The sequence below is a fragment of the Salmo salar genome, chromosome 29 (assembly GCF_965601325.2).
Source record: "Salmo salar chromosome 29, fSalSal1, whole genome shotgun sequence".
Taxonomy (NCBI): domain Eukaryota; kingdom Metazoa; phylum Chordata; class Actinopteri; order Salmoniformes; family Salmonidae; genus Salmo; species Salmo salar.
The window spans coordinates 31,504,300-31,576,388 of record NC_138319.1 but is presented as its reverse complement, the minus strand read 5'-3'; the positions used below and the strand labels follow the sequence as shown (position 1 = coordinate 31,576,388).

The following is a 72,089-nucleotide window of genomic DNA, read 5'->3' as shown; positions in this document are numbered from 1 at the left end:
TCATCATCATCACCATCATCATCATCACCATCATCATCATCACCATCATCATCACCACCATCATCATCATCATCCCCATCATCCTCATCATCATAACCACCATCCTCATCATCATCACCATCCTCATCCCCACCATCATCATCACCACCATCCTCATCATCACCATCATCATCACCATCATCCTCATCATCATCACTATCATCATCATCATCATCATCACCATCCTCATCACCATCACCATCACCACCATCATCATCACCATCATCATCATCACCATCATCATCACCACCATCATCATCATCATCCCCATCATCCTCATCATCATAACCACCATCCTCATCATCATCACCATCATCATCACCACCATCCTCATCCCCACCATCATCATCACCACCATCCTCATCATCACCATCATCATCACCATCCTCATCACCATCACCATCACCACCATCATCATCATCACCATCATCATCATCACCATCATCATCACCACCATCATCATCATCATCCCCATCATCCTCATCATCATAACCACCATCCTCATCATCATCACCATCATCATCACCACCATCCTCATCCCCACCATCATCATCACCACCATCCTCATCATCACCATCATCATCACCATCATCCTCATCATCATCACTATCATCATCATCATCACCACCATCCTCATCACCACCATCCTCATCATCACCACCATCCTCATCATCATCATCACTCATCAAGTATAGTCTACCTGTATGCGTCACACAGTTGATAAGGACAGGGTCTGGATTGGAGGCGTGTCATGGCCCAGGCGGTGTCGTAGCGTCCTGTGAAAAACGCCCACTCTCTGGAGGTCAGCTGACGACCAAAGTCCCTTGCCTCCATGTCAGCTCCTTACAGAGGAGAAAGAGAGGAGGAGAGGAAGAGAGAGAGAAGGAAAGTAGGAGAGAGTGGAGGAGAAGGAGGAAAGAGGAGGAGATAGTAGGAGGGAGAGGGAGGAGAGAGTAGGAGAGAGAGGGGAGAGTAGGAGAGAGAGAAGGAGAGAGGAGGAGGAGAGAGGCAAGGAGATAAATGAATGACAAGATCCTTCAGATGTCAAATTGCACCCTACTGGTAGATGTTATTTCTGCTTTAAATTACTGTTTGAAGTTAAATATTACTGAAATATGAATTATGAAATATACACTGCTCAAAAAAATAAAGGGAACACTTAAACAACACAATGTAACTCCAAGTCAATCACACTTCTGTGAAATCAAACTGTCCACTTAGGAAGCAACACTGATTGACAATACATTTCACATGCTGTTGTGCAAATGGAATAGACAACAGGTGGAAATTGTAGGCAATTAGCAAGACACCCCCAATAAAGGAGTGGTTCTGCAGGTGGGGACCACAGACCACTTCTCAGTTCCTATGCTTCCTGGCTGATGTTTTGGTCACTTTTGAATGCTGGCGGTGCTTTCACTCTACTGGTAGCATGAGACGGAGTCGACAACCCACATAAGTGGATCAGGTAGTGTAGCTCATCCAGGATGGAACATCAATGCGAGCTGTGGCAAGGTTTGCTGTGTCTGTCAGCGTAGTGTCCAGAGCATGGAGGCGCTACCAGGAGACAGGCCAGTACATCAGGAGATGTGGAGGAGGCCGTAGGAGGGCAACAACCCAGCAGCAGGACCGCTACCTCCGCCTTTGTGCAAGGAGGAGCAGGAGGAGCACTGCCAGAGCCCTGCAAAATGACCTCCAGCAGGCCACAAATGTGCATGTGTCTGCTCAAACGGTCAGAAACAGACTCCATGAGGGTAGTATGAGGGCCCGACGTCCACAGGTGGGGGTTGTGCTTACAGCCCAACACCGTGCAGGACGTTTGGCATTTGCCAGAGAACACCAAGATTGGCAAATTCACCACTGGCACCCTGTGCTCTTCACAGATGAAAGCAGGTTCACACTGAGCACGTGAAAGACGTGACAGAGTCTGGAGACGCCGTGGAGAACGTTCTGCTGCCTGCAACATCCTCCAGCATGACCGGTTTGGCGGTGGGTCAGTCATGGTGTGGGGTGGCATTTCTTTGGGGGGCTGCACAGCCCTCCATGTGCTCGCCAGAGGTAGCCTGACTGCCATTAGGTACCGAGATGAGATCCTCAGACCCCTTGTGAGACCATATGCTGGTTCGGTTGGCCCTGGGTTCCTCCTAATGCAAGACAATGCTAGACCTCATGTGGCTGGAGTGTGTCAGCAGTTCCTGCAAGAGGAAGGCATTGATGCTATGGACTGGCCTGCCCGTTCCCCAGACCTGAATCCAATTGAGCACATCTGGGACATCATGTCTCGCTCCATCCACCAACGCCACGTTGCACCACAGACTGTCCAGGAGTTGGCGGATGCTTTAGTCCAGGTCTGGGAGGAGATCCCTCAGGAGACCATCCGCCACCTCATCAGGAGCATGCCCAGGCATTGTAGGGAGGTCATACAGGCACGTGGAGGCCACACACACTACTGAGCCTCATTTTGACTTGTTTTAATGACATTACATCAAAGTTGGACCAGCCTGTAGTGTGGTTTTCCACTTTAATTTTGAGTGTGACTCCAAATCCAGACCTCCATGGGTTGATAAATTGGATTTCCATTGATTATTTTTGTGTGATTTTGTTGTCAGCACATTCAACTATGTAAAGAAAAACTGTATTTAATAAGATTATTTCATTCATTCAGATCTAGGATGTGTTATTTTAGTGTTCCCTTTATTTTTTTGAGCAGTATATGTTAAGTTAAATATGAACAAGGTGAATTTGTTTGTCCATCTGTGTACTTACCTGCTAGCATCAGGGCTCGTACACACTCCACCCTGCCCTGCATAGCAGCCTTCATCAGAGCAGTGAAGCCATGGCAGTTCCTCCTCTCTATGTCCAGACCAGGGAAGTAGTTCAACAGGAAGTTACTGATCATTATGTGACCTGGAGGGGGTGGGGGCGAGATGGGGAGAGCCTTGTGAACCTTTTTGAACTGTGTGGGTCTATGTGTGCACATGCAGGTGTGTGTGGATCTGTGTGTGTGCATGCGGGTGTGTGTGGGTCTGTGTGTGTGCATGCGGGTGTGTGTGGGTCTGTGTGTTTGTGTGTGTCGTACCTGCCTGTGCAGCTGTGATGAGGGCGGTATTCCCCTCAGTGTCCTGCCAGTTGACATCCAGGTGACAACACTGAGCCAACGCTATGACAACGTCAACGTAACCCTGGTAACACGCCACCATCAGCCCCGTCTATGTGTGTGAGAGAGAGAGAGAGAGAGCGAGAGAGAGAGAAAAGGTTTAAAAGGCTATCTCAGACAGACAGTCACAGGCGTGTTACTGTTCTGTCTTCAACAGCTCTGTTTCTCCCTCCCACCCTCTCTACCTATAGCGCTGAGGTGGCTACTGTTCCGGGAAGGCCACAGTGTGTGTGTGTGTGTGTGTGTGTGTGTGTGTGTGTGTGTGTGTGTGTGTGTGTGTGTGTGTGTGTGTGTGTGTGTGTGTGTGTGTGCGTGCGTGCGTGCGTGCGTGCGTGCGTGCGTGCGTGCGTGCGTGCGTGCGTGCGTGCCCGTGCCCGTGTCCATGCCTGCCTGCCTGCCTGCATGTCAAAGTTGGTTCCTGAATCGACAATGTAGTTGACAGTGCTAGTTCTGTTCTGATGCTTAACTGGGGAAACATGATATGAGATCCAAGCCAGTGTCAATGAGGTCAGACAACAACGGGAGGCCTGTATGTACGGTCCAAAACTAATATCATACCGTCAACATTAAATCAGTTTGGTTTGCTGTTAAAACAGAATTTCGATCCTTGTGGAAAACTCCTACTGCTTTCTGTCATGCCGTGTTTTTGGAATGCCGTGTTTTTGGAATGCCAGTGAAATGTGTGTGTATACAGCTTGGAATCTCCTGGAAAAGTCCCAGTGTTTTCCGGAAGGCCAACACTTCATCAGCCAAAACAAACCCTACTGCCAGAGAGGGAGGAAGGGGGGGAGGGGTGTAGATGAGTGGAGAGAGGCAAAGGAGAGGAGATGGAGACAGAGAAAGGATAGAAGAGGTATTGGGAATGAAGGAGAGGAATAAAGGACAGCACAATAGAGGCAGCAAACTTGGGGATTTCTTTCTATTAGGAGTAAAATGTATATATTAGAATAGCGGTGGCAGGTAGCCAAGCTGTTAGAGAGGCGAGCCAACAACCGGAGGTTTGTCAGTTTGATTCCTGGGTCTGACTGGGAAAATAATCTGTTGGGAAGTGAGCTGGCAACCAGAGGGTTGCTGGTATCAAATCTTAGATGCCATTGACTGCCGTTGTGCCCTTGAGCAAAGCACTTAACCCCCCACAACAACTGCTTCACCGGCGCCCAGAGTGGCAGTCCCCTTCTCCAATCTCTATATCTATGTAACAGTCCCCTTCTCCAACCTCTATATCTATGTAACAGTCCCCTTCTCCAACCTCTATATCTATGTAACAGTCCCCTTCTCCAACCTCTATATCTATGTAACAGTCCCCTTCTCCAACCTCTATATCTATGTAACAGTCCCCTTCTCCAACCTCTATATCTATGTAACAGTCCCCTTCTCCAACCTCTATATCTATGTAACAGTCCCCTTCTCCAATCTCTATATCTATGTAACAGTCCCCTTCTCCAACCTCTATATTTATGTAACAGTCCCCTTCTCCAACCTCTATATCTATGTAACAGTCCCCTTCTCCAACCTCTATATCTATGTAACAGTCCCCTTCTCCAATCTCTATATCTATGTAACAGTCCCCTTCTCCAACCTCTATATCTACATAACAGTCCCCTTCTCCAACCTCTATATCTATGTAACAGTCCCCTTCTCCAACCTCTATATCTATGTAACAGTCCCCTTCTCCAACCTCTATATCTATGTAACAGTCCCCTTCTCCAACCTCTATATCTATGTAACAGTCCCCTTCTCCAACCTCTATATCTATGTAACAGTCCCCTTCTCCAACCTCTATATCTACATAACAGTCCCCTTCTCCAACCTCTATATCTATGTAACAGTCCCCTTCTCCAACCTCTATATCTATGTAACAGTCCCCTTCTCCAATCTCTATATCTATGTAACAGTCCCCTTCTCCAATGTCTATATCTATGTAACAGTCCCCTTCTCCAACCTCTATATCTACATAACAGTCCCCTTCTCCAACCTCTATATCTATGTAACAGTCCCCTTCTCCAACCTCTATATTTATGTAACAGTCCCCTTCTCCAACCTCTATATCTATGTAACAGTCCCCTTCTCCAATCTCTATATCTATGTAACAGTCCCCTTCTCCAATCTCTATATCTACATAACAGTCCCCTTCTCCAACCTCTGTATCTATGTAACAGTCCCCTTCTCCAACCTCTATATCTATGTAACAGTCCCCTTCTCCAACCTCTATATCTATGTAACAGTCCCCTTCTCCAACCTCTATATCTATGTAACAGTCCCCTTCTCCAATCTCTATATCTACATAACAGTCCCCGTCTTCAACCTCTATATCTATGTAACAGTCCAATTCTCCAACCTCTTATGTATGTAACAGAGGGGTGGGTGGAGGGGGGTATGAGACAAGCCTATAGGGAGCTGAGGCTAAAAATAATGCCAGACACTCACGGCTCAACCCTGAAACAATCAGCCTGAGAGGTACTTCCAGGGAACGACTGTGTGTTTGCTTGTGAGTGTGTGTGGCTGATTTAAGTGATTTGTGTGGTGTATAATCAGGAATTCATGGAATAACTGAGCAGCGAAATTGTTCATTGGTGTCTAAATTCTACGTGAGACGATGGCTGTGTGTGTGAAATATTGCCTTTGTGTGTACTGTACCTGGCCATACACATAGCTGAAGTTTTGATGTTTCAAATGTAGGGCGCAGGCTTGTTCTTAAAACAGATTAATGTGTGTCCTTCCCAAATCCTAATCTGTTCTGTAGTGGATTGCACTAGCTTGCACTAGCTTCTGCATAACTGCTTAGCAGCTTCAACAGGATTTTAAATTTGAAAAAAGTTTCATTCATAATCATATTACACTTTATTTGAAGTGCTTTTCAAGACACCCAAAGTCACTTAACATACAGAAGGAAATCAGCTGAATAAAAAGCTATAAAAATCACATTAAAATAAATTGGGATATAAAAATAGATTAAACATGATGACAGACTAACCAGGGAAGTGAACTAGACGGAGGACGGAAAGCTAAGACAATAGAGAATCTGTGTGAAGAGGTATGTCTTTAATGTGGATGACATTGTTCTGGAACTAAGACGACAGGGAATCTGTGTGAAGAGGTATGTCTTTATTGTGGATGACATTGTTCTGTAACTAAGACAACAGAGAATTTTAGTGAAGAGGTATGTCTTTAGTGTGGATGACATTGTTCTGTAACTAAGACGACAGAGAATTTTAGTGAAGAGGTATGTCTTTAGTGTGGATGACATTGTTCTGTAACTAAGACGACAGAGAATTTTAGTGAAGAGGTATGTCTTTAGTGTGGATGACATTGTTCTGTAACTAAGACGACAGAGAATCTGTGTGAAGAGGTGTGTCTTTATTGTGGATGACATTGTTCTATAATGTGCATGAGTAACAGGTTTCCATATCCAAGGTTGTTGGATCATGTTTTACATTTTGTAAGATTTGTCTTTACTTGTTAGCAACAGTGCAAACCCTTCATCCACAGAACAAATTCAACACCTAAATTGGCTAATTTTGAAGATATTCGTTGATTAAAAGACAGCAGTCTGGTGTCCATAGTGTTTTGCCTGGAGCAACGTCCTTATCCCAACCCTGTTGTGGAAACATTACATTTATTCCCTGTTTGAAACCCTAATTGTTATACAAGTTACACATTTTCACTGTTTTTGACAGATAACATCTATTTGATGAGCAGGTGTTAAAACCACATGTCTAATCATACATTTCCTAGAACAAAAATTACAGGTGGCCAAAATGCCAGAACACGGGATAAAACAATAAAATATTTATTGAACCTTTATCTAACTAGGCAAGTCAATTAAGAATACATTTCTATTTACAAAGACGGCCTGCGGGGACGGGATTCAAAATGTAAATGTAGCACAAAACCCACATCACGACTAGAGAGACACCACAACACTACAAAAAGAGAGACCTAAGACAACAACACAACATGGCACAAACACATGACAACACAACATGGTAGCAACACAACACAACATGGTAGCAACACAACATGACAACACAACATGGCAGCAACACAACATGACATCACAACATGGCAGCAACACAACATGGTAGCATCACAACATGGTAGCAGCACAACAACACAACATGGCAGCGAACACAACATGACAACACAACATGGCAGCGAAACAACATGGCAGCAACACAACATGACATCACAACATGGCAGCAACACAACATGACAACACAACAACACAACATGGCAGCAACACAGCATGGTAGCAACACAACATGACAACACAACATGGTAGCGAAACAACATGACAACACAGCATGGTAGCAACACAACATGACAACACAGCATGGTAGCAACACAACACAGCATGGCAGCCACACATGACAACACAGCATGGTAGCAGAAACATGACAACACAACAAGGTAGCAACACAACATGACAGAAACACAACATGGTAGTTCCATGCTCGTTCCAGTCGCTAGCTGCAGCAAACTGAAAAGAGGAGTGACCCAGGGATGTGTGTGCTTTGGGGACCTTTAACAGAATGTGACTGGCAGAATGGGTGTTGTATGTGGAGGATGTGGGCTGCAGTAGATATCTCAGATAGGGGGGAGTGAGGCCTAAGAGGGTTTTATAAATAAGCATCAACCAGTGGGTCTTGTGACGGGTATACAGAGATGGCCAGTTTACAGATGTCACGCCCTGACCTGAGAGAGATGGTTTATTTCTCTATGTTGTTAGGTCAGGGTGTGGGGTGGGCATTCTATGGTTTATATTTCTATGTTTTGGCCAGGTATGGTTTCCAATCAGAGGCAGCTGCCTATCGTTGTCTCTGATTGGGAACCATACTTAGGCAGCCCTTTTCCCTCCTTGAGTTGTGGGATGTTATTTTTGTACTGCTCGTTATAGCCTGCAAGACGTGACGGTCGTTTGTCATTTGTTTATTATTTTGTTGAAGTGTTCTGATTTAAAATAAATATAAAGATGAACACTCACCACGCTGCACCTTGGTCTACTCCTTTTGACGATCGTGACAACAGAAGAGTATAGAGTGCAGTGATGTGTCCTAAAAGGAGCATTGGTGGAAAATCTGATGGCCGAATGGTAAAGAACATCTAGCCACTTGAGAGCACCCTTACCTGCCGATCTATAAATTATGTCTCCGTAATCTAGCATGGGTAGGATGGTCATCTGAATCAGGGTTAGTTGGCAGCTGGGGTGAAAGAGGGAGCGATTACGATGGAGGAAATCATGTCTAGATTTAACCTTAGCCTGCAGCTTGGATACAGTGCCTTGCAAAAGTATTCATCACCCTTGGCGTTTTTCCTATTTTGTTGCATTTAAATCTGTAATTGAAATGGATTTTTATTTGGATTTCATGTAATGGACATACACAAAATAGTCCAAATTGTTGAAGTGAAATGAAAAAAATGACTTGTTTCAAACAATTCTAAAAAACGGAAAAGTGGTGCGTGCATACAGTTGAAGTGGGAAGTTTAAATACACTTAGGTTGGAGTCATTAAAACTCGTTTTTCAACCACTCCACAAATGTATTGTTAACAAACTATAGTTTTGGCAAGTCGGTTAGGACATCTACTTTGTGCATGACACAAGTAATTTTTCCAACAATTGTTTACAGACAGATTATTTCACTTATAATTCACTGTATGACAATTCCAGTGGGTCAGAAGTATACATACACTAAATTGACTGTGCAATTTAAACAGCTTGGAAAATTCCAGAAAATGATGTCATGGCTTCAGAAGCTTCGCATAGGCTAATTGACATCATCTGAGTCAATTGGAGGTGTACCTGTGGATGTATTTCAAGGCCTATCTTCAAACTCATTGTCTCTTTGCTTGACATCATGGGGAAATCAAAAGAAATCAGCCAAGACCTCAGAATTAAAATTGTAGACCTCCACAAGTCTGGTTCATCCTTGGGAGCAATTTCCAAACGCCTGAAGGTACCACGTTCATCTGTAAAAACAATAGTACACAAGTATAAATACCATGGGACCACACAGCCGTCATACTGCTCAGGAAGGAGACGCATTCTGTCTCCTAGAGATGAACGTACTTTGGTGCAAAAAGTGCAAATCAATCCCAGAACAACAGCAAAGGACCTTGTGAAGATGCTGGAGGAAACAGGTACAAAAGTATCTATATCCACAGTAAAACAAGTCCTATATCGACATAACCTGAAAGGGCGATCATCAAGGAAGAAGCCACTGCTCCAAAACCGCCATAAAAAAGCCAGACCACGGTTTGCAACTGCACATGGGGACAAAGATCGTTCTTTTTGGAGCAATGTCCTCTGGTCTGATGAAACAAAAATAGAACTGTTTGGCCATAATGACCATCGTTATGTTTGGAGGAAAAAGGGGGATGCTTGCAAGCCGAAAAATACCATCCCAACCGTGAAGCACGGGGTGGCAGCATCATGTTGTGGGGGTGCTTTGCTGCAGGAGGGACTGGTGCACTTCACAAAATAGATGGCATCATGAGGGAGGAAAATTATGTGGATATATTGAAGCAACATATCAAGACATCAGTCAGGAAGTTACAGCTTGGTTGCAAATGAGTCTTCCAAATGGACAATGACCCCAAGCATTCTTCTAAAGTTGTGACAAAATGGCTTAAGGACAACAAAGTCAGGTACTGGAGTGGCCATCACAAAGCCCTGACCTCAATCCCATAGAAAATTTGTGGGCAGAACTGAAAAAGCGTGTGCGAGCAAGGAGGCCTACAAACCTGACTCAGTTATACCAGCTTTGTCAGGAGGAATGGGCCAAAATTCACCCAACTTATTGTGGGAAGTTTGTGTAAGGCTACCTAAAACGTTTGACCCAAGTTAAACAATTTAAAGGCAATGCTACGAAATACTAATTGAGTGTATGTAAACTTCTGACCCACTGGAAATGTAATGAACAAAATAAAAGCTGAAATAAATAATTCGCTCTACTATTATTCTGACATTTCACATTCTTTAAATAAAGTGGTGATCCTAACTAACCTTAGACAGGGAATTTGTACTAGGATTAAATGTCAGGAATTGTGAAAAACTGAGTGTAAGGTGTATGTAAACTTCTGACTTCAACTGTATGTATTCACCCCCTTTGCTATGAAGCCCCTAAATAAGATCTGGTTTAACCAATTACCTTCAGAAGTCACATAATTAGTTAAATAAAGTCTACCTGTGTGCAATCTAAGTGTGACATGATCTCAGTATATATACACCTTTTCCAAAAGGCCCCAGTGTCTGCAACACCACTAAGCAAGGGGCACCACCAAGCAAGCGGCACCATGAAGACCAAGGAGCTCGCCAAACAGGTCAGGGACAAAGTTATGGCGAAGTACAGATCAGGGTTGGGTTCTAAAAAAATATCAGAAACTTTGAACATCTCACGGAGCACCATTAAATCCATTATTAAAAAATGGAAAGAATATGCCCCCACAACAAACCTGCCAAGAGAGGTCCGCCCACCAAAACTCATGGACCAGACAAGGAGGGCATTAATCAGAGAGGCAACAAAGAGACCAAAGATATCCCTGAAGGAGCTGCAAAGCTCCACAGCAGAGATTTGAGTATCTGTCCATAGGAACACTTTAAGCCTCTGGACCTTCTTTGGACACTGTGTTAACTAACCTCCAGATGAACTTCAATGCCATACAATTCTCCTTCCGTGGCCTCCAACTGCTCTTAAATGCAAGTAAAACTAAATGCATGCTCTTCAACCGATCGCTGCCTGCACCTGCCCGCCCGTCCAGCATCACTACTCTGGACGGTTCTGACTTAGAATATGTGGACAACTACAAATACCTAGGTGTCTGGTTAGACTGTAAACTCTCATTCCAGACTCACATTAAACATGTCCAATCCAATATTAAATCTAGAATCGGCTTCCTATTTTGCAACAAAGCATCCTTCACTCATGCTGCCAAACATACCCTCGTAAAACTGACCATCCTACCGATCCTCGACTTTAGCAATGTCATTTACAAAATAGCCTCCAACACTCTACTCAGTAAATTGGATGCAGTCTATCACAGTGCCATCTGTTTTGTCACCAAAGCCCCATATACCTCCCACCACTGCAACCTGTATGCTCTCGTTGGCTGGCCCTCGCTTCATACTTGTCGCCAAAGCCACTGGCTCCAGGTCATCTACAAGTCTCTGCTAGGTAAAGCCCCGCCTTATCTCAGCTCACTGGTCACCATAGCAGCACCCAACCGTAGCACGCGCTCCAGCAGGTATATCTCACTGGTCACCCCCAAAGCCAGTTCTTCCTTTGGCCGCCTCTCCTTCCAGTTCTCTGCTGCCAATAACTGGAACGAACTGCAAAAATCTCTGAAGCTGGAGACTCTTACCTCCCTCACTAGCTTTAAGCACCAGCTGTCAGAGCAGCTCACAGATCACTGCACCTGTACATAGCTCATCTGTAAATAGCCCATCCAATCTACCTCATCCCCATACTGTATTTATTTATTTATCTTGCTCCTTTGCACCCCAGTATCTCTACTTGCACATTCATCTTCTGCACACCTTACCATTCCAGTGTTTAATTGCTATATTGTAATTACTTTGCCACCATGGCCTATTTATTGCCTAACCTCTCTTATCCTACCTCATTTGCACATGCTGTATATAGATTTTTCTACTGTATTATTGATTGTATGTTTGTTTATTCCATGTGTAACTCTGTGTTGTTGTATGTGTCGAACTGCTTTGCTTTATCTTGGCCAGGTCGCAGTTGCAAATGAGAACTTATTCTCAACTAGCCTACCTGGTTAAATAAAGGTGAAATAAAAAATAATTAAAATAAAAGCCGCACACTTCACAGAGCTGGGCTTTACGGAAGAGTGGCCAGAAAAAAATCCATTGCTTAAAGAAAAAAAATAAGCAAACACGTTTGGTGTTCACCAAAAGGCATATGGGAGACACCCCAAACATATGGAAGAAGGTAATCTGGTCAGATTAGACTAAAATGTAGCTTTTTGGCCATCAAGGAAAATGCTATGTCTGGCACAAACCCAACACCTCTCATCACCCCAAGAACCCCATCCCCACAGTGAAGCATGGTGGTGGCAGCAACGTGCTGTGGGGATGTTTTTCATCGGCAGGGACTGGGAAACTGATCAGAATTGAAGGAATGATGGATGGTGCTAAATACAGGGAAATTCTTGAGGGAATCCTGTTTCAGTCTTCCAGACATTTGAGACTGGGACGGAGATTCACCTTCCAGCAGGGCAATGACCCTAATTATACAGCTAAAGCAACACTTGAGTGGTTTAAGGTGAAACATTTAAATGTCTTGGAATAGCCTAGTCAAAGCCAAGACCTCAATCCAATTGAGAATCTATGGTATGTCTTAAAGATTGCTGTACACCAGCGGAACCCATCCAACTTGAAGGAGCTGGAGCAGTTTTGCCTTGGAGAATGGGCAAAAATCCCAGTGGCTAGATTTTTATTTCACTAGGCAAGTCAGTTAAGAACAAATTCTTATTTTCAATGACAGCCTAGGAACAGTGGGTTAACTGCCTTGTTCAGGGGCAGAATGGCAACTTGTCAGCTGAGGGATTCGATCTTGCAACCTTTCGGTTACTAGTCCAACGCTCGAATCACTATGCTACACTGCGCCCCGTGTGCCAAGCTTATAGAGACATACCCCATGAGATGTGTGTGTGTGTGTGTGTGTGTGTGTGTGTGTGTGTGTGGGGGGGGGGTGAATAGTTATGCACGCTCAAGTTTTCCGTTTTTTTGTGTTATTACTTGTTTGCTTCACAATAAAAAATATGTTGCATCTTCAAAGTGGTAGGCATGTTGTGTAAATCAAATGATACAAGCCCCACAAAAAAAAATATTTTAATTCCAGGTTGTAAGGCAACAAAATAGGAAAAATGCCAAGGGGGTGAATACTTTCGCAAGCCACTGTATGTGCTGAGAGAAGGACAGTGTAGTCTAGCCATACTCCTAAGTACTTATATAAGGTGATTTCATAAAGCTCTAAACCAGGGATCATCAACTAAATTCAGCCACGGGCAATTTTTTTCTTGAGTGGATGGGGCCAGAACATAATTACAAATAATTTGTAGACGTCAAATTGATCGCAAAAAGCCCAAACAGATAGAATGTTTTACTAATACATAATCATTTCAAAACTGTTTTTAAAGTATTTTATGTCCAACAATGAAAATTACCCAAAATAAATTTAAAAAATGCTCAGAAACATTATCACTGCATACACTTTATTTGCCCCGCCAATGTTGTTCTCTCATACCATTTTCAAAATGTTAGGTTTATTATCACACTGGTAACAGATCATTTGCTGTATTACTTGTGAGGCACAGCTGAGTGAGCATAATAGTTTGCTTTTTAAAATTTGAGTAGACTACTGGCCTGCATCTGATGGTCAGTTTGAGGGGAGGGAGGGAGCAGCTGAGGCTGCCTCCTACGCGACTCACTGTCCCTTCTCTCTCCCTCCCTCCGCTGAGAAAAGGGGACATACACAGTCTTCCAGCTGATGGCGAAACTCAAGTCGCACTGCATTATTTCTGCCTCATGCCCTAATTCATGTTGTTACTCATCTGACCAGAGAAAGTGAAATATTCCTCGATATTAAAAAAGACACAACTCTCAAATAATAACAACGCAAGCTTATCGAAACGCGATTTTATGTCTTATAAAACTGTTTAACAATGTGCTGAATAACAACTTAAAGATTAACGTAATCATAAAAACAGCAGCTCTTTGCTATATTCATTGAGTCTCTCTCTAGTCATAGTTTCAAAAAATGTTGTGTGTTCAAGGTTTCTTTTTACAGTCTATGGCGCGAGGAAACTAGACACTGTGATCTCAGCTATCTGATTGGCCAGTGGTAGGCCTATAGGTGCACTTGATTTGTTTCTCTGGGCCTGCTGGGTAGGCGGAGTTCTACCTTCAGACACATGAAATGGTTCAAAATGGGAACACTTTGCCTTCCCGATGCTAGCGCTGCTGAATCAAGTGCAGCTACCTGCAAACAAATAAAAAATAGGGCTTATCGTTTGGTTTTTTTACAGAAATGTTTGGTGATCAACTTGGAATGGCTACCTATCAAAAGCTTTGGCCAAGTCAATAAAATAGCAGCACATCATTGCTTAGAGTCAAGAGCAATGGTGACATAATTTAAGACATTTAAGGTTGCAGTGACACATCCATAAATCAGACTGCATACCAGAGATATTATTATAGAAATCAAGAAAACCAGTCAGTTGATTATTGACAAGTTTGTCCAACAGTTTTGATAAACAGGGCAAGACAGAAATAGGCCTATAACAGTTAGGATCAGCTTGATCTCCCCCTTTAAATGAAGGACACATGGTGGCTGCCTTCCAAGTACTGGGAACCTCCCCAGAGAGGTGAGACAGGTTAAAAAGGTCAGAGATAGGCTTGGTGATGATCGGGGCAGCAACCTTAAAGAAGAAAAGATCTACACCATCTGACCCAGATGTTTTTTTCGGGGGTTCAGTTTAAGGAGCTCTTAGCTGCAGGGAGAAACTGTTGCGGGGTAGGGGGAAAGAGGAGGAGCATCAGGGCTAGTCCCATTAGATATATACTGTAGGTGGAGGTCGTTAAGGTCAATGGGGTCACTGAGTGAAACTACTCTGCTCTCAGCCCCACAGGTACACACACACAAAAACCCAGGACGCTGATACACACACACACACACAGAGCGAGAGAGAGAGAGAGAGAGAGAGAGAGAGAGAGAGACCCAGTGCCAGTGAGTAATCTGGGAATATAGAGAGACAGAAATAGAAAAGCTTAGCCCTATCAGCCTCACACAGAGAGAGAGAGAGAGAGAGAGAGAGAGAGAGAGAGAGAGAGAGAGAGAGAGAGAGAGAGAGAGAGAGAGAGAGAGAGAGAGAGAGAGAGAGAGAGAGAGAGAGAGAGAGGTAACATGGGGAAGGGACAGAGAAAGGGTGGCCTCATTCTAGTGATCTGCTGTGTGTCCATCCATCTGTGTGTGACAGAGAGAGTGAGAGAGAGAGAAAGCGTGGGAGAGACTAAACCGAGACAGAAGGAGAGAGGGACTGCCACTGCTGACACACACAAACACATACACACGCACACACACTACTCTGTCAAGAAACAGCATCGTGCTGAAACATCCACAGGTCACTGAGAGAGTGGTGTGTTTGTGTTGAAGACATACAATATGTTCAACTTTGAAGCCTTTCCTCAACAAAAGAAAGATCAACCGCAAGAAAGAAGAAATGTAATATGTTGAATAAAACATCCCGTTGTCCCTCCAGTCAGTGTGTCTTCATCTCTAGGGGTTTAGAGCAGTGGCGGTCAGTGCCATTTATGATGAGAGATAATTTCTTCATGAGCATGGCCTTACTTCTATTACAGCACGTTGGATGACTGTCATTCATATTCCATTCACCGAGTTCAATGTAACATCGATAGGTTTAGGCTGCTATCATGAACCCATCATGAGGTTGCTACAACCTAGCCTATGAAAGTTTACAACGTAGGTGCACACAGGTCAAGAGAATTGTGAGTAATCAAGGTAACAAACAGTGACACATTCAATACCACCTTGTACACTCTTGCCTGCATCTAGCTGATCTAGGGTGCGATCATTAGTCCAACAGTTGCAAACAAGTCTAGTGGACAAATTCAGGTATGTTTATCCCCGTTTCGTACCATTTGCTTCCGTTTAAGAAACGTTTTTCAATGGAATCGGTGGAATGAATACACCACCTGATCACACGAAAATAGTTCACTTTCATAGCAGACACATGAAAATAGCATGGTCACTTTGCTCATGTATATAAAATTAAACTATCAACGCGCTCTACTTCTCTCACCTTTTCCCTTCGCTTGTGGATTTCAGTGCACAACACATCAGCTGTCTGTGACCAGGTGAAATAACTTTTCCAAGCCAAACTTTCATATCATAACCACTAACTGCTACACACAGCCTACATCATTGTCAAGTCATAGTCTACTAGAACTACTAGAACTAACGCGTTAGTAAAACCACTACAATCGTGCAGTACAGCGTACAGTCAGAAAGACGTTTGGTAGTTACACTGGCGGGCCCCGGTGGCAATAAATTCATAAAACCAAACGCTTACCTTGACTTGGAAGAGTTCCAGCGTTGGATAGCCATAGCCAGCTAGCTAACATAGCATCCCTCTCTGTTTGAGCCGGTGTTTGAGTAGGCTAAACTAGCTAGATGCATTTGCTAGCTAAGTGAAAGTTAAAGTTAAGTTCACTTTCTCTATTTCTCTCTTGCTTCTCCTTAATTTTGGTAGAAATTTGTTAAAAACTGTTCAACTACTGTCTTTCTCTCACTTTGAGTCAGCTACTCACCACGTTATACACTGCAGTGCTAGCTAGCTGTAGCTTATGCTTTCAGTACTACATTCATTCTCTGATCCTTTGATTGGATGGACAACATGTCAGTTCATGCTGCAAAAGCTCTGATAGGTTGGAGGACATCCTCCGGAAGATGTCATAATTACTGTGTAAGTCTATGGAAGAAGGTGAGAACCATGAGCCTCCTAGGTTTTGTATTGAAGTCAATGTACCCAGAGGAGGACGGAAGCTAGCTGTCGTCCAGCTACACCATGGTGCTACCCTACAGGGTGCTGTTGAGGCTACTGTAGACCTTCTTTGCATAACAGTGTGTTTTAATCAATTATTTGGTGACGTGAATGTATTTTGTACAGTTTTATCTAAAAATGATAACTTTTTTTAATGTTTCACTATTTTAGTTTTTATGAAATTCACTGAGGACGATAGACCTCCCTTTCCTCATCTGAGGAGCCTCCACTGGTTTAGAGGTTCTCTCTATCATCAGGGTTGTGTCCAGTGCAGAGGATGACCTTTAACCCCCTAGACAGGTTGTTGACTGTGTACTGTTACTGTATGCTACCATATTACTCTACCATGTAGCCTGTCCATCGTTCCTTGTCTTCAACTGACCAGGTTCCATTGTTACATTTTACAACTTCTAAACTACAGCAATAGTAAACAGAATTCTATATGTGTTACTTGTTTCTTTAATAAAATATTGAACAGATTTTGTTTTGTTTCTGTCTGTGTATCAGATATAGATTTTGCCTCGGTTACACCAGAGGACATGAGATGGGACGTACGTCACACAGAGAGACTCAAACCCAAAACAGAGCTTTGTTGACAGTGTGACAGATAGCTAAGGTCATCATCCCTGATCCAAGAGATCATTTCACAGATGAAAACATTGTCCCTTGTTTCTATGACTAAGCAAACTGAAAACACATCTCAAAGCCTAACCACTAATCCCTCTGTGGTCCCATACACACTCAAATAGTACAACTGATGTACAACAAATTTGGCACAGCCATTGTGAGAACTGTTTTTCTGTACAAAAATAATAACACAAGCATTATTGTGTAAACATATTTGTGCAAACATTCTCTCCATTGGATCACTACCATTATGTGCAAATGCGTTGTACATCAGTTTTACAACCTGAGTGTCTACGGGGCCTCTGTGTGACAGGAACGTGAAGAATAGTAGGTGTGTCTTTCAGAACAGCAGACAGGAGTATCTCCCAGTGTAATGAACAGCAGACAGGAGACAGGAGACAGGAGTATCTCCCAGTGTAATGAACAGCAGACAGGAGACAGGAGTATCTCTCAGTGTAATGAACAGCAGACAGGAGACAGGGGTATCTCTCAGTGTAATGAACAGCAGACAGGAGACAGGAGTATCTCTCAGTGTAATGAACAGCAGACAGGAGACAGGAGTATCTCTCAGTGTAATGAACAGCAGACAGGAGACAGGAGTATCTCTCAGTGTAATGAACAGCAGACAAGAGACAGGAGTATCTCTCAGTGTAATGAACAGCAGACAGGAGTATCTCTCAGTGTAATGAACAGCAGGCAGGAGACAGGGGTATCTCTCAGTGTAATGAACAGCAGGCAGGAGACAGGAGTATCTCTCAGTGTAATGAACAGCAGACAGGAGACAGGAGTATCTCTCAGTGTAATGAACAGCAGACAGGAGACAGGAGTATCTCTCAGTGTAATGAACAGCAGACAGGAGACATGAGTATCTCTCAGTGTAATGAACAGCAGACAGGAGACAGGAGTATCTCTCAGTGTAATGAACAGCAGACAGGAGTATCTCTCAGTGTAATGAACAGCAGACAGGAGACAGGAGTATCTCTCAGTGTAATGAACAGCAGACAGGAGCACGGAGTATCTCTCAGTGTAATGAACAGCAGACAGGAGACAGGAGTATCTCTCAGTGTAATGAACAGCAGACAGGAGACAGGAGTATCTCTCAGTGTAATGAACAGCAGACAAGAGACAGGAGTATCTCTCAGTGTAATGAACAGCAGACAGGAGTATCTCTCAGTGTAATGAACAGCAGGCAGGAGACAGGAGTATCTCTCAGTGTAATGAACAGCAGACAGGAGACAGGAGTATCTCTCAGTGTAATGAACAGCAGACAGGAGACAGGAGTATCTCTCATTGTAATGAACAGCAGACAGGAGACAGGAGTATCTCTCAGTGTAATGAACTGCAGACAGGAGACAGGAGTATCTCTCAGTGTAATGAACAGCAGACAGGAGTATCTCTCAGTGTAATGAACAGCAGACAGGAGACAGGAGTATCTCTCAGTGTAATGAACAGCAGACAGGAGACAGGAGTATATCTCAGTGTAATGAACAGCAGACAGGAGACAGGAGTATCTCTCAGTGTAATGAACAGCAGACAGGAGACAGGAGTATCTCTCAGTGTAATGAACAGCAGACAGGAGACAGGAGTATCTCTCAGTGTAATGAACAGCAGACAGGAGTATCTCTCAGTGTAATGAACAGCAGACAGGAGACAGAAGTATCTCTCAGTGTAATGAACAGCAGACAGGAGACAGGAGTATCTCTCAGTGTAATGAACAGCAGACAGGAGACAGGAGTATCTCTCAGTGTAATGAACAGCAGACAGGAGACAGGAGTATCTCTCAGTGTAATGAACAGCAGACAGGAGACAGGAGTATCTCTCAGTGTAATGAACAGCAGACAGGAGACAGGAGTATCTCTCAGTGTAATGAACAGCAGACAGGAGAGAGGAGTATCTCTCAGTGTAATGAACAGCAGACAGGAGTATCTCTCAGTGTAATGAACAGCAGACAGGAGACAGGAGTATCTCTCAGTGTAATGAACAGCAGACAGGAGACAGGAGTATCTCTCAGTGTAATGAACAGCAGACAGGAGACAGGAGTATCTCTCAGTGTAATGAACAGCAGACAAGAGACAGGAGTATTTCTCAGTGTAATGAACAGCAGACAGGAGTATCTCTCAGTGTAATGAACAGCAGGCAGGAGACATGAGTATCTCTCAGTGTAATGAACAGCAGGCAGGAGACAGGAGTATCTCTCAGTGTAATGAACAGCAGACAGGAGTATCTCTCAGTGTAATGAACAGCAGACAGGAGACAGGAGTATCTCTCAGTGTAATGAACAGCAGACAGGAGACAGGAGTATCTCTCAGTGTAATGAACAGCAGACAGGAGACAGGAGTATCTCTCAGTGTAATGAACAGCAGACAGGAGTATCTCTCAGTGTAATGAACAGCAGGCAGGAGACAGGAGTATCTCTCAGTGTAATGAACAGCAGGCAGGAGACAGGAGTATCTCTCAGTGTAATGAACAGCAGACAGGAGTATCTCTCAGTGTAATGAACAGCAGACAGGAGACAGGAGTATCTCTCAGTGTAATGAACAGCAGACAGGAGACATGAGTATCTCTCAGTGTAATGAACAGCAGACAGGAGACAGGAGTATCTCTCAGTGTAATGAACAGCAGACAGGAGTATCTCTCAGTGTAATGAACAGCAGACAGGAGACAGGAGTATCTCTCAGTGTAATGAACAGCAGACAGGAGACCGGAGTATCTCTCAGTGTAATGAACAGCAGACAGGAGACAGGAGTATCTCTCAGTGTAATGGACAGCAGACAGGAGACAGGAGTATCTCTCAGTGTAATGAACAGCAGACAGGAGACAGGAGTATCTCTCAGTGTAATGAACAGCAGACAGGAAACAAGAGTATCTCTCAGTGTAATGAACAGCAGACAGGAGACAGGAGTATCTCTCAGTGTAATGAACAGCAGACAGGAGTATCTCTCAGTGTAATGAACAGCAGACAGGAGACAGGAGTATCTCTCAGTGTAATGAACAGCAGACAGGAGTATCTCTCAGTGTAATGAACAGCAGGCAGGAGACATGAGTATCTCTCAGTGTAATGAACAGCAGGCAGGAGACAGGAGTATCTCTCAGTGTAATGAACAGCAGACAGGAGTATCTCTCAGTGTAATGAACAGCAGACAGGAGACAGGAGTATCTCTCAGTGTAATGAACAGCAGACAGGAGACAGGAGTATCTCTCAGTGTAATGAACAGCAGACAGGAGACAGGAGTATCTCTCAGTGTAATGAACAGCAGACAGGAGTATCTCTCAGTGTAATGAACAGCAGGCAGGAGACAGGAGTATCTCTCAGTGTAATGAACAGCAGGCAGGAGACAGGAGTATCTCTCAGTGTAATGAACAGCAGACAGGAGTATCTCTCAGTGTAATGAACAGCAGACAGGAGACAGGAGTATCTCTCAGTGTAATGAACAGCAGACAGGAGACATGAGTATCTCTCAGTGTAATGAACAGCAGACAGGAGACAGGAGTATCTCTCAGTGTAATGAACAGCAGACAGGAGTATCTCTCAGTGTAATGAACAGCAGACAGGAGACAGGAGTATCTCTCAGTGTAATGAACAGCAGACAGGAGACAGGAGTATCTCTCAGTGTAATGAACAGCAGACAGGAGACAGGAGTATCTCTCAGTGTAATGGACAGCAGACAGGAGACAGGAGTATCTCTCAGTGTAATGAACAGCAGACAGGAGACAGGAGTATCTCTCAGTGTAATGAACAGCAGACAGGAAACAAGAGTATCTCTCAGTGTAATGAACAGCAGACAGGAGACAGGAGTATCTCTCAGTGTAATGAACAGCAGACAGGAGTATCTCTCAGTGTAATGAACAGCAGACAGGAGACAGGAGTATCTCTCAGTGTAATGAACAGCAGACAGGAGACAGGAGTATCTCTCAGTGTAATGAACAGCAGACAGGAGACAGGAGTATCTCTCAGTGTAATGAACAGCAGACAGGAGACAGGAGTATCTCTCAGTGTAATGAACAGCAGACAGGAGACAGGAGTATCTCTCAGTGTAATGAACAGCAGACAGGAGACAGGAGTATCTCTCAGTGTAATGAACAGCAGACAGGAGACAGGAGTATCTCTCAGTGTAATGAACAGCAGCCAGGAGTATCTCTCAGTGTAATGAACAGCAGACAGGAGACAGGAGTATCTCTCAGTGTAATGAACAGCAGACAGGAGACAGGAGTATCTCTCAGTGTAATGAACAGCAGACAGGAGACAGGAGTATCTCTCAGTGTAATGAACAGCAGACAGGAGACAGGAGTATCTCTCAGTGTAATGAACAGCAGATAGGAGACAGGAGTATCTCTCAGTGTAATGAACAGCAGACAGGAGACAGGAGTATCTCTCAATGTAATGAACAGCAGACAGGAGACAGGAGTATCTCTCAGTGTAATGAACAGCAGCCAGGAGTATCTCTCAGTGTAATGAACAGCAGGCAGGAGTATCTCTCAGTGTAATGAACAGCAGACAGGAGACAGGAGTATCTCTCAGTGTAATGAACAGCAGACAGGAGACAGGAGTATCTCTCAGTGTAATGAACAGCAGATAGGAGACAGGAGTATCTCTCAGTGTAATGAACAGCAGACAGGAGTATCTCTCAGTGTAATGAACAGCAGACAGGAGACAGGAGTATCTCTCAGTGTAATGAACAGCAGACAGGAGACAGGAGTATCTCTCAGTGTAATGAACAGCAGACAGGAGTATCTCTCAGTGTAATGAACAGCAGACAGGAGACAGGAGTATCTCTCAGTGTAATGAACAGCAGACAGGAGACAGGAGTATCTCTCAGTGTAATGAGTTTATCATACACTCCAATGTTTCAAGTAATTATCTTTTTGTTTTGTCATGATTTGGTCTCTCTCTCTCCCTCTCGCTCCCTCTCTCTCTCTTTGTCTTCCGACTGAAGATACACACACACACTCCTCTCCTAAAATACAGTCCTGAGTGCTGTAATTCCCATGAGAATTCTTTTGACATGCAGCGTTGATGATGAATGCAGGCACAAAGCCACCAACACACGCACACACACACACACACACACACACACACACACACACACACACACACACACACACACACACACACACACACACACACACACACACACACACACACACACACACACACACACACACACACACACACACACACACACACACACACAAGGAGCATTGATGGGGAATGCTATACAGCATGGGGTGAGATGGGTAGCAGGCACAGGGCCAGGCAGAGACACATCCAGTCGGCATCATGGCATTCCGGTGATGTAGTTCCCGCTCGTCCTCCCTCAGGCACTCTGACCTCATCATTGATTACACACAGAGAGGAAGGACTGCATGACCACTTCACTGTACAATCTGAGAAAGGACCCTAATACAGCTCACTGACAGAACAAGTGTGTGTGTCTGTGTATGTTTATGTTTATGCAACTGTCCTTTTTATGAAAAAAAGCAAAACAACATAAAGAGGTGAAGACTTAAGGGGAAGTTTGTCTTCAGTGGCTTTGAGTGTCTGTGTGTCAAAGGCAGGAGGCCCCAATGGTGGTTTCCAGCCAGTTCCTCTTCGGCCTCTGTGTTGTGTAGGCTGTGGTTGAAAAACATCTGGTGAGTCATAGTGACAGTTAAAACACAAGGTGGATCCGAACGTTGATAAACAGATGGGAAGCTAGTTGTCTCTTTGATTTAGATTGTCTAATAAAATCTACAGTATTACTATGTTTTCTATAAAGCAGCTATTGAGTTGTAATGTGTCGCTGGACAGTCTGTAGACCTAAAGTAGAAAACTCTTGTCATAAGTCTCTGTAAAATACTGTCTTAACAGGCCCTTCATTTGATGGTAGATTTATATTAGAAAGTCAGAAAGCAAACCTATATTACACTGACTCTCTCACAATTACCCTAAATCCACACACACACACATACACAAATATATACATACATACATACATACATACATACATACATACATACATACATACATACATACATACATACATACATACATACATACATACATACATACATACATACATACAACCGACTGGCTGTTCTGCTGACTGTGAGAGACTCAGTGTTTTCCTGTTGCTGTAATTATGACTAGCAGAGCTCCAGGCTCCTCTCTCTAAACCCATAATCTATGAGTAGACACACACGCACACACGCACGCGCGCGCACACACACGCACGCGAGAGGAATAACTTGAATGAAACTTGGTAATATACAGTATACCCATGCAATGTTTCAACCACTAACAGGAAACCAGCTTAATAACAAAAACCAGCCTGTACCACAGGCACCAAGGGAAACACAGCTCTTCCTCTTAGATGTGGAACAAACTACATTAGCAACTCAGTTCAGCTGGGATGGAAGGACAGGTTTAACTTTGGGATACCAAGTTCCTCATGAATCTGAAAGTTTGACTATCTGCTACAGTGGTCGAAGATATATGGATAATCTGAATACTGTTGTAGTGGTTGACATGTTCTTGTTAAACCCCTGTGACATATATGTGTGAAATGCCCAAGTCTTCATCCAACAGACATGCAACAGTTGATCACTTTGGATACGCATTTTGACCATGCGTAATTACGCACAGATGAGTTCGCACCTCACGCGCCATTGTGTCCAAACGACCTAATTATATTTTCCTAATCTCCAAACACACAAGAGGAGCAGCCACTGGATATACATGCATTAGAACAGAACACTTTCCGAGGTCACTATTTGACACTGAACATATAGGCACATTGAACTCGACTTACCCTGTTGTTTTTATCCGTCTCCCTCACCTCCGCCTCCTTCACACCTTGTCGGATCATGATCCGGACTATCGTGGCATTGTTGGTGCAGCACGCCTGGAAGAACGACAACGGCTCGGGACTCTGCGGAGAGGGGGTCCGCTCGTTGTCCGCGAACGCATCGTCCGGTGGGTAGAATGAGTCGTCCGAGGCGATACTCTTGGTGTCCGGTAATAACGATAAATCGTCGTATTCCTCGTAGTCATCGTCCTCGTCTCCCTCAGACTCACAGGACCCGAGGTATGAGTCGTCGTTTGATAAGGACGGCGGTTCGGCGGTTATGGTGGGGTGGACCTGGACGAAAGCGCTGGTGCCTTTGGTGCTCTGCTGCTGCTGGTTGACAAGGGTCGTAGTAGAGGAGCCACCTCCGTCTCTCTCGTCTGTGATCAGAACCATCTAACCCCCTGGGTGGTTGTCCTCCTTGGGGGGAAGAACGGTGGCTGTGGGCTGGCGCACTTGGATGTTTTTGCCAACATCAACGCGGATTATGAGTTTAACTTTGTAAAGAGCCTGGAAATGGAATGACAGTGAAGGTTTCGCAAACAGTTTTGACGTAATCCAACAGGCCAACTGCCGCTCCGACTCCCTTGGGGAATATTTCCCGGTTAATATGTAAACTCCATCATCCCGCATTCCGTGAGAAATAAACATCAAACCATATTTCTGCTCTCTCTCTGGAATACCAACCTAGGCAACACGGGTTTGTAGTCCGCATTCGAAATTAGAAGACTATTGTTTTCATTTTTTTTTCATTTTAATTCAACAGTCAAAAGTCCTTATTGCCTAAGCAAATCAAACCGAGAGAGTTCTGCCGATTTGTAATGTCATCATCGAGAAATTCCGGTCCTCATTTCGGGCAGAAAACAGACAGGCAGTACAGAAATTAAAAGTACCACACACACCAAGCCAATGTAGAATAGAGAAACAGGCACACGCTAAACTTTCCCATAATCGGATTAGTTTCTAGTGTACTACCCCCCCCCCCTTCTCTCTCTCTCTCTCTCTCTCTCTCTCTCTCTCTCTCTCTCTCTCTCTCTCTCTCTCTCTCTCTCTCTCTCTCTCTTTTCCTTCCTTCGCTCTCCCCTCTCATTTCGTTTGAGCAGATTAAAATCGGGCAAACCCATCGGGAGAATCAGAGCCAGGGGCGTTTCTAGGATGTGAGGACATTCGGGGGTTAGCCCAATGCCAGTAGGGGGGTCCTGAGGCATCCCCCTAAAAAAAATGTACAAATAATTTCAACAACTAAATGCATGAATTTGGTGCATTTTGAGATTAGCATTGAGAGATTAGAACATTGAGAGATTATATATTTTTCTAGTGATTTGCACCTTCCCACCTGCCACAGCAGACACCGTCAATAGTCAATTACAGTTGCTACTGTGGGTCTCTCTACTCTGAAACACTCGCTACTCTCTACTCAGAAACACTCGCTACTCTACTCTGGAACACAAACATCTACAGTGTTTTGCCAAAAACCACTCAACAACTTCAAACATAAACTTTGACCTGTCAGATGAGCCAAACTGATTAAAGAATCACACAGTACCCAAACACTCTCTCTCTCGCTCACACACACACACACACACACACACACCACACACACACACACACACACCACACACACACACACACACACACACACACACACACACACACACACACACACACACACACACCACACACACACACACACACACACACACACACACACACACACACACACACACACACACACACACACACACACACACTGCTGTAATTAGAATCCATAGAGCAGCTTTAAGTGATACAGTCTACTGTGTGTTTACCAGGGACATCACCAGGACCCTGGCTTTCGGGGTCAGCCCTGAATCTTTTGCGTTGGTGTGATGGTGTAAGACATTTTTTGGCCAAATGAATGCACCGCTTAGTTCGTAGAGCTGTGGTGACACTCCCACAGTCATCCAACTGTTATAACCAGGGGTGTAGAGCTGCCATTTCTCAGAATGGTGCTGTCTCACAAGATCACGTCATGATTAATTACTATTCTACATAATAAAACAAATATAATAGCATACATAATGTTAGGCTACTGTTAGACCAAAAACACCACATCATTTCTTATGACAATTTAGCATGTTTGCTGAAATGTCACGTTTTACTCATATGTACTCAACAGTACCTCTGTGCTTTGATTGAAACAAAATCCAGGTGGCTGTGTTCAGCTCCATCTGCTCTAACATTAGATTAAACCGTAATTAGGCTATTTAGCTTATATCATTCAATAAGATCAAAATGCATATTCCCGTGAAATTGATTGGTATGCACGCAGCATGGACGTTTCACCTGTAAAACGTGGGGAATTATCGTTCACAATGACAGTGATGATGGCCTAATTTAAAATAAGGTAGATCTAATTTGGTGTTTTAGGAAGATTTTTTATTTTTTTTAAATCAATTGAATGTGTAGGCATTGGCAATCTTGGAATTTGGAGGATGCCTTGTAAGTATATTCTAAAAATATATTATATAATAGGCTACATGTTGGTACCAACTTTGATTCAGAAATTATGACAAATAATAGTAAAAAACTGTGCTTCAGTAGGCTACCTAAAAAAACAGCAGTACACCACTTCTTATAACAGATGTTAAAGTAATTGCCATGTGTGATCAACTGATCATTTCAGCACTGTCTTGACAGCGTCAAGCATGGGGGACTCGTCTTGATAAATCAATCAATGTAAGATTTTCATTTTTCACTGAATCTCCATTTTGATATTTGGTTACAATTGGGCTGGGAAATGTTAGCTAAATTGAGATCAGTGCTCATGATCATTAGTCTAGCAATTTAAATCAATGTAGATCTTTTCTACGCACACATTAGGCCTATAGCCTACCTGATAAGTTTCCCTGATGTTTTTCTGAACTTTCCAATACTTTTCTAATGCATTTCAGTCACTTAGCCTACTGATGCGAATACTAATTTTGACACTTTTCCCATTGGCTACTCAAGTCATTTGACATGTTTTCTTATTAGCCTTATGGACATTGAAACTGTGCTATGCTGGTTCAAAAGGTCATGAGGTCTACATAGATTCAATAACTATATAGCTGAAAGCACTATTGGCTTCATTGACTTAGCCTACTGAATGTATTCTCTTTTAACTGATAGATTATTTAAAATGTTATTGTAACAGTAGACCTAGCTACGCAATAACCTCATATGGGGTTACTGTACACAATCCATGGAAGAAAGCATTGCCACCGGAAGGGGTGCTGGAAGTGCTGCAGATAAATATAAATAAATGAGCAAAATGACAGTATATAATTACTCCTGTCTGTACTGAAATAAATGACATAATTAAAAACACTACACCAGAGAGAATAATTGTGCCACAGAGACTCAATGGCTTCTTTAAACAAAATTGCTGTGGATTGTGTTTCGTCATATCAAAAAGGCATAGGCATAGAGTCGGGAATCCCGCAGTTGAGCAGCCGCGCGGCAAATATCCAACAGCTGATTTTTGAGTTGTGGGCTGCTGTCAATAAACAGCAGGCAGCAGCTAAAATGTCTTTTGCAATATTTCAAAATACAATTACTGGAAAAGGCAATTTGGATAAGTAAGTGCCACTGTAAAGTTGGTGGATTATAATTTCTTCCTCATATTGTCTATCTATTATTTCTATTGGTTGCATTTCAGACATGGGCCGTTTTATTGATCTCATTATGCCAATGTCCGAGTATCTTGTCATTTTGGTCATTTGTGTGGTATGAACAAATATTTTTGTCATGTCTCCAGTCATGTCCCTGCCTTCAGGCTCCCACCTCTACGATAGGGCAGCTCCCGCTCAGCCAAGTTCAAGCTCTTCTCTGTCCTGGCACCCCAATGGTGGAACCAGCTTCATCCTGAAATTAGGACAGCAGAGTCACTGCCCATCTTCTGAAAACATCTGTAACCCTACAATCATATCCTATTCTTCCGTTGCTGTCTCTTTGTCTTGTCTGGTGTCTTTCTCCATCATATCCTATTCTTCTGTTGCTGCCTCTTTGTCTTGTCTGGTGTCTCTCTCCATCATATCCCATCTCTCCATCATATCCTAATTTACTGATGGTCCCTAACTAGCCCCATAGGGATATGGGGCTAGTTAGGGACCATCAGTAAATGACACAGGCATTACGATTGGGTTGCGTGCAGCTGCAATCTGAATTGCTGTGGGCACGATTGAAACAAACCCAGCCTTAATTTATGTTGTGATGCAGTCACGACCACAAGTCTCACAAAACTCAGTTTATGACCAAAATGATACTATTTACACTTTTTATTCAATTTATAGTACAATACATTTTTCTGACTCATATCGATGCCACATAGGCTGTTTTCTAAATGAGAAGTAGGTTTTTTGGGGCAGTTGCTCTTTAAAGTTACTGTATACTGACACGACCAGGGCAACTCAACTGGAGATAAAAATGTAAGTATCCGCATAACAGAACAACACAACTCCAAATATGACAGATAAGTAGCTACATAGCTCCTATGCCAGGGACGGGCAACTGGCAGCCTGTGTCACTCACTCAATTAGCCTATGTGTCACGACTTCCGCCGAAGTCGGGTCCTCTCCTTATTCGGGCGGCGCTCGGCGTCGCCGGTCTTCTGGCCATCATCGATCCACTTTTCATTTTCCATGTGTTTTGTCTTGCTTTTCCTCACACCTGGTTTCAATTCCCTCAATCACTTGTTGTGTATTTAACCCTCTGTTCCCCCCATGTCTTTGTGTGGGATTGTTTATTGTAAGTGCTTGTGCACGTGTTGATTGGTGCACGACGGGTTTTTGTTCCCATATCTTGTTATTTTTATGCCGTTGGTTTTGCTATTAAACTGCTCCGGCTATTACCAAGTTCTGCTCTCCTGCGTCTGACTTCCCTGCCACCGGTTACGCACCCCTTACACTATGTCAGCTAACAGCTGTTTTCAGCTAATTTCCTGCAATTACCTCGACTAACCTGTACCCCCGCACATTGACTCGGTACCATTACCCCCTGTATATAGCCTCCACATTGACTCGGTACCATTACCCCCTGTATATAACCTCATTATTGTTATTTTATTGTGTTACTTTTTATTCTTTTTTACTTTTGTTTATTTGGTAAATATTTTCTTAACTCTTTCTTGAACTGATGATGGTTAAGGGCTTGTAAAGTAAGCATTTCACGGTAAGGTCTACACATGTTGTATTCGGTGCATGTGACAAATAATTAAAGTTTGATTTGATTTCGCCATAGAGTGGAGAGAAATGTTAGCAGTTTTTAATATGATATCTGACTGAGACTAACAAAATCAATGGGGGGCCACCCGGCTGGTAATTCAACCATGATTACTAAATGTAGGAAGCTGGCCACTAGAATAAATTACCAATCTAAACTTCCTAATCATGGTTGAAACAGCTATTTTTCCTCTCTGCCCAATAGCAAAATGAGTACAATTGCAGCAAACTTGCTTAAAAACTGCAACATTTTCTCTACACTACATGGCAAAATTTGTAGAATTGCACGAAATGAACATTTCCTCGCCACTGTCCAAAGGGAGTTCGCAAAAATGTTTTGCTCGCAATGTGTGTGTGTGTGTGGTGTGTGTATGTGAGGGGCCCTCATGATGAGTTCAGATTTTTTGGGGCCCCCACCTCCATCAAAGTTGCCCAACCCTGCCCTAGGCTATATGAATATAAAGAGACATGAGCCCAAAAAATTTACCTGTAGAATGGAATAAGTTATGACCTCGTCAGTTGTAGCAGCTAATGTGATATTTTTAGATTACATAACATTTGAGGACTCATAACTTAAGAGCCTATGTATTTTCAATGTTTTGTTCACCTACAAACTATCCACAAAGCTGACAACATTTTCCCCTCTCTTTCTGGCTGCCCTCCCCCTTCTAAGTTCAAGTTGTGAAATTTTTAGGTTAGATTACTTGTTAGATATTACGGCATGGTCGGAACTAGAAGCACAAGCATTTCGCTACACTCGCATTAACATCTGCTAACCATGTGTATGTGACAAATAAAATTTGATTTGAAGTTGTCGTAGAAATATTGGTCCAATAATATTTCTCAGATACGGGAACTTGTGAATTCAAAGTAGACTTTATTACAAAGTAACACGCCGAGCTGGTCCCTGGATCAACTGTTTTTTTCCCAGCATCAGCACACTCCTTTTGTACAGTTTCATCCTTACATCACATACATAGTCACTCCTCTCTATGTAAATGATCACCTCTTTTTGGCTTTGCACCACTATTGTTTCCCACCCTAAGTTCTTTGTTTGAGGCAGGCGTTTTCCCGCCTCTACAAATCATTTAACACTCTACAAATCACTGAACCGATTATATTGGTGGCGCAACTGTGACAGTTTGGTAAAAAAAATAATAGGGGCCCCTACCAGGCTGCATTCACAAGTACATTCATTATATATATTATATCAGCACCCACCAACCCTTATATTATAACGGCTATAGTCATAAGTACATTCATTATATTGATTCTGACACTTCTTATCCAGGCATGCATCTGGATTACAATGTATGTCTATTTCTTTTGTATATTGGCTTTTCTTATGCTATACAGGTGTGGTTACAGGTTCCTTTGAAGCTTTTAATAATTATGTTTTATTACATTATTATTTCATAATATGTAACTGAAAAATCACCATAAAGTACGTTTTTTTTTGTCATAATAGACATGATATACACAGAGTACACAGTGCAACAAAATGCTTACTTGCAGGTTAACCTCTCAACAATGTAAAAACAAGTAGCTGAATAAGTGAATAAAAAGAGTAATACAAAAAAAGGTTAAATATGTTGTAATAAAGTTCAGCTTCAGTCCACAGGGGGACTAACTGCAGAAACTAAACCCATCACATTCCCTCCTGGAAAACAAAGACTTTTCCTAATATCATGACTTATTTCAACATCCTTAGCTTGCCCATTCACTAAATATACTGTTAAATAAGTCTGACTTACATCCAATAGTTTAAGGATGATGAGCGCTAATGTTATCTTATTAGCATTAGCTAGGTTAACCCTTATGCTGAGGGAGAATAGTTAGTTAGCTACCACCAACCCTTATGCTGAGAGAGACTAGCTAGTTAGCTACCACCAACCCTTATGCTGAGGGAGACTAGCTAGTTAGCTACCACCAACCCTTATGCTGAGGGACACTAGCTAGTTAGCTACCACCAACCCTTATGCTGAGGAAGACTAGCTAGTTAGCTACCACCAACCCTTATGCTGCGGGAGATTAGCTAGTTAGCTACCACCAACCCTTATGCTGAGGGAGACTAGATAGTTAGCTACCACCAACCCTTATGCTGAGAGAGACTAGCTAGTTAGCTACCACCAACCCTTATGCTGAGAGAGACTAGCTAGTTAGCTACCACCAACCCTTACGCTGCAGGAGATTAGCTAGTTAGCTACCACCAACCCTTATGCTGAGAGAGACTAGCTAGTTAGCTACCACCAACCCTTATGCTGAGAGAGACTAGCTAATTAGCTACCACCAACCCTTATGCTGAGAGAGACTAGCTAGTTAGCTACCACCAACCCTTATGCTGAGGGAGACTAGCTAGTTAGCTACCACCAACCCTTACACTGCGGGAGATTAGCTAGTTAGCTACCACCAACCCTTATGCTGAGAGAGACTAGCTAGTTAGCTACCACCAACCCTTATGCTGAGAGAGACTAGCTAGTTAGCTACCACCAACCCTTACGCTGCGGGAGATTAGCTAGTTAGCTACCACCAACCCTTATGCTGAGAGAGACTAGCTAGTTAGCTACCACCAACCCTTATGCTGAGAGAGACTAGCTAGTTAGCTACCACCAACCCTTATGTTGAGAGAGACTAGCTAGTTAGCTACCACCAACCCTGCACAAACATGTGGCTTTCTCTGCTGCACTTTGACTTTCTGGCTTTTCTGCCCTCTCCACCTCATTCACTGTTGCCTCAACCTGCTCACTTTTTTTGCGTCTCTTTCGGGAAGAAATTCAGAATATCCATATTTGCTCATGCTATGCTGCAGCCTCTGAGTGTCAGGCGTCTTGCTGAGTGGTGACATTGACATCTAACAGGTGCAATATGGGTGGAGGAAGGGTCAAGGGACGTGAGCAGTCCACTGCATTGTGAAATCTTGACCAATCACAGCAGGCACTGCATCACTCCAGGGTCTTTTTGCAGTGTCTGCTACGTCCTAGTGCAGTATGTTGGATCGTTTATTTTTGTCAGTAAAATTTGTCAGTAAAAATACAAATGTTAAACTGCATAGCGCAAGTGATGTGTGGTTGTAGAAACTCATATCATACTGAAATGTAAAATAATGTTATTTTTGGGACTGGATCAAAACCATCCGGGGCTGAAGCCCTGGAAGCCCAGGACTAATGACACTAATGAGCTAAACGAGGTAAACCCAGTGCTACCCTTTCCTAATGTTAAACCCCCTTTTCAAACAATATTGTTTGGCACAAGTGAGAGAGAATGTGCCATGTACTGTCACTGTTTTTTTCTTTTCTAAGGGGTGGATCAGCTTAATATTGCGGAAAGATTGTTGCTTCCATCAATGTAATTGTCTGCATCATTTCTAATCCCCCATATATTTTTTGGGTAAATATATATATCCATTTACATACACGCATGCATACATATACTGTACACATATATACATACACATACCTATCTAGACATACTTTTTTAAGAATATATCTTTATTATTCCCCGCAAACCCCACCACCCTTCCCCCAATTGGAGTAAACTAATAAACACTTAGGCTTCAACCTTCAGTTTATACATCTTATACACATTTTACAGACACAATCTATTTTACAATAGTTATATTTTGTTTGTTTTTAGTCCTTCCTCTATTTCTGATGTCCATCCAGTTTGATTTCTATTTGTAACTGTGCTATTTCACAAAATGTCTGAACCTATATACTACATTCTACAGACCCCTATGTTTTACATTGGTTATCTTATTAGTCCCACCCTTCAGCTCCATTCAACCCCTCCCATCTATCTCTAAACATCATCCATTTTGGATTTCTATTTTCCATATATTTTTCAACTGTGCTGTGATGCTTCATTTGTACTGTCATGTTTAGGATGATTCATACTGCAAAAGAAAAAGCACAACTTATGAGCAGTCATTCTGAAGTTAAAAAAAATTACTGAAAAAACACCCCTTTTCTGTTTCTTGGAAACGCAAATGAGATAATGTAGGAGGTTTTGGAGGTGAAATCAAAACCATAGAAGTTTGTTTCTCTTTCTTGGAATCCCCTACACTACCACAGTGCTGACTGACTCAGCCATTCAATCAAAACAGTTACAACATTTCATACAATATCCTTCCTTGATTCAACCAAACAGTTTCAAATTTCCACACTTGCAGAACAAGCCAAGTTAAAGTAGGCATACTGTGAGCAGCCCATTAGCCTAGATACTCCACCAAACTAACTATTGATTTACAGACCTATCCAGGGCTGGCTACCATACACTAATGTGTTTAATATGGTCCCATCCCACTGAGCACAGACTGGTTGAATCAACATTGTTGCCACATAATTTCAACGAAATTTGAACGTGGAATAGACATATGTGCCCAGTGGGATCCTCTTGTGATGTCAGTCCCAGGGCCAGCCAGTGGTGCTGTGATTTTAAATGTCCTCTGGATCTGTGCATCTGCTAGAGGGAGTCTCTCCTCTCTCTGTATGTCTGACCCTAATCCGTCCCTGGCCCGGCCCCAGCAGCCTCTCAGTCGGTCTGCAATGTATCAGTACATAGCTAATCAGATCCAATAGGAATGGATGGCAAGGCTGTTTAGTGTTCAGTTCAGCAGGCCTGTTGTGTCCTGATCAAGTCACAGGCCTGTTGTCTCCTGATCGAGTCACAGGTCTGTTGTCTCCTGATCTAGTCACAGGTCTGTTGTCTCCTGATCTAGTCACAGGTCTGTTGTCTCCTGATCTAGTCACAGGCCTGTTGTCTCCTGATCTAGTCACAGGTCTGTTGTCTCCTGATCTAGTCACAGGTCTGTTGTCTCCTGATCTAGTCACAGGTCTGTTGTCTCCTGATCTAGTCACAGGTCTGTTGTCTCCTGATCTAGTCACAGGTCTGTTGTCTCCTGATCTAGTCACAGGCCTGTTGTCTCCTGATCTAGTCACAGGTCTGTTGTCTCCTGATCTAGTCACAGGCCTGTTGTCTCCTGATCTAGTCACAGGTCTGTTTTCTCCTGATCTAGTCACAAGTCTGTTGTCTCCTGATCTAGTCACAGGTCTGTTGTCTCCTGATCTAGTCACAGGTCTGTTGTCTCCTGATCTAGTCACAGGTCTGTTGTCTCCTGATCTAGTCACAGGCCTGTTGTCTCCTGATCTAGTCACAGGTCTGTTGTCTCCTGATCTAGTCACAGGTCTGTTGTCTCCTGATCTAGTCACAGGTCTGTTGTCTCCTGATCTAGTCACAGGTCTGTTGTCTCCTGATCTAGTCACAGGTCTGTTGTCTCCTGATCTAGTCACAGGTCTGTTGTCTCCTGATCTAGTCACAGGCCTGTTGTCTCCTGATCTAGTCACAGGTCTGTTGTCTCCTGATCTAGTCACAGGCCTGTTGTCTCCTGATCTAGTCACAGGCCTGTTGTCTCCTGATCTAGTCACAGGCCTGTTTTCTCCTGATCTAGTCACAGGCCTGTTTTCTCCTGATCTAGTCACAGTCCTGATCAGGTCACAGGTCTGTTGTCTCCTGATCTAGTCACAGGTCTGTTTTCTCCTGATCTAGTCACAGGTCTGTTGTCTCCTGATCTAGTCACAGGTCTGTTGTCTCCTGATCTAGTCACATGTCTGTTGTCTCCTGATCTAGTCACAGGTCTGTTGTCTCCTGATCTAGTCACAGGTCTGTTTTCTCCTGATCTAGTCACAGGTCTGTTTTCTCCTGATCTAGTCACAGGTCTGTTGTCTCCTGATCTAGTCACAGGTCTGTTGTCTCCTGATCTAGTCACAGGTCTGTTGTCTCCTGATCTAGTCACAGGTCTGTTGTCTCCTGATCTAGTCACAGGTCTGTTGTCTCCTGATCTAGTCACAGGCCTGTTTTCTCCTGATCTAGTCACAGGTCTGTTGTCTCCTGATCTAGTCACAGGTCTGTTTTCTCCTGATCTAGTCACAGGTCTGTTTTCTCCTGATCTAGTCACAGGTCTGTTTTCTCCTGATCTAGTCACAGGTCTGTTTTCTCCTTATCTAGTCACAGGTCTGTTGTCTCCTGATCTAGTCACAGGTCTGTTGTCTTCTGATCTAGTCACAGGTCTGTTGTCTCCTGATCTAGTCACAGGCCTGACACAAGGGAAAGGGGGATACCTAGTCACTTGTACAACTGAATGCATTCAACTGAAATGCGTCTTCCGTATTTAACCCAACCCCTCTGAATCAGAGAGCAGGTGTTGTTGAGGGTTAACTGCCTTGCTCAGGGGCCGAACAACAGATTTTGACCTTGTCGGCTCGGGGATTCAATCTAGCAACCTTTCGGTTACTGGCCCACATCCTACCTGCCGCCCCACATCCAATGATTTTTAGTCACGGCCCTGGCTGGAGTTAGTTTGTGTGTTTGTGTGTGTGAGACAGATAGGAGGATGTAACTTCCTGCCATGTAATTTCAGCACCTAAAGTACTATCCCTCTGGGATTATGCACCACCGGCGAATAACATTTATCTTGACAGTGAGCCGCTCCTGGAATCCCCAGACAGCCAATCAGAGTAGGACCCCTGGGGGGGAGGGCCACAGGTGTGAGATAGCCACAGAGGAAGGTGTGTCACTGCAAAGATGAGCCTGAGTCAATGTCGTCTCAATGCTGTTACTTCCCCTATGAAGGTCTTACAGGACATGTATACTGTACCTAGAGGAACTGACTGACAACTAACCAGTCATATAGCATTCTGGTAATCTATGTCAGTATTCCTCAACACAACAACAGCATCCAACCTGGGATTTAAACAAGTCTATACATGTTCTCTCTCCCTACAGACCTCTCCAATCATTTCCTTTACCACAGGGCCTACACAACACCTTAAAGGCATAGAGCTGCCCAAAGTTCAGATGTCTGGAAAAACCCAGTTTATTTCTGAGGTAAACTTTAACCAGCCTGAAATACCCTGTGCGGGGTTTTACAGGTCTCTATGAGTGGTTTCCCCTTTTACCATAAAGCACCAATCTGCTGAGTATTAATAGGTTCATTAGCAGCTCTTGAACCAACAGGTCAATCAGTTAATTGGCCTGAGCAGAGGACACCAGGTAGACACTAAAGGAGAGAGAGAGAGAGAGAGAGAGAGAGAGAGAGAGAGAGAGAGAGAGAGAGAGAGAAAGAGAGAGGTAGAGAGAGACAGAGGTAGAGCCAGAGGTGGAGAGAGGTGGACAGAGAGAGGGAGAGATGCAGTTGGGCAGAGAGAGAAAGAGAGAGACCAAAGATTAGACAAAAGTTCTCAATTGGTACAAAATATATAGCGTACTGCACACACTACAATTACTTAGGTTTAAAAATAAGCTCAACTGGACACCTTAATGAGGCAGTGAATTAACTGAGAGAGAAAGCACGCAGGGCATTCTATGCCATTAAAAAACAAATTCAAATTGAAATACCTATTAAAATTTGGCTAAAACTAATTGAATGTGTCATTGAACCAATTGCACTTTGTGGCAGCGAGGTGTGGGGTCCACTTGCAAAACAAGGTGTCACCAAATGGGACAAACACCCATTGAAACCCTGCATGCAGAGTTCTGTAAGATTCTCCTACATGTCCAGAAAAAAACTACAAACAATGCAGGCAGGGCAGAATTAGTCCAATATCCACTAATAATAAAAATTCAAAAAAGAGCAATTGAGTTTTGGAAACATCTAAAATACAGTGACCCCCTCTCATATCATTACCAGGCCCTGCAATACCAAGAGCTGAGCAAAGAAACGAGTCCCCTCATCCAGCTGGTCCTGGGGCTGAGTTCACAAACCTGTTCTACTAACACACTGAAGCCTCAGGACCAGAACATCCAATCAATCAGAATAAACCTAATTACAACACAGTCAACACAAAACTACATTGCTTATTGAGAAACACAAGCACAAAGCAAAATGCAGTGCTACCTGTCCCTAAATCGACAGTACACCCTGGCTAACGATTTGACCATGGTTACTGATCAAAACCTTAGAAAAACCTTGACAAAGTACATGCTTAGTGAGCACAGCCTTGCCATTGAGAAGGGTAGACACAGGAAAACCTGGCTCCCTGTAGAGGAAAGGCTGTGCAACCACTGCACAACAGCAGAACCTGAGACGGAGCTGCATTTCCTGACAAAATGTCAAACATATGAAACAATTAGAGAGTGTCATTTCCCCAGATTTGAAACCCTTAGGTTTCAAAGACCTCTCTGATGAGAGTAAGCTACCCATCCTGTTGGGGGAGGATGCAGAGCTGTGGGTTTGTAGCCACTACATTGCTGCATGCCATAAGATGAGGGACAGTATCTGACAGACCAATCAACCTACACATGTCCTCTATGCTTATTGTTATTGTTCAATTTATGTTTATTCTGACCCTTATTACTGTTGTCCCATTGACAATTTTGATTCTTATTATATTATAAATATCCAAAGTAAGCTTTGGCAATATGTACATTGCTACGTCATGCCAATAAAGCAAATTGAATTGAGAAAGGTAGGCAGGGAGAGAGAGGTGGAGAGAGACATGGAGAGAGAGAGGTGGAGAGAGAGACATGGAGAGAGAGAGGTGGAAAGAGAGAGATGGAAAGAGAGTGCATGGTAAATGGCATTAATTAAATAGTATTTATTTAGCCTTCTGAGTAGCAATTAACAAATTCTAATCACAGAGCAACGCCCTTCATTAACACAAGTTGTTTGTATGCGTGCGTACTCGCTCGCATGTGTGTGTGACTGTGTGTGTACGTACCATTTATTAAAAGACAGCCTAGACATTTTATAAAACAACTTTATTCAGTCCCAAGTGGATTGAGAATTCCCGGAACCAAAGTACAAGTAAATAAATAGTCCATAAGAGTGGACATGGATATAGATACACACATACTGTCATTTCACAGTACAGTATTATAGACAGGCAATAGGCAGACACGTATTTGAATGAGGCTTCCTGTCCTGGGTCCTAGTTACTGCAGTCTGTTGGTCCACAATACAGAAAGCATTATAATTCAGGACAGGGAAAATGGGGTTTTACTTTTGGGGGTATAACTCATCCATTCTAATGCTGTTGGACTGGAGGATGATGACAAACAAGCAGGAATGACTGGTTTCAGGAAAAATCACATTTCAGGAAAAATCACATCCCTGAAGTTAGCTGTCTGCACCATCCCTCCTTGGCATTCCCTAGAGGATGAAAGAGAAAAAGAGGGGAGAGGACTTTAAAACATGAAAATAGTTGCAATAGAGGAGAGAGGGACCTTGCTGTATTGTTAGCTGGGACCTACCCTGACAGCATGTTGCCAGTGGACAAACGCTGTTTTCCCTCATCTTTCCCTCTCTCGTCCATCTCCCTTCCGGTTAAGCTCTGTCCACTTGTTCTCTCTCTCGCTTTCTTTCTCTTCCTCCCTTCACACTATTCTGTGATAGCGTCACCTCCCTAGAGATGTTGTTTCCCAGAGCCAGGCTGCAGTAGAGGCTGCTGATGTGCAACAAATTCTTCTCTGGGACCACAGCCTCTACACACAGAGACTGGCACTACGATCTATGGAGCCTTGTGCACAAGCGTCAGTCCTAAGCTACCTAAGGATGATGAAGAGACTAGCACAGCCTAGAAGGGAGAAGTGGGTTACCAGTCTATCTGAGAAGAGGGATTCTGATGTGTCCTGGCTAGGTCGCGCCACACTCACACAGCATGGCCCCCTCATGTTTTAGAGCTGTACCTATCCAGAATTAGCTGAATACACAGTACTGTTGGTTAGGACCTATAATACTGTGAATACACAGTACTGCTGGTTAGGACCTATAATACTGTGAATACACAGTACTGCTGGTTAGGACCTATAATACTGTGAATACACAGTACTGTTGGTTAGGACCTATAATACTGTGAATACACAGTACTGCTGGTTAGGACCTATAATACTGTGAATACACAGTACTGCTGGTTAGGACCTATAATACTGTGAATACACAGTACTGCTGGTTAGGACCTATAATACTGTGAATACACAGTACTGCTGGTTAGGACCTATAATACTGTGAATACACAGTACTGCTGGTTAGAACCTATAATACTGTGAATACACAGTACTGTTGGTTAGGACCTATAATACTGTGAATACACAGTACTGCTGGTTAGGACCTATAATACTGTGAATACACAGTACTGCTGGTTAGGACCTATAATACTGTGAATACACAGTACTGCTGGTTAGGACCTATAATACTGTGAATACACAGTACTGCTGGTTAGAACCTATAATACTGTGAATACACAGTACTGCTGGTTAGAACCTATAATACTGTGTATTATGGTTACATCCCTTCATTTGGAAAGATAAAGAGGAAAACCCTACTCCGCTAAGCTTTGTCTTACCTGTGCTAGTGTGTGTGTTTGTAAACTTGTTCTCTGATGGTGTGTGTTTATAATTGTTCCCTGTCACAGGTTTGTGTGTGTATGTACAGTGGCAAGAAAAAGTATGTGAACCCTTTGGAATTACCTGGATATTTGAATAAATTGTTCATAACATTTGATCTGATCTTTATCTAAGTCAAAACAATAGACAAACAGTCTGCTTAAACTAATAACACAAACAATTATACGTTTTCATGTCTTTATTGAACATACTGTGTAAACATTCACAGTGCAGGGTGGAAAAAGTATGTGAACCCTTGGACTTAATAACTGGTTGACCCTCCTTTGGCAGCAATAAACTCAACTAAACGTTTTCTGTAGTTGTGGATCAGACCTGCAAAATGGTCAGGAGGAATTTTGGACCATTCCTCTTTACAAAACTGTTTCAGTTCAACAATATTCTTAGGATGTCTGGTGTGAACCGCTCGAGGGCATGCCACAGCATTTTAAATCGGGTTGAGGTCAGGACTCTGACTGGGCCACTCCAGAAGGCATATTTTCTTCTGTTGAAGCCATTCTGCTGTTGATTTACTTCTATGTTTTGGGTTGTTGTCCTGTTGCATCACCCAACTTCTGTTGAGCTTCAATTGGCGGACAGATAGCCTTACATTCTCCTCAAAATGTCTTGATCAACGGAAAAATGAACTCCCAAGTTTATGATAGCAAGCTGTCCAGGCCCTGAGGAGGCAAAGCAGCCCCAAACCATGATGCTCCCTCCACCATACTTTACAGTTGGGATGAGGTTTTGATGTTGGTGTGCTGTGCCTTTTTTTCTCCACACATAGTGTTGTGTGTTCCTTCCAAACAACTCAACTGTAGTTTCATCTGTCCTCAGAATATTTTGCGAACATCCAGGTGCTATTTTGCAAACTTCAGACGTGCAGCAATGGTTTTTTTTGGACAGCAGTGGCTTCTTCTGGTGGTGTCTTCCCATGAACACCATTCTTGTTTAGTGTTGTGCGTATCGTAGACTCGTCAACAGAGATGTTAGCATGTTCCAGATATTTCTGTAAGTCTTTAGCTGACACTCTAGGATTCTTTTTAACCTCATTGAGCATTCTGCGCTGTACTCTTGCAGTCATCTTTGCAGGACAGCCACTCCTAGGGAGAGTAGCAACAGTGCTGAACTTTCTCCATTTATAGACAATTTGTCTTACCTTGGACTGATGAACATCAAGGCTTTTAGAGATACTTTTGTAACCCTTTCCAGCTTTATGCAAGTCAACAATTCTTAATCTTAGGTCTTCTCAGATCTCTTTTGTTTGAGGCACAGTTCACATCAGGCAATGCTTCTTGTGAATAGCAAACTCACATTTTGTGAGTTTTTTTATAGGGCAGGGCAGCTCTAACCAACATCTCCAATCTCGTCTCATTGATTGGACTCCAGGTTAGCTGACTCCTAACTCCAATTAGCTTTCGGAGAAGTCATTAGCCTAGGGGTTCACATACTTTTTCCAACCTACACTGTGAATGTTTAAATGATGTATTCAATATAGACAAGAAAAATACAATTATTTGTGTGTTATTAGTTTAAGCACACTGTGTTTGTCTATTGTTGTGACTAAGATGAAGGTCAAATCAAATTGTATGACTAATTTATGTAGAAATCCAGGTAATTCCAAAGGGTTCACATACTTTTTCTTGCCAATGTATGCATGTGTGTATGTGTGTGTATGTGTGTACTTTGTCAGAGTTGCAGTGGGTGTGTTAGGGATTTAGTGATTTCCTCTCAGTGAGTTGGCTGCTGTTCAGGTTTGGCATCATGCTGCAGTCTGTCTCAGCAGCCAGCCAGCCATTACCTCTCTACGAGGTGAGAGTGCTCCCCATCAGTGAGTGTACCTTTGGCATCATGACGTGGTATGTCTTTAAGCAGCATACATAGGTTCAGTTTGCTCCTGGCAGAACTCGGCGAGGGGAAGTGAACTTCTGTGCTCGCATACTGCCTAAAGACATTTGCCGTATCAACAACATAACCAGAAATCGGCCATTCAATTTCATGTTTGTGCCGAGGAGATCTTAGTCGCACAATTTTCCATCTAACTAAGATGTTTGGTACAGTATTTCTCAATGAAAAGCAGTCGTCTCTCGTTTAATGACAAACACTTCATTGAAGAATCCCTACTGTTGACCAATCACTGACGAAGGGGCGTAGACTTCGGGTAATGAACTTCGGGCTGCCTCAAGAAAAAAAATGGTGTGCTCGATCACCCGCAAAAAAATAACTGCCGAACGCAGCCGAACTTCAAAACAAACAAAAACGTTACAAAATGTTGTCATAATCTTAACAAATAGGGGTGACATTTACCAAGCTCTTTTCTGCTCCTTCACTCATCATTGTCAAGAGCCAATCAGATCAAATTAGTACTTTACCTAAAAGAGCCAGCAACCAATTAAATCACAGAATTACCTAACCAATCACTGCAAGAGTTCATCAAGCGCTGCCAGGAGAAATTCAGATCATAGGCTTATTAAGCAGTGCTGCCAATAGCCAATCGGATGACAGGGTGTTGTGAGGTAAGGGAGTTCATGACATTAGAATCAGGGACATGCTAGCCAGGGAACTAGATTAGCCCAATGAAACCCTGGCACAGATTCAAGAAACACTTTGTCTGGCACGAACACCCCACTGTAAAATCTACATTGATCATCTTTCTAGTATGAAGCAGCCTAACTACAGTGCCAGACAGGCAGATAAAAAGTGTAATCCTCAAACACAGGCACATTCTCCAGTCACCCCTTGCTCAAAGACTTTGCGTCCAACCCTCCCCTGAAATGCTCCCCTGAAATGCTCTAGGAGGGGTTGAAATATCAGAGACCTTCGCCCTCTATGTGGCTCCCAGGTCCCTTAATGGTTTCTACCGCGTCGGTCATTGTTCCAACTCAAGTGACACAAAAGTATTCGATCACCCACGTTCGGTTAAATACAAGCTAAAATACGTCATATATTGTAGTACAACACGTTGTTTACATGCCCAAGTGGGATGGTTTACATTGGTCAGATGAAACACACGCTCAAATTAAGAATAGCTGAACACAAAACGGCTATCTGCACAATAAATATGGACTATGCGAATGCGCGGCATTACGCAAACGCTAATCATGGCTCAGCCTCTACCTTGAAATTCTGGGGTACTCAGAAAGTTTCTCTTTCCTCCAGAGGTGGCAATATAGTGAGGAAATTGTTAGAGACACTTTGGATCGACTGCTTAGATTGCGCCGAGACAAAGGGTCTGAATGAACAGCTCTCTTTCTGTCTATTGTTTTTCAAGTGTCTACGGCTCTTGACTGATGATCATACTCGTTTGAATAACCTGTGTAGTTTCTGCTACTACTACTGATATGTATGATTGACATGACGAATACAACACTTCCTGGCTGATGAAGGCGAGTCATACCTAAACATAAGCCTATTGGTTGTTTCTCTTGTCAATAAATATCAGATTTACCCAGCAACAGATTGCTCCTTTTTCCTTTATTCTCCTGAAAAGTCACCAGTTGAAGTATCCTGGGGTAAGGAATGATAGTCACCAGCTGAGGTATCCTGGGGTAAGGAATGATAGTCACCAGTTGAAGTATCCTGGGGTAAGGAATGATAGTCACCAGTTGAAGTATCCTGGGGTAAGGAATGATAGTCACCAGTTGAAGTATCCTGGGGTAAGGAATGATAGTCACCAGTTGAAGTATCCTGGGGTAAGGAATGATAGTCACCAGTTGAGGTATCCTGGGGTAAGGAATGATAGTCACCAGTTGAAGTATCCTGGGGTAAGGAATGATAGTCACCAGTTGAAGTATCCTGGGGTAAGGAATGATAGTCACCAGTTGAAGTATCCTGGGGTAAGGAATGATAGTCACCAGTTGAAGTATCCTGGGGTAAGGAATGATAGTCACCAGTTGAAGTATCCTGGGGTAAGGAATGATAGTCACCAGTTGAAGTATCCTGGGGTAAGGAATGATAGTCACCAGTTGAAGTATCCTGGGGTAAGGAATGATAGTCACCAGTTGAAGTATCCTGGGGTAAGGAATGATAGTCACCAGTTGAGGTATCCTGGGGTAAGGAATGATAGTCACCAGTTGAAGTATCCTGGGGTAAGGAATGATAGTCACCAGTTGAAGTATCCTGGGGTAAGGAATGATAGTCACCAGTTGAAGTATCCTGGGGTAAGGAATGATAGTCACCAGTTGAAGTATCCTGGGGTAAGGAATGATAGTCACCAGTTGAAGTATCCTGGGTAAGGAATGATAGTCACCAGTTGAAGTATCCTGGGGTAAGGAATGATAGTCACCAGTTGAGGTATCCTGGGGTAAGGAATGATAGTCACCAGCTGAGGTATCCTGGGGTAAGGAATGATAGTCACCAGCTGAGGTATCCTGGGGTAAGGAATGATAGTCACCAGTTGAAGTATCCTGGGGTAAGGAATGATAGTCACCAGTTGAAGTATCCTGGGGTAAGGAATGATAGTCACCAGTTGAAGTATCCTGGGGTAAGGAATGATAGTCACCAGTTGAGGTATCCTGGGGTAAGGAATGATAGTCACCAGTTGAAGTATCCTGGGGTAAGGAATGATAGTCACCAGTTGAAGTATCCTGGGGTAAGGAATGATAGTCACCAGTTGAAGTATCCTGGGGTAAGGAATGATAGTCACCAGTTGAAGTATCCTGGGGTAAGGAATGATAGTCACCAGTTGAAGTATCCTGGGGTAAGGAATGATAGTCACCAGTTGAAGTATCCTGGGGTAAGGAATGATAGTCACCAGTTGAAGTATCCTGGGGTAAGGAATGTTTTTTGGAGCAACTGATCCCCCCCCTGTTTTTATTTAAGTTGGACTGAAGGGCGTTTGGGTGTACCTTTTTTACATTGTTCTAACTACAGTTCCCTCAGTAATTATTGGGACATTGAATCATTTTTTCTTCTTTTGGCTCTATACTTCAAAACTTTGGAAATCAAGCATGACTATGGGCTTAAAGTGCAGATTGTCCACTTCAATTTAAGGGTATTTTCATCCATATCGGGTGAACCGTTTAGAAATTACAGCACTTTTTGTACATAGATCCCCCCCCCCCCATTTCAGGGGAGGAAAAGTAAGTATTGGGACAAATTTACTTATATGTTTATTAAAGTAGTAAAAAGTATTTGTTCCTATATTCATACCACACAATGACTACATCAAGCTTGTGACTCTACACATTTGTTGGATGCATTTTCTGTTTGTTTTGGATTATGTTATGCCCAATAGAGATGAACGGTAAATCATATATTGTGTCATTTTGGGGTCACTTTTATAAAAGCACAAATATCATACCCCAAGACATCCCCATTACAATAACAGGGTAGGTTAGCATTTATATGTACTTTAATAAACATAAGTGAATTTATCCCAATACTTTTGCTCCCCTAAAATAGGGGGACTATTTAAAAAAAGTGGTGTAATTTCTAAACAGTTACCTGATATGAATACCCTCAAATTAAAGCTGACAGTCTGCACTTTAACCCCAAAGTCATTGTTTGATTTCAAATCCAAACTGTTATAGAGGAGAATAGAGCCAACTGAAGAATGCTTCACTGTCCCAGTAATTACAGAGGCCACTGTACATCATCCACTACATGAGTAATGAGAGAGTTCCATACATTGTCAAACTGAGATGTAGTAATACTTCCTCATCATACATGATGACTGTATGGGAAAGAGAGTGAGATTAGTCAGGTTTGATTCTTGTGTTCCACCACTGTACTGATGTGTTCTCTGGTTTTCACTACCACAGACAGGCAATACACTGTGTCTTACAGCATGTGTTACTGGGTACTAGTCTACTAGTGTCAGCTAGGCCCCAGAGCATCTGTTCAGAGCTGTCTCATTCACTAGCCTTATCACTGTTGTACTGCTGAGAGGACCACTACCATGAACACCCTCTCCATTTCACAAGAGCGAGCGGGCGAGCGGGCGGGCGGGCGGGCAGGCAGGCAGGCAGGCACCCTCTCACTGGCTAAATGAATATACCAAGTTGAAAAAGAATGCAACAGGCACTTCATTGACAAGGCATGAGCATGACAAATTAACTATCGACTAACCTGTCAGGGCAGGAGTGGTTCTCATTGGTTCCAGTGATACTAACCTACATTCACACGCAGTACAGTACAGTACAGTACAGTACAGTACAGTACACCTTCCATGTTATATCACGTCCCATATAACAATAAGATATGAACCAAACTCAATTGCCTGGGAAATAATTCAAGCAACTGGGTATCACTACTGTACAGATCTGAGCTTTAACAGGAAATACATCAACTGATCGTGATTCCATGGGGATTTAGAGAAGACTATTTATTTGTAGAATAAGTAGTAAAGCCAATTCCTTCCTGCTACTCGCTGTTTCTTCCTGCTCTTTCCTGTCCTTTTCGTCTCTCCCTCAATCTCTCCTATTATCTAAATGTTTTGCGGCTGTAGAAGTTGGCCAGCTGAATCATCCCATTCTGCTTGGTGCTGTAAACCACAAGAAACACACAAAGTAAAGCATTGAGAGGTAGAGAGAGAGAGAGGTAGAAAGAGAGAGAAGTAGAGAGATAATGTGTAAGAGAAGTAAAGGTACAGAGAAAAGTAGATGTAGAGAGAAAGGTAGAGAGGTAGAAAGAGAGAATGTGTAAGAGAGGTAAAGGTAGAGAGAGGTAGGGATATAGAAAGAGAGAGGTATAGAGAGGTAGAGGAAAATAGAAAGGTAGAGTGAGGTAGAAGTAGAGAGAAAGGTAGAGATAGAGAAAGGTAGAGAAAGGTAGAGATAGAGAGAGGTAGGGATAGAGAGGTAGAGGAAGAGGGAAAGGTAGAGAGAGAGGTAGAGATAGAGAAGGGCAGAGGAAGAGAGAAAGGTAGAGAGGTAGAAGTAGAGAGAAAGGTAGAGATAGAGAGGGGTAGGGGAAGAGAAAAAGGTAGAGTGAGGTAGAGGAAGAGAGAAAGGTAGAGTGAGGTAGAGGAAGAGGGAAAGGTAGAGTGGAGGTAGAGGAAGAGGGAAAGGTAGAGTGGAGGTAGAGGAAGAGGGAAAGGTAGAGTGAAGTAGAGGAAGAGAGAAAGAGTGAGAGAGTGAAGTAGAGGAAGAGAGAAAGGTAGAGTGAGGTAGAGGAAGAGGGAAAGGTAGAGAGAGAGGTAGAGAGAGAGGTAGGGATAGAGAGGTATAGAGGTTGAGGAAGAGAGAAAGGTAGAGTAAGGTAGAGTGAGGTAGAGCGAGGTAGAGTGAGGTAGAGCAAGGTAGAGGTATATCTGCAGTTTCTCTCTTGTTATGTCAGTCACTCAATTAGCCCATGTCAGCTAACATGCCCAGGGGCCCTGACCTCCACGGGGCCCCCATTGATTTTGTTAGTGATTCTCACTCAGATATCATATTAACATTGCATAAGTCATGGCAAAATGTATAGAATTGCAAGACATGAGTGAGTGTAGATAGAGAGAATGTAGGGTAGTGTACCACTCACACAGACTCCTGCAGGCTGCTTAGGAAGCTATCTATCTGGTCCTGGGGGATCTCTCCATCCAGGTGGGCCAGGTAAGTGTACAGCCCTACAAACGTATCAAAGGGGATCCTCGCCGCTCCACCCTCCTCATTCTCCGTCAGGATCTCACACGCATACTTCAGGGCACTGATGATGGTCTGAACACACACACACACACACACACACACACACACACACACACACACACACACACACACACACACACACACACACACACACACACACACACACACACACACACACACACACACACACTTCAGAAAAGCATAGGCCATCAAGACAGTGCAATACTGCCATCATGTGGTATTTGCAAGCACTACACCACAGTTTCTCTCTGAAGACTGACAGACAGATATCGGAGCCAGGGACTCACCCCTCCCAGAGCGCTGCAGCCCAGGGCGAAGAACTGCATCCAGTGGATGTTGTCGTTGAAGTTCCCCAGGGCCAGCAGAGTGTCCAGCTGCTCTGAGGGCAGACACAGACCCTTCCACTTCAACTGCAGCTCCTCCTTACTGATCGTCTCCTTAGGGGCCAGCTACATTCACAGGGACAGAGAGAAGGGAGAGAGGCAGGAGAGGTCATCTTTTCTTTATACAACAATAGAAGCCAGCGACATACAATACAGGGAGAGAAAGAGAGGTACCTTAACATCCTACCACAGAGGGGGAGAGGATGGGAAGGACTTTCAGCACACCTGAGATCAATGTGTCAGTCAGTGAGTACCTGTTTATGTAGGACCTTCAGCAGGCCTGGAGTCAGTCAGTCAGTGAGTACCTGTTTATGTAGGACCTTCAGCAGGCCTGGAGTCAGTCAGTCAGTGAGTACCTGTTTATGTAGGACCTTCAGCAGGCCTGGAGTCAGTCAGTCAGTGAGTACCTGTTTGTGTAGGACCTTCAGCAGGCCTGGAGTCAGTCAGTCAATGAGTACCTGTTTGTGTAGGACCTTCAGCAGGCCTGGAGTCAGTCAGTCAGTGAGTACCTGTTTATGTAGGACCTTGAGCAGGCCTGGAGTCAGTCAGTACCTGTTTATGTAGGACCTTGAGCAGGCCTGGAGTCAGTCAGTCAGTGAGTACCTGTTTGTGTAGGACCTTCAGCAGGCCTGGAGTCAATCAGTCAGTCAGTGAGTACCTGTTTGTGTAGGACCTTCAGCAGGCCTGGAGTCAGTCAGTACCTGTTTGTGTAGGACCTTGAGCAGGCCTGGAGTCAGTCAGTCAGTCAGTGAGTACCTGTTTGTGTAGGACCTTCAGCAGGCCTGGAGTCAGTCAGTACCTGTTTGTGTAGGACCTTCAGCAGGCCTGGAGTCAGTCAGTCAGTGAGTACCTGTTTGTGTAGGACCTTCAGCAGGCCTGGTGTCAATCCGGTATCAGTCTTCTGTGTGGCAACGGGCATCTCCAGCCTATCTTTGGCTGGCAGAGTGTCTCCTTTGGACAGGGCAGAGAAGTACCTGATAGAACAACAAACATTTTAACGAAACAAAAATTGTACTTTACCCTAGACATTATCTGTGCTCAGCAACTGGGTAGTTACAAGGCCAATGTCCTACCACCTGAACCATAAAAGCTGGGCTCTTTTAGTTGTACAGTCACATCCAGGGAGGCTGTACTTACGCTGCAGACCACTGTAGTATGTCATGGGGTTGGGTTCTGATTGCAGCTTTGGTGAACTGTTTGAGAATGTCTGGTAGTTCAGGGGGGATGTTGATTTGCTGTTCACAGTACATAGTATCTGGAGGAGGCATTGCTGGGAAATATAGTGGATATGAAATGTTATTCATAGTTTTCAAGATGTGATAAATTATCTAACATTAGATAGCCAATGAACGTGCCAATCATTACAGAAGACAATATTGTAACAGACAAGCTAACGTTAGTTAGCCGATCTACACGAATGAGATGACAGCCTTAACGTTCAGCAGACATAAGATGGCTGACAGAGTCGTATAATCAATTTACTTACTACAAAAACTCTTACCTGAATACTAATCGAATATCTTACTTGTTGCTAAAAAAACAAAAAAAAACAAGTAAGAGAGTTAATTTGCTAAAATTATATAAAAAGTTGATTTGGTTTAGAGATCGGCCAACTTAATTTTCAATCCATAGCAACTTAACGTTTGCAGTCAACGTCACATAGCAACAGCAACCCTCGGTGATTGGACCAGAAAGAAGTCATATTTGTTCCGCCACCGGGTGGCGTCGTTCCAAACGCTCAGAGCGTTCGTAAATTCAGAGTTTTGTCAGATTGTCTGTTCGTAAAGTCAGAGTTTTGTCATTATCCGTTAGTAAAGTCAGAGTTTTGTCAGATTGTTCGTCTGTAAATTCAGAGCGCACACTGGACACTGGTCGAGTAGGGTTGATCGGAGCGTTCTGACCTCACAACGGCAGTCAAGCACCCAAGCTAACGTTGGCTAGCTAGCAAGCTAATTCCAAACACCTCACTCTGACCATTTCACTCCCCCTAGCAGAGCTGGTTAGGCTGTTTTCATGTTATCTAGAGCGTTTGTGACTGAGCTGCTGGCAACAATTTAATTACGCTTTTTTTGTTGTGCCGAGGTTTACTGACAACGGCCATATTCATCAGTTATTCTGCGCTCTGGCACACTCAGACGAGAGTTAAGACAGAGTTAATTTACGAACGCACCCTTAGTCAAATCAAATTGTATTTGTCACATGCTTCGTAAACAGGTGTAGACCGTCAAACGCTTACTTACGGGTCCTTTTCCAAACAATACAGAGTTAAAGATAAATATCATATAAATATAAATAGTGACACAGGGAACAAATACACGAATAACAATAACGAGTAAAAGTAACATGGCTATATACAGGGGTAGGAGTAAAGTGACTACACAACTGGATAGATAAAACAATAGCAGCAGCAGTGTACGTGGTGAGCATGAAAGTGTGTTACGTCAGTATGCATGTTTGTGTGTTGGGGTGTCGGTGTGTGCGATTTTTGGGAAGAGTCCACAAAGTCAATTCAGGTATTTAGTAATCATGTTAAGCAGTCTTATATATACTTAGCCGCAGGGAGGGGTCGTGCAAAAACATTGCCAGCCCTGAAGATGTCTATCGGGTCCACTAATACAGGACTAGTTAAGGTCTAGAACATTACTTTAGTGAAGAAATGTATTCTAAATGGAGGCCTATTTGAGTGTACAACACAGTTAATCTAATAATACTTGTGGAATATAAAAACACTTGCTTGACATGTTTTCCAGTTTCTTGAAATTGTGAAAACTAAAATGGTTTATGAATTCCTTTTCCATTTTAGTAGACACTTATCCAGAGCAATTTACAGTAGTGTGTGCATACATTTTCATACCACATCCCTGGCAACTAAGCCACATCATCACAAACCACATTGTTTTAATACATGGTGATGGAAAATCTACAGTTACAAACCTAGAGGACCAGCCTATGCACATTGAGTGGTTTGTAAGGATGGTACATTAAATTAATACTGCACAAAAAGTAGTTGTTTTCCATGTTATTTGATCAAGAAAAATATTTAATTTGATGTAGATGTTTTGTATCTTTGACCATGACTTTGCACCTTATAATGTAAATGTTTGAGGACAGGGTTGTGTTCTTTCTGGATTCCATTATAATGACATCACAGAGAAAGAGACAGGGCAACAACTCTTACAGCTATTCAACCCTCCAAGATTCTGTTCTTAACTATACAACTACCCTTTTCTGGCTAAGTGGGGAGACAGATGTTGTTGCTGTTGTATATCGGTCCGCAAATACTAGTAAAGGCCCAGTGCACTACTATATATAATTTCTTTATATATATATATATATATATATATTTTTTTAAATTCAGGTTTTTCAGGGGGTGTTGCAGTACCCTCAACACACCTACTTCCCTCGGCTATGGCCTTATGGCAGAAGCTGTTCAGGGTCCTGTTAGTTCCAGGTGCATTGGTACTGCTTGCCATGCGGTGGCAGAGAGAAGTCTATGGCTTAGGTGGCTGGAGTCTGAATTTTTTGGACCTTCTTCTGACACCGCCTGGATGGAAGGGAGCTTGGCCCCAGTAATGTACTGGGCCATACTCACCACCCTCTGTAGCGCCTTGTGGTCAGGTGCCTTGCAGTTGCTGTGCCAAGCCGTGATGCAGCCAGTCAAGATGCTCTTAACTTGTGCTGCAATAGAACTTTGAGGTTCTGAGGGCCCATGCCAAATCTTTTCAGCCCTCTGAGGGGGAAGAGGCGCTGTCGTGCCCTCTTCGTGACTGTTGGTGTGTGTGAACCCTGTTAATTCCTTAGTGATGTGGACACCAAGGAACTTGAAGATCTCGACACGCTCCACCACAGCCTCAGGGATGTGTATGGGGTTGTGCTTGCCCCTGTTTCCTGTTGTCCACAATCAGCTCACCACAGCCTCAGGGATGTGTATGGGGTTGTGCTTGCCCCTCCGTTTCCTGTTGTCCACAATCAGCTCCTTTGGTCTTGCTGACGTTGAGGGAGAGGTTGTTGTCCTGGCAGTGTCTGACCTCCCTATTGGCTGCCTCATCATCCTTGTGACTTCCCTATCATCCTTGTGACTTCCCTATCGTCCTTGTGACTTCCCTACCCTAAACCCTAACCAGACATAAATAACTAAACCTTCTTCCTTGTTTATAACTAATATATTCATAATTAACCATAGCTTCTTGTTCCATCTGTGCCCTAACCCTTACCGTTTACATTTAAACATCAATGGGTTGACGTCACAGTTAGACATCCCAAGAATCCCATTTAGATTTTTCCGTTTATACATGGACAGCCTGTCTGCCCAGAAGAGAAACATTTCAACAATAACACAGTCATACCAAGGCAAAGAATCATCAACATAACTTTTATTATTAAACTGCTGTTTGAAAATACAAGTTTTCCTTTTATCACCTCAGATGAAAAGAAAAGCTAATGGCATCACTATTTGGTAACAGAGAATCAGAATAGACAACTGAAAAACAGACAGCAATAGGATCCTCCACCACCCACCATACAACAAGACCGTGATCTATTGACTGACTGACTGACTCTCACACACCAGTTCCGGAACAGAGGTTATTTCCAATTATGGTTATGATCAATCCCTTTCAGGTTCTAACTTGTATGAAGGGCTGTGTGGGACATTCAGCGTGGCCAAGTTCTCTCCCTTGCACACGCACACACTCTCTTTCTCTCTCTCAAACACACACACAGCGTATAAAAAAAAAAAAAACCAGCAATCATGATGAAACAATTATAAGGTTTAAAAATAAAACACAGGTAATGAAACTTCTCCAAATGTGCTGATTGGTTTGAACTGTTGAAACTAGTTAGTTATGCCTCCCTCCTGCTCCTACCCCCCCTCCTCACTCCATCCTGCTCTGGAAGTCATAGAGCTAGGATCAGCTTTCCCTCCCCAAATCCTAACTGTTACCCCACTGTTCCCTTTGCCCCTCAGAGCACCGGTGGAGAGACTATCTCTTGCCCCTCTTGTTTCCCACCGGGGGCTTCTTGAGCTGCAGCAGTGGACCTCCCGTGCCGAAGCCCGTGGCGGTAGGGTTGGACACGCCAAACGTCAGGCCGGCAGACGCGTTGAGCCCGGGGTTACTGAAGTTAAACCCCGAACTACTGCTGCTACCAAAACCTGGAGGGAGGGGGGAGGAAAAGAAGAGAAAGAACATGAGTTATTCATATTTAGTATGCTCACAGGGTGTCTGCTGAGACATGAGGTGAGGAGTGTGTGTGTACCTGCGCTCAGGCTCCCTCCCGAGGCCTTGCTGGCGGAGGAGAAACCAAATGAGCCCCCCGTCGCAACCCCCCCGAAACCTGGACCCCCACCAAATACTGCAGGAGAGAGAGAGGGAGCCAAGCTTTAGTAAGACATTCACTAACTATGCTGCTACGACATGACAGACGAAGAGCTTAGCTTCCTGGACACACACTATGCTACTACGACATGACAGAGAGAGAGAGAGAGAGACAGAGAGAGAGAGAGAGAGAGAGAGCTTAGCTTCCTGGACACACTCTATGCTACTACGACATGACAGAGAGACAGAGACAGAGAGAGAGAGAGAGAGAGCTTAGCTTCCTGGACACACACTCTATGCTAACTATGCTGCTACGACATGACATACAGAGAGAGAGCTTAGCTTCCTGGACACACAGACACACCAACTATACTGCTATGACAAGACGGAGAGAGCTTAACTTCATGGACACGGGTGCGGACACACACACACACAAACTGCAAGGGCGTGTGAGAAAAAAGAGGGAGTTAAGCCTCCGTAATGGCTCACTGACAAACAAGGTATACTGAGAGTAGACCAATGAGGAAAGAGCAGCTGGTATCCAAACAGGGTATACTGAGAGTAGACCAATGAGGAAAGAGCAGCTGGTATCCAAACAGGGTATACGGAGAGTAGACCAATGAGGAAAGAGCAGCTGGTATCCAAACAAGGTATACTGAGAGTAGACCAATGAGGAAAGAGCAGCTGGTATCCAAACAGGGTATACTGAGAGTAGACCAATGAGGAAAGAGCAGCTGGTATCCAAACAGGGTATACTGAGAGTAGACCAATGAGGAAAGAGCAGCTGGTATCCAAACAAGGTATACTGAGAGTAGACCAATGAGGAAAGAGCAGCTGGTATCCAAACAGGGTATACTGAGAGTAGACCAATGAGGAAAGAGCAGCTGGTATCCAAACAGGGTATACTGAGAGTAGACCAATGAGGAAAGAGCAGCTGGTATCCAAACAAGGTATACTGAGAGTAGACCAATGAGGAAAGAGCAGCTGGTATCCAAACAGGGTATACTGAGAGTAGACCAATGAGGAAAGAGCAGCTGGTATCCAAACAAGGTATACTGAGAGTAGACCAATGAGGAAAGAGCAGCTGGTATCCAAACAAGGTATACTGAGAGTAGACCAATGAGGAAAGAGCAGCTGGTATCCAATGAAGAGAGTAAAGCATAGAGACCCACACCATACCCCTGCTACAGGCAGACTATTGTTTCAACCCTAGATAGTGAAGAGCTTAAAAACTCAGATACATTCCCTAATACTGCCACCTGTCTTACACAAGAGGGGGAGGAAGAGAGGATGAGGAACAGAGGGTAAGGAACAGAAGAAGTTAGAGAGATAAAAATAAAGAGATAGTGAGAAAGAGGGGGATAGTAAAAAGTAGGAGGAAGAGAGGTAGATGGATGGGGATGAGACAGACTAATGTAAAAAGACAGGTACTACCTCCAAGGCCTGATGAGCCTGTGCTAGAGCCCACTCCTGAGGCAAAGGGGTTTCCCAAGCCAGACCCCAGGGGCATCTGTCTCCCTGAGACAGACAGAGAGAACATAGCTTACTCCTCTGGACTAGTCTGTTTGTCTGTTACAGAAGTCAAGTTCCCCCCTCTCCTCTGCAACGTTCAGTGGTGGTATGTGTGTGTGAGTCCAAGAGTGTGAACAGAGTAACATCTCAGGACCCTGTGGATCAGTGGTTCTATATTGCATTAGACTACAGTAGTCTTCTCAGACTCCCCTCCCAACACTAACCTTATGGCCACATCTAAGTTGTTCCCCTTGATATACCTAATGACTACTGATAGTTCCATTATCACTAATAAGCAGCCTATGAGACTGTGGGTTGATTTTCACAGATCAAATGGTAAATGGCAATTCCACGGTAACAGAATGATGCTGAGACTCAGATTTTTCTAAATGGATGTCAAACAGAAAACAATGATTGCAAAGTTAAACCATACAACTCTATGCACAAGGACCACTTTTAACAGTTTCCACTAAACATTTCACAAAAACGCATTGACAGTGCATTCGGAAAGTATTCAGACCCCTTCCCTTTTTCCATATTGTTACAGCCTTATTCTAAAATGGATTCTATGTTTTTCTCCCCTCAATCTACACATATTACCCCATACATTACCCCATAATGACAAAGCGAAAACAGGTTCAGACATTTTTGCAAATGTATTTAAAATAAAAACAAAGAAATACCTTATTTACATAAGTATTCAGACCCTTTGCTACGAGACTCAAAACTGAGATGATTTGGAATGATATGGAAAAGCACACACACCTGTCTGTCTATATAAGGTCCCACAGTTGACAGTGCATGTCTGAGCAAAAACCAGGCCACGAGGTCAAAGGAATTGTCTATAGAGCTCCGAGACAGGATTGTGTCGAGGCACAGATCTGGGGAAGGCTACCAAACATTTCTGCAGCATTGAAGGTCCCCAAGAAAACAGTGGCCTCCATCATTCTTAAATGGAAGAAGTTTGGAACCACCAAGACTTCATAGAGCTGGCCGCCCGGCCAAACTGAGCAATCAGGGGAGAAGGGCCTTGGTCATGGAGGTGACTCTGACAGAGCTCTAGAGTTCCTCTGTGGAGATGGGAGAACCTTCCAGAAAGACAACCATCTCTGCAGCACTCCACCAATCAGGTCTGTATGGTAGAGTGGCCAGAGGGAAGTCACTCTTCAGTAAAAGGCACATGACAGCCCACTTGAAACAAGATTCTCTGGTCTGATAAAAATCAAGATTGAACTGTTTGGCCTAAATACAAACCGTCAAATCTGGAGGAAACCTGGCACCATCCCTACGGTGAAGCATTGTGGTGGCAGCATCATGCTTTGGGGATGTTTTTCAGCGACAAGGACTGGGAGACTAATCAAGATCGAGGCAAAGATGAACGGAGCAAAGTACTGAGAGATCCTTAATGAAAACCTTCTCCACAACACTCAGGACCTATGACTGGGGTGAAGGTTTACCTTCCAACAGGACAATGACCCTAAGCACACAGACAAGACAATGCAGGGGTGGCTTCGGGACGTCCTTGAGTGGCCCAGCCAGAGCCCGGACTTGAACCCGATCGAACATCTCTGGAGAGACCTGAAAATAGCTGTGCAATGACGCTCCCCATTCAACCCGACAGAGCTTGCGAGGATCTGCAGAGAAGAATGGGAGATACTAAGTAAAAAGTGCTGAGTCAATGGTCTGAATACTTATGAAATGTGATATTTCAGTTTTGTATTTTTAAAATAAAATTTGCAAACATTTTTATTTAAATCTGTTTTTTTCTTTGTCATTATGGGGTATTGTGTATAGATTAATGAGGGGGGAAACAATTTAATACATTTTAGAAAAAGGCTGTAACGTAACAAAATGTGGAAAAAGTCAAGGGGTCTGAATACTTTCCGAATGCACTGTACTTGAAGAACAGTGTAGATGGTGGAAGTTGTTAAATTGTCCTTGTGCATAGAGTTGTATGGTTTGTTGAACTTTGCAATCATTGGTTTTTGTTTGACATCCATTTTGGAAAAATCAGAGTCTCAGCATCACTCATCATGGAATTGCCCTAAAGTAGATGTTGGTAGAAACATGGCAGCTAGGACCTTCACTCAATCTCAGGGCACCAGTCTTGTTTCTTTTTAGCGGTTCTCAAATTGGATTTTAGAGTTGCAGCCTCCGCTATAGTATTAGTTAATTCTCTTAAATCCAATTGGATTGCTAAAATGAGTGGTTTACCAGTCAAAAAGAAACAAAGACAAGGTTGCTCCTTTAAAAACGGATTTATTGTGAAATGAAAGCAATTCCACTTACATAAAAGAACAAACAGTTAAAGGACACAACCGATTGTTAATTCCTATGGTTGTATTTGATAAGTTCTCCAAAACGGTTCAAGATTCCAAGAGTGAAGGAACTAGCATGTGCCAGGAAAAAATGCAGCGCAAATAATTATTAATATATGTCAAGTTTTAAAAGGCACACAATATTATTTAGTGTCACATATATGCATCAACAACAACAAGCATTGGTTTTATATATAAATATAAACTGGCTGGTTCGTGCACTGAATGCTGATTGGCTGACAGCCATGGTGTATCAGACCATATACCACGCGTATGACAAAACAGTTATTTTTACTGCTCTAATTACATTGGTAATTAGAGCAGGCCAATATACCACGGCTAAGGGCTGTGTCCATGCACTCCAGGTTGCGTCGTGCTTAGGAACAGCCCTTAGTTGTGGTACATTGGCCATATACCACATACATATATACATACATACATATATGTATACACACACACACACACACACACACACACACACACACACACACACACACACACACACACACACACACACACACACACACACTTTAAGTCAGAGGTTTACATACACCTTAGCCAAATACATTTAAACTCAGTTTTTCACAATTCCTGACATTTAATCCTAGTAAAAATTCCCTGTTTTAGGTCAGTTAGGATCACCACTTTATTTTAAGAATGTGAAATGTCAGAATAATAGTAGAGAGAATGAGAGAATGATTTATTTCAGCCTTTATTTCTTTCTTCACATTCCCAGTGGGTCAGAAGTTTACATACACTCAATTAGTATTTGGTAGCATTGCCTTTAAATTGTTTAACTGGGTCAAACGTTTCGAGTAACCTTCCACAAGCTTCCCACAATAAGTTGGGTGAATTTTGGCCCATTCCTCCTGACAGAGCTGGTGTAACTGAGTCAGGTTTGTAGGCCTCCTTGCTCGCACACTTTTTCAGTTCTGCCCACAAATTTTTGTGATGGCCACTCCAATACCTTGACTTTGTTGTCCTTAAGCCATTTTGCCACAACTTTGGAAGTATGCTCTGGGTCATTGTCCATTCAGAAGACCCACGCAAGCTTTAACTTCCTGACTGATGTCTTGAGATGTTGCTTCAATATATCCACATCATTTTCCTGCCTTATGATGTCATCTATTTTGTGAAGTGCACCAGTCCCTCCTGCAGCAAAGCACCCCCACAACATGATGCTGCCACCCCGTGCTTCACAGTTGGGATGGTGTTTTTCGGCTTGCAAGCCTCACCCTTTTTCCTCCAAACATAACAATGGTCATTATGGCCAATCAGTTATATTTTTGTTTCATCGGACCAGAGGACATTTCTCCAAAAAGTACGATCTTTGTCCCCATGTGCAGTTGCAAACTGTAGTCAGGCTTTTCTATGGCGGTTTTGGAGCAGTGGCCTTTCAGGTTATGGTCATATAGGACTCGTTTAGATACTTTTGTACCCGTTTCCTCCAGCATCTTCACAAGGTCCTTTGCTGTTGTTCTGGGATTGATTTGCACTTTTCACAACAAAGTACATTAATCTCTAGGAGACAGAACGCGTCTCTTTCCTGAGCGGTATGACGGCTGCGTGGTCCCATGGTGTTTATACTTGTGTACTATTGTTTGTACAGATGAACGTGGTACCTTCAGGCGTTTGGAAATTGCTCCCAAGGATGAACCAGACTTGTGGAGGTCTACAAAAAAAACATTTCTGAGGTCTTGGCTGATTTCTTTTGATTTTCCCGTGATGTCAAGCAGAGGCACTGAGTTTGAAGGTAGGCCTTGAAATACATCCACAGGTACACCTCCAATTTACTCAAATTATGTCATTTAGCCTATCAGAAGCTTCTATAGCCATGACATCATTTTCTGGAATTTTCCAAGCTGTTTAAAGGTACAGTCAACTTAGTGTATGTAAACTTCTGACCCACTGGAATTGTGATACAGTGAATTATAAGTGAAATAATCTGTCTGTAAACAATTTGTGTCAGGCACAAAGTAGATGTCCTAACCGACTTGCCAAAACTATAGTTTGTTAACAAGATATTTGTTAACAAGAAACAAGAGTGGTTGAAAAACGAGTTTTAATGACTCCAACCTAAGTGTGTGTAAACTCTCGACTTCAACTGTATGTATGTATATAAATAAAATATGCCAAACCCAACAGAACAGGCCCCAGTATTGCCATCTGTGTTAGTAAACTGATCCAGTAGGGAAACTACACCTCCCCAGCCAATAACATCAGTGTTGTACATACTACATCCCAGAGCAGCTCCCTGGCTCTGTGTAGCTAGCCCTGAGTCTGTACACTGAGTGGAGGGACCGTCTCAGCCAGTCAGTCCAACCACTACCAGTCTTCTGATCTCATCGAAGCCCTCAAAAAGGCCCAAGATTCATCAAGCCCTGTTAGCCATCACTCTTATACTAACAGGAGTCTGCCATCTGCAGCAGCCCTATGAGTTCCAGAACCAATCAGAGTTCCAGTTCCACATTATCTACTCATTCTAGAATATTCCAGTGTGGTTCTGGAAGGTTAGCGTGAGGGTGGACAGACAGGTCCGTCCAGAGCAGCAGTTGATTATCTCAGAGCACAAATTGTCACTCAGAATACAGAAAAATACTGATTCTTGGCACCAATGTTCCCACTGGCCTTCCCCAAGCAGTCGATACGGGCAGCAAGATCACGGTCTCTCCCTTGATAAACTAGTGAGTGATGTAATACTGAAGCCCTTCTATTGAATAGAATAGATAATGAAACTAAAGAAAACTAGGTTCCTTCCGTACAGAAGGTCATCAGCCCCTCTGCTCTCTCTTTCCTGGAGCCAGCTAGGCCTGCATGGTAGACCACACGCCAGTGTTAAGTAGTGTGTGTAGGAAATACTGTTAAATCACAATCATTATCTCAAAAGGTTAATGTAGAACGCGCAGTGATAAATTCAAAGTTGGATGGACTGTCAGGTGGAAGTGTGTGTGTTTAGACTCATTCCATGGAGGGTCTAGTGTCTGGGGCTATTTGGTTTTTCCTTTCAATGAAGACCCAGACAACCAGGTGAGAGGAGTGCCTTACTAATCAGGGACCATAATTCATCAGTCAAGTACAAGGGAGGAGTGAAAACCCCGACACTCGGCCCTTCGTGGAATGAATTTGACACGCGCTTTAGAACGGTGGTTCCCAACCTTTTTGGGGTAATTTACAAACCAACTGAATTGTGTTCTGCCCGGAGTAGCCCCGAAGTACCCCCTCATGCATTTTACCAGTAACCCTATGGTCTCATGAGTCTTCTCCAGTACCCCTGTGGATAGGCCAAGTACCCCAGGAGTCCTAGTACCCCTGGTTGGGAACCCCTGCTTTAGACTTTACAATGATCATTACCAGCTATGGCAGTCAGTCAATGTTCTATCTACAATGCAAATAAAGTCATACAGACACATACACCTGGCCACTTTAGTAACCAGAGCCTGCTATTATTGCCGTGACAACTCCATGGTAACTTAAGAAGCTGCCATGGTTACAAAAAGGGATTCATTTCTTTAACACTTCAAATCTTTAACTGAAATTAACACACAAAACAACCTCTTCTGCATGACCTGTAGAGTAAGTCAGTGTTCCCCTACTCCAGTACCCCCAACAGTACATATTTTTGTTATGGCCCCGGACAAGCACACCAGATTCTACCTGTCAACTAATCATCAAGCCCTTGACCAGTAAAATCTGGTGTCCAGGGCTACAACAAAAGCGTACTGTTGGGGGTACTGAAGGAACGGAGTTGGGAACCACTGCTGTTCGTAACACTAGGCTATACACTCCTCAAACTACACTCTGGACCTTCAAGCCAGTTCCACTGCCTTGTTTCATTGTTGCCCTCTAATCAGGGACTGATTTAGACCTGGGACACCAGGTCAATTAACTATCAGGCAGAACAGAAAACCTGCAGGCTCTGGACCTCGTAGGGTAAGAGTTGAATACCCCTGCTATACACCAGGGGTGTCAAACTCATTCCATGGAGGGCCTAGTGTCGCATGTTTTTGGTTTTTCCTTTCAATTAAGACCTAGGCAACCAGACGAGGAGAGTTCCTTACTAAATCAGTGACCTAGGCAACCAGGCGAGTGGAGTTCCTTACTAAATCAGTGACCTAGGCAACCAGGCGAGGGGAGTTCCTTACTAAATCAGTGACCTAGGCAACCAGGCGAGTGGAGTTCCTTACTAAATCAGTGACCTAGGCAACCAGACGAGGAGAGTTCCTTACTAAATCAGTGACCTAGGCAACCAGGCGAGTGGAGTTCCTTACTAAATCAGTGACCTAGGCAACCAGGCGAGTGGAGTTCCTTACTAAATCAGTGACCTAGGCAACCAGGTGAGGAGAGTTCCTTACTAAATCAGTGACCTAGGCAACCAGGCGAGGGGAGTTCCTTACTAAATCAGTGACCTAGGCAACCAGGTGAGGAGAGTTCCTTACTAAATCAGTGACCTAGACAACCAGGTGAGGAGAGTTCCTTACTAAATCAGTGACCTAGGCAACCAGGTGAGGAGAGTTCCTTACTAAATCAGTGACCTAGACAACCAGGTGAGGAGAGTTCCTTACTAAATCAGTGACCTAGGCAACCAGGTGAGGGGAGTTCCTTACTAAATCAGTGACCTAGGCAACCAGGTGAGGGGAGTTCCTTACTAAATCAGTGACCTAGGCAACCAGGTGAGGAGAGTTCCTTACTAAATCAGTGACCTAGACAACCAGGTGAGGAGAGTTCCTTACTAAATCAGTGACCTAGGCAACCAGGTGAGGAGAGTTCCTTACTAAATCAGTGACCTAGACAACCAGGTGAGGAGAGTTCCTTACTAAATCAGTGACCTAGGCAACCAGGTGAGGGGAGTTCCTTACTAAATCAGTGACCTAGGCAACCAGGTGAGGGGAGTTCCTTACTAAATCAGTGACCTAGGCAACCAGGCGAGGGGAGTTCCTTACTAAATCAGTGACCTAGGCAACCAGGTGAGGAGAGTTCCTTACTAAATCAGTGACCTAGACAACCAGGTGAGGAGAGTTCCTTACTAAATCAGTGACCTAGGCAACCAGGTGAGGAGAGTTCCTTACTAAATCAGTGACCTAGACAACCAGGTGAGTGGAGTTCCTTACTAAATCAGTGACCTAGGCAACCAGGTGAGTGGAGTTCCTTACTAAATCAGTGACCTAGGCAACCAGGTGAGGAGAGTTCCTTACTAAATCAGTGACCTAGGCAACCAGGTGAGGGGAGTTCCTTACAAAATCAGTGACCTAGACAACCAGGTGAGGAGAGTTCCTTACTAAATCAGTGACCTAGGCAACCAGGTGAGGAGAGTTCCTTACTAAATCAGTGACCTAGGCAACCAGGTGAGGGGAGTTCCTTACTAAATCAATGACCTAGACAACCAGGCGAGGAGAGTTCCTTACTAAATCAGTGACCTAGACAACCAGGTGAGGGGAGTTCCTTACTAAATCAGTGACCTAGGCAACCAGGCGAGTGGAGTTCCTTACTAAATCAGTGACCTAGGCAACCAGGCGAGGGGAGTTCCTTACTAAATCAGTGACCTAGGCAACCAGGCGAGTGGAGTTCCTTACTAAATCAGTGACCTAGGCAACCAGGTGAGTGGAGTTCCTTACTAAATCAGTGACCTAGGCAACCAGGTGAGGGGAGTTCCTTACTAAATCAGTGACCTAGGCAACCAGGTGAGGAGAGTTCCTTACTAAATCAGTGACCTAGACAACCAGGTGAGTGGAGTTCCTTACTAAATCAGTGACCTAGGCAACCAGGTGAGTGGAGTTCCTTACTAAATCAGTGACCTAGGCAACCAGGTGAGGAGAGTTCCTTACTAAATCAGTGACCTAGGCAACCAGGTGAGGGGAGTTCCTTACAAAATCAGTGACCTAGACAACCAGGTGAGGAGAGTTCCTTACTAAATCAGTGACCTAGGCAACCAGGTGAGGAGAGTTCCTTACTAAATCAGTGACCTAGGCAACCAGGTGAGGGGAGTTCCTTACTAAATCAATGACCTAGACAACCAGGCGAGGAGAGTTCCTTACTAAATCAGTGACCTAGACAACCAGGTGAGTGGAGTTCCTTACTAAATCAGTGACCTAGGCAACCAGGTGAGGGGAGTTCCTTACTAAATCAGTGACCTAGGCAACCAGGCGAGTGGAGTTCCTTACTAAATCAGTGACCTAGGCAACCAGGTGAGTGGAGTTCCTTACTAAATCAGTGACCTAGGCAACCAGGTGAGGGGAGTTCCTTACTAAATCAGTGACCTAGGCAACCAGGTGAGGAGAGTTCCTTACTAAATCAGTGACCTAGGCAACCAGGTGAGGGGAGTTCCTTACTAAATCAGTGACCTAGACAACCAGGTGAGTGGAGTTCCTTACTAAATCAGTGACCTAGGCAACCAGGTGAGGAGAGTTCCTTACTAAATCAGTGACCTAGACAACCAGGTGAGGGGAGTTCCTTACAAAATCAGTGACCTAGACAACCAGGTGAGGGGAGTTCCTTACTAAATCAGTGACCTAGACAACCAGGCGAGGGGAGTTCCTTACTAAATCAGTGACCTAGACAACCAGGTGAGTGGAGTTCCTTACTAAATCAGTGACCTAGACAACCAGGTGAGGGGAGTTCCTTACTAAATCAGTGACCTAGACAACCAGGTGAGGAGAGTTCCTTACTAAATCAGTGACCTAGACAACCAGGTGAGGGGAGTTCCTTACTAAATCAGTGACCCTAATTCCTCAAAGAACAAGGGAGGAGTGAAAACCTGCAGACACTCGGCCTCCGTGGAATGAGACAGACACGTGCTTTACACTGTCAGTCTAACTTTTAAGTGTGTATCAAGACACACACACACACACACACACACACACACACACACACACACACACACACACACACACACACACACACACACACACACACACACACACACACACACACACCACACACACACACACACACACACACACACACACACACACACACACACACACACACACACACACACACAGTCCTCATCTAAAACAGTTTGTACAATCCCCCCCCCCCCAAAAAAAAAAGTTGAGGCTCAGTTTTGGAACTAAACCCATTTGACACCTAATGGATACCAGAATACTCACTTGGCAGCACCACATACTACGATATGTTATTCTCAAAATAACCAAACTAATTCAGCTTCACAACAAAGCACCTTCATTAAAACTATATTCAAATAGAGACTGAACCTAAAGACATTCAGCCTCCAGGTTCAGTTATTGAAGGGGTTGTAGTCTAGAGTCTGTCTGGGACAGATCTGAGAGCTGTGAATGAACACAGAGTGAGTCCAGTAATCTGACCACTCTACACTTCTTTATTCATCCTTCATTTTAGGTCCCATCCCTCCTTGTTTCCAGTAGAGGAAGAAGCCTTACAGGGATCATGTTAAGTGCTTCTCTTTTAGATATAGATAAAGAGATATATAGAGAGATATATAGAGAGAGAGAAGAAAAGCATAGCCATCTGAATATAATAATTGTTTGGTGGATGCTTAGGTTTGTTCTATTTCACACAAACAGAATTGGAAATGTGTTTTTTTTGCATATCCCAACTCTCCCTGAGACACCCTCAGAGTAGAGTCACAGCCAGGGAATTCCATTATCAAGTAGGGTCAGATTTCAACTAGCGACCTTTCAGGTCCTGGCCCAACGCTCTAACCGCTAGACTACCTGATGAATAATCGTTGCTAGGTTTATGGACAGGCGGTTTCAACAAACAGCCCGCTGGAGACACTTCTGGTAACTTCTGACACATATAGCACCAAACCACCGGGGGAAAAAATGACTGAAAAGGGTTTGGCACTTGCTATGCTACTTTCATTTTCTTCCTCCAATCCTCCAGCTCTCCCCCTTTCCAGAGAAAGAAAATAAACTAAACAGAAAGTTTGGCACTGGCTACATTGCTTTTCATTCTCCTCTTTCTCACTCCCCCCCCTCAGTCTCCCTCCTGCCCTCCCTCTGTCAGACTGAGGGGCTGGAAAAGGTGAACGGTCAAATATGAAGGGTCAGGGTTCTAGAACTTGAAGGCGGAGTTCACACCTGGGCCGGGCTGCTGCTGGCTCAGCGTGGCTGCCATGGCGACTGCTGCTGCGTTAGGGACACTGCCGAACGGGGCGGGGCCGATTGTGATGCGTGTGGCGCTCTTCCACTTCTTACTGGCCGCCCGCTTGGACTCGAAAACATCCGTGGAGTCCTCCAGGAAGGCCCGGCGGTATCCCAGGTACTGCTGCTTCAGGATCTACCACAGAGGAAGAACCTCAATCCCTTCATTCTAAATACTTTATTTATAGCTCTTGGTGATTGGTCAAGGTGATGTTGCTAGCGGTCTGTAGGACTTACCTTGACGTTCTCGTGTACTGACTGGAGCTGAGCAGCCAGACAAACAAACGTCTGGTACAACTTCTGCATGGCCAGAGACAGATCTACACACGCAGTATGAAGAGAGAAACACAACAAACAGAGTATGAAGTCAGGAGTCCTGTGGTGTGTGATCCACTGCCCTGTGTAGAGAGGTGATTCTCACCCTGTGGTGTGATGTGTGATCCACTGCCCTGTGTAGAGAGGTGATTCTCACCCTGTGGTGTGATGTGTGATCCACTGCCCTGTGTAGAGAGGTGATTCTCACCCTGTGGTGTGATGTGTGATCCACTGCCCTGTGTAGAGAGGTGATTCTCACCCTGTGGTGTGATGTGTGATCCACTGCCCTGTGTAGAGAGGTGATTCTCACCCTGTGGTGTGATGTGTGATCCACTGCCCTGTGTAGAGAGGTGATTCTCACCCTGTGGTGTGTGATCCACTGCCCTGTGTAGAGAGGTGATTCTCACCCTGTGGTGTGATGTGTGATCCACTGCCCTGTGTAGAGAGGTGATTCTCACCCTGTGGTGTGATGTGTGATCCACTGCCCTGTGTAGAGAGGTGATTCTCACCCTGTGGTGTGATGTGTGATCCACTGCCCTGTGTAGAGAGGTGATTCTCCAGCTCCTCTATCTGCTGTCTGTACTGCTGCAGTTGGACCTCAAACTGATCCACTAAACACCGGAAATAACTAGAGAGAGAGACAGAGAGACACAGAAAGAGAGAATGACAGAAGAGAGAGACAAAGATTGAACTTATTAGGGATAAAATGCAGTACATGAATCTATGTGGTTCTAAAGGAAAACGTGCTAAGGTAAGTTCAGGGGGGTGTAACAATGATGGGACTACTCACTCATAGGGAGCTGTGTTTTCATGTTGGAGTCCAGGGGGAGTCTTCTGAGTCCGTAGAGCTATGTCTGCATTCTTCAACTCCTACACATGCACACACACGCACACACAGAGAGAGAGACACCCACTATAAAGCCCAGCAACACTTAGGGCAATTTAGTTTTGATCCTGAATTCCTCAAAGGACAATGTGAGTTCAGTGTGTACCAGCGCAGCCTCCATCTTCAGGTGACCTATAGCCAGGGCGTTTCTCTGTAGTCCCGAGGCGCTGACAGACAGCAGCTGTTTGAGACTCTTGATGTCATCCTGAACCTTCAGCATGGCTTTAAAAGACATCCTGCTGATCTCCTCGTGAACCTGCTTCTGCTCCTTCACAAACTTCCTACAGGACGGTAGAAACTCACACATCAATACAATGGATATTCATGACCAAAGACAGTGCTAGAGATGTGCACAGACACACGCACATGACGATGCACGACTTCTTCACTTACTGGAAATGGTCTACATCCTGACAGATGACTGGAGGCAAGTTTTCATCTTTCAACGCTTTACTGTCCCTGAAAGAGAGAGCGTGAAACCCATTATGACAACCATATGAGGCAACTGCAATCAGTCACACTGCGGAATCTTATTGGTCCAGACAGGTGTCAGTCAGTAGCACTTACTGTGGGCTGGCCCCTAATGATTTGTCGCTCTTTTTCTCTGAGGAAGTGCTGAAGTCAACTCCGCCCAGTCCAAGGCTGGGGGCCGTTGAGATCGCCGTCGAGGTAGAGACTAGGGAACCTAACGTCAACCCCCCTGAACCAAGAGTGGTCTGGGCCAAACCTGGAAACACACACAAGAATTAACACAAATAAACCCAATGACACAAACAACCTCACAAATGTGTTAGTCCCATACAACCCTAATGCTAACAGTCCTCCCAGAGTGGACTGGCCCAGACCTAAGACTATTACATCATCAGAAAGGTGTGACACACACACACACACACACACACACACACACACACACACACACACACACACACACACACACACACACACACACACACACACACACACACACACACACACACACACACACACACACACACACACACAAAGAAAAAAACGGACAGATCATACACTACCTCTAAATAAGGAGAGATAAGAGATGGATAGATGTAGTTAACTAACCAGTAGGATTCCTGTTATAGAACAGATGGATGTAGTTAACTAACCAGTAGGAGTCATGTTAGAGAACAGACAGATGTAGTTAACTAACCAGTAGGATTCATGTTATAGAACAGATAGATGTAGTTAACTAACCAGTAGGATTCATGTTAGAGAACAGATGGATGTAGTTAACTAACCAGTAGGATTCATGTTAGAGAACAGACAGATGTAGTTAACTAACCAGTAGGAGTCATGTTAGAGAACAGATGGATGTAGTTAACTAACCAGTAGGATTCATGTTAGAGAACAGACAGAGATGTCGTTAACTAACCAGTAGGAGTCATGTTATAGAACAGATAGATGTAGTTAACTAACCAGTAGGATTCATGTTAGAGAACAGACAGATAGATGTAGTTAACTAACCAGTAGGATTCATGTTAGAGAACAGATAGATGTAGTTAACTAACCAGTAGGATTCATGTTAGAGAACAGATAGATGTAGTTAACTAACCAGTAGGATTCATGTTAGAGAACAGACAGATGTAGTTAACTAACCAGTAGGATTCATGTTAGAGAACAGATGGATGTAGTTAACTAACCAGTAGGATTCATGTTAGAGAACAGACAGATAGATGTAGTTAACTAACCAGTAGGATTCATGTTAGAGAACAGATGGATGTAGTTAACTAACCAGTAGGAGTCATGTTAGAGAACAGACAGATGTAGTTAACTAACCAGTAGGAGTCATGTTAGAGAACAGATGGATGTAGTTAACTAACCAGTAGGATTCATGTTAGAGAACAGATAGATGTAGTTAACTAACCAGTAGGATTCATGTTATAGAACAGATAGATGTAGTTAACTAACCAGTAGGATTCATGTTATAGAACAGATGGATGTAGTTAACTAACCAGTAGGATTCATGTTATAGAACAGATAGATGTAGTTAACTAACCAGTAGGATTCATGTTAGAGAACATACTGGAACCCAACGATAGACCTGTGGATGGGGCTGTACTCGCAGCCACACCCCCTAGGTTGAGAGCAAATCCTGTGGCTCCTTGCTGTGGAGCGGTGGAGGTGAGGACGGAGCCTAGGGTCAGTCCTGCCCCTGAGGGGGCCGAGGAGGCAGCAGTGAGGGAGAAGGGTTGGGCCGAGGCAGAAGGTTTATTGAAGGCCATACTAAAGCCCATGGTAGGGGCTGTAGAGGCCGCTGGGGCACCTGGGAGAGACCAGGAAAGAGCTGGGTTAAAGGTCGATTCAACCGTATGACTTCAACGAGAACAAATTCATCTGCAGAGACTGCTGCTATTGGTTTGTCATGCTAAGGCTCAAATTGGGATCAGCCAATGGTAGACGTGGATGTTATGACCGATGTGTAGCCTACGTTGACAGAACATTTGCCTAACGTACGGCCTTTAGTGGGTGCAGCAGCACCCGTAGCGAAACAACAACACAACTCCATGCGTGGGTGAAAGAAACAACAAGCAGGAGGCAGGTCTGCAGAGGTAGAGAGACAAACAGTCGTAAAAACGTGTGTGTGGTGTGTGTGTACCTACCTGAGGCAGGAGTGTTAAAGGAGAACCCCCCAGTAGGTTTCTGTGCAAACAGGGACACCCCCAGGCCCAGAGAAGAGGTGGTGGTGGTGGAGGCTGCACCACCCAGACCTCCACCCAGAGTAAAGCCACCCGTACCTGCTGCAGCTGGGGTACTAGAGAGAGGGGGTGAGAATGAGAGGGAGGTGAGAAGTACAAAACATTACTATGCAAATATGCCTCACCTGTTACATATATTACAGTTTTTATGACACTATCACAAACAATGTATATCTGTTTTGATGTTGAATGGGTACAGTAAGGATGACAGCAAAGCCCCAAGTCTAAAACTCACACTGATTACAAACAATCACCCAGCCTCTCTCTCTCTCTAGCAAACACACACGTTCAGAAGAGAAACAAGTAGGTGAGGCATCCATAACACATGTGGTAGTTAGCAGGTGATCATGACTCTCAGGTCCATTATATTACACGAGTCATTGGACGAAGGATTCTTCTGTAGGGGGGTGTTTTGTGGTACTGTACGGTTTTGGAAGCATGAGGTCCTTATCTTTCATATCAGCTTGAAATAATTTTCTAAAAACAAAAAAAAGGTTAAAGTGATACACCTTTATAGGGTTAGGATTCCCACTTGGCCACATTTCCATGTTACAGCGCTTGTTTAGGGAAAACAGACGACCTGTGTGAATTAGGAAGACAATGTGGACTACCTGTACTAATTAGCTATCTGCGTTTCTGAACGTCTGTGTAAACGGAAGACAGATGCCACTGAAAAAAAACTGTCGCTGCAACAGTTAAAACAGTGTACAGTAAGTGTAGTGTGTATTTTGCATTTGTGAAATGATTGATGTGATATTAAACTACAGGGATTTATGTTTCTAGAACCGTACCGCAATTGAGAATCGACTCGCGTTTAGATGGAGTATGACTCCATCCACTCCAGAGACAATTCTGCATTTACATACAGCACGTAGCTAAGGAAGGTCCTTGGACTAAGTAGTAACGTTATGCTCCTTTAATCTAATATAGCCAGGTAACTACTTAACGTCACAATTTTGACAGTGGGGTTTATTACGATTACTACTGGATAGCTAACGTTAGTTAACTACCTAGTTAGTCAGTTGGTAACAATCCATGCTGGGTAAGTTAACCGCGCTGAGTCAACATAGCTATGTCCGAGATAAATAAGCTAATTTACGTGAGCCGTGGACAACACTTCTTACCTGGCAGTGCCTCCAAACGAAAATCCTCCGCCAGTGTTCGTGGATCCAGACCCGAAATTAAAGCCTGACATCTTCTTTCAACAACAGGCCAATATTTTGATAAAACTTTTGTTAGCCGATTGTTCACTAGCTAGCAACTAGCTTTGGGATAAAATAAAATAAAAATCAACACCCGCGTGGAGGCCCAGTCTGACACACTGGTGTTATGAAATCATGGTAAACTAAAAATAAATGACCACTATTCGGCTATTTCAACTCACACGCTTAGTAACGTATAACATTTTACAAAGATCTGAAACTTGGTCATGTATGCACACAATCAGCACTAAAATGTTATCGTTCCGCGCTTCACCCCGAGTGTAGTTATATTTTCCGGTTACATTGGCCTACTAGGACAGTGATGTCTGGAGGATTTAGCAGATCGGACGGTCATGTCGGGACATCTAGCGTTTGATAGTGGTAATGACCACAATGTACATTTCTCATAATGTGTGTGAATATGTAACAAACCAAAAAAAATGTGCGTTGCTAATTTGAGAACGGGTTTTAAAATATGTTTGTGTTAATAAATATTACAGCAGAATGAGGAAGTAAAATGGCAAAGAACGTACTCTGACTTGACTGGAAACAACCGGAAACTCTGTAAAAGAGGTATAATCATGACGTCGGAGCTTCAGAAAAAGGCCTGATTTATAAGGAATAAGTTCTACCCCAGCTGGCATGAGAGGAATATTGACTTTGTTCTTGATGTTTTCGACAACAGGGGTAATATTCTCACATATGAACAATTTATAACATTGAAAGAGTTTCCAATACCTTTCAGAGAGCTTATTTCTGTGATCAAAGCCGTTCCCAGTGGTCTAACTACACTAATGAAAACTCAGCTTTGGTAATGATCACAAAGTTTATCCAGAACCAGTGTTGCCAACTAATTTTCAGGGTAAGTTGCTAGAGCCAGGTTGATTTGTTGCTAAAAGTTGCTAAATGACGTTGTGATGTCATTGCGTGATAACGTAAAATTGCGTCATCACGTAGAATACACAACAACGTTTCTCATTTACATTTACGTCATTTAGCAGACGCTCTTATCCAGAGCGACTTACAAATTGGTGCATTCACCACCTTATGATATCCAGTGGAACTGTTGATTGATGTTGAGACATGTTGATTGATGTTGTAAGTTCTGTTCAAGATCAAACATTCGTGAGCAGCTATATTCATTGGGTTTGGCTCGTCGAACCCATACTACTGCTGCTGCAGTCAGCCAACAATGATTTGCAATTTACTGAAATTGCTGCTGGCCTTCTGCTGACGTCACTCACAAAGCACGTTTGTTGTGACTGAGTGTGTGACAGAGAAAATCGTGCATTTTAGCGTTTGAGTCACTTTTCAAAAGTTGCTAAAAGTTCCAAATACATTTTTAAAAGTAGTTCAATTTGTTGCTAGGTGCTATTTGAAAAAAAAGTTGCCAGGGTAGTCTGAAAAGTTGCATAATCTAGCAACAAAATTGCTAAATTGGCATCACTGTCCAGAACTCAGATTGGAAGGCGTGGGCATACTTGAGAAATCTTGTTGTAATAAATATATAAGACAAATTCTTCATTCACAAAACCAACTTGCATCGAGAGGAACGTTTTTCTGGAACATGCTTATTCTTGACATTGCATGGTTAAAACCTTACAAATATTGTATACCAAACAAAGTTAAGGAAGTGCACTTTAAAATTTTACATAAGATATATCCATGTAATTCTATGATATCCAAAATTGTGGCAATTGATGATATCTGCGTTTTCTGTGAAAAAGGTGAGAATCTTTCTCACTTGTTCTTTGAATGTAAATTTGTGTCAGAATTTTGGGAAAACCTTGCAAAATACTTATTTACCATTATGAACACTACCTATATTTTTGACATGAAAGATATAATATGTTACTATTGCAATGATAACAAGACCACTGAAATGATTGTGA

The 72,089-nt window shown here is 43.6% G+C and overlaps 3 protein-coding genes across 8 annotated transcripts in view; all 3 read right to left on the bottom strand.

Moving 5' to 3' along the window:
- Positions 1 to 25,206, bottom strand: part of LOC106590575 (ankyrin repeat domain-containing protein 33B) — a 28,035-nt gene extending 2,829 nt beyond the window's left edge. The window contains exons 1-4 of the mRNA XM_014181690.3: positions 24,194 to 25,206; positions 3,116 to 3,245; positions 2,803 to 2,943; positions 740 to 881 (exon numbers count right to left, since the gene is read on the bottom strand). Of these exons, the coding sequence (XP_014037165.1) occupies positions 740 to 881; positions 2,803 to 2,943; positions 3,116 to 3,245; positions 24,194 to 24,625 (845 nt within the window). The 5' untranslated portion in view covers positions 24,626 to 25,206. The remainder of the gene's footprint in view (positions 1 to 739; positions 882 to 2,802; positions 2,944 to 3,115; positions 3,246 to 24,193) is intronic.
- A 12,998-nt stretch (positions 25,207 to 38,204) lies between these two features.
- On the bottom strand, positions 38,205 to 49,745 carry ropn1l (rhophilin associated tail protein 1-like). 2 transcript variants are annotated; one of them, XM_014181688.3, is made up of 6 exons: positions 49,317 to 49,745; positions 48,953 to 49,085; positions 48,666 to 48,789; positions 47,720 to 47,881; positions 47,308 to 47,483; positions 38,205 to 38,614 (listed from the first exon to the last, which is right to left on the bottom strand). In XM_014181688.3, exons 2-6 carry the CDS (start codon positions 49,081 to 49,083, stop codon positions 38,551 to 38,553), a joined length of 657 nt encoding a protein of 218 aa, XP_014037163.1. In that variant the 5' UTR covers positions 49,084 to 49,085; positions 49,317 to 49,745; the 3' UTR covers positions 38,205 to 38,550. The 2 variants fall into 2 exon arrangements, with proteins under 2 accessions (XP_014037163.1, XP_014037164.1); XM_014181689.3 differs by lacking the exon at positions 38,205 to 38,614 and adding an exon at positions 46,029 to 46,327 and having other exon boundaries at positions 49,317 to 49,744.
- A 2,423-nt stretch (positions 49,746 to 52,168) lies between these two features.
- LOC106590573 (nucleoporin p58/p45) lies at positions 52,169 to 71,056 on the bottom strand. 5 transcript variants are annotated; one of them, XM_014181687.3, is made up of 13 exons: positions 70,936 to 71,056; positions 68,900 to 69,051; positions 68,296 to 68,562; positions 66,852 to 67,011; positions 66,678 to 66,743; positions 66,391 to 66,565; positions 66,189 to 66,268; positions 65,908 to 66,026; positions 65,321 to 65,403; positions 65,021 to 65,219; positions 54,565 to 54,648; positions 53,072 to 53,167; positions 52,169 to 52,967 (listed from the first exon to the last, which is right to left on the bottom strand). In XM_014181687.3, exons 3-13 carry the CDS (start codon positions 68,531 to 68,533, stop codon positions 52,798 to 52,800), a joined length of 1,470 nt encoding a protein of 489 aa, XP_014037162.1. In that variant the 5' UTR covers positions 68,534 to 68,562; positions 68,900 to 69,051; positions 70,936 to 71,056; the 3' UTR covers positions 52,169 to 52,797. The 5 variants fall into 5 exon arrangements, with proteins under 5 accessions (XP_014037162.1, XP_014037157.1, XP_014037160.1 ...); XM_014181682.3 differs by lacking the exon at positions 70,936 to 71,056 and adding an exon at positions 70,120 to 70,601; XM_014181685.3 differs by lacking the exons at positions 53,072 to 53,167; positions 70,936 to 71,056 and adding an exon at positions 70,120 to 70,598.
- Between the last annotated feature and the right edge of the window lie 1,033 nt (positions 71,057 to 72,089).

What these genes read in the sequence shown, in the direction of transcription:
- ropn1l (XM_014181688.3), bottom strand. Translation starts at nt 49,083, where the DNA reads ATGCCTCCTCCAGATACTATGTACTGTGAACAGCAAATCAACATCCCC. An exon ending in ATACTACAGTGGTCTGCAGC is followed by an intron (nt 48,790 to 48,952) that starts GTAAGTACAGCC and finishes TTGTTCTATCAG; the next exon opens with GTACTTCTCTGCCCTGTCCA. An exon ending in TGAAGGTCCTACACAAACAG is followed by an intron (nt 47,882 to 48,665) that starts GTACTCACTGAC and finishes CTGTGAATGTAG; the next exon opens with CTGGCCCCTAAGGAGACGAT.
- LOC106590573 (XM_014181682.3), bottom strand. Translation starts at nt 70,190, where the DNA reads ATGTCAGGCTTTAATTTCGGGTCTGGATCCACGAACACTGGCGGAGGA. An exon ending in CTCTAACATGAATCCTACTG is followed by an intron (nt 67,012 to 68,295) that starts GTTAGTTAACTA and finishes GTGTGTTTCCAG; the next exon opens with GTTTGGCCCAGACCACTCTT. An exon ending in CCAGCAGCAGCCCGGCCCAG is followed by an intron (nt 54,649 to 65,020) that starts GTGTGAACTCCG and finishes TGTCTGTCTCAG; the next exon opens with GGAGACAGATGCCCCTGGGG.